Here is a 64,942-nt window from a genome sequence, read left to right on the forward strand (position 1 = left end):
GAATGGTTTTGGAGTTGGTCCGTGAGGAGGTGGAAGAGTCCCAGGGCTAGTGGAACCCTGCAGGTTGAAGAGGTTTGCCACTGAGGCAAATGTGGCCCAGAGTTATGTAGCTTGGTGAGATACAAGGTATAGAGATACCATTCAGAAAGAAGTTGGGGGGGAGGGGCTGGATTGGTACATTTTACTTAAAATATGAAGAGGAGAAATGAGAAAGAAGAGACTATACATGGTTCAGTAACACCCCCTCACCTTTCACATATTCCCGCTTTAATTTTCTCATTTGAACTTCACAGCAGGGTTTTGGGACTGGATGGGGGCACTATGGGTTGTAGGGTATTTATTGTGGCCCTAATAAAAGGAAGCTTCCTTTCTTGTCTTGATTAGTTAAGATAAGGATCCCTTAATTCCATATGCACCCTTTGATGACAGATTTACTATAGCTGCTGACATCAAGGCTCCAACCCAATTCTCTCTTTGCTTCATTTTAGCGTGGGGGATGCTGTATGCACCATCTCTGCTGCCACTTGCTTCCCAGAGCCATTTATCAGTGAAGGCAAGCGCCTGGGTTATGTCCACCGCAATTTTGCGGGAAACAGGTTTTCAGATCACGTGGCCCTTTTGTCAGTGTTCCAAGCCTGGGACGATGCCAGGTATGCTAACCAAATGAGAGAACCATGGGGTGCAAGGGGTTTTAGAAGAGTGTTCCAAAGCTTACATTACAAAGAACTTCATTCTTTTTTTTTCATATACTTTTTCCCCCCCTTTTAGAATGGGTGGAGAAGAGGCAGAGATCCGCTTTTGTGAACACAAAAGACTCAATATGGCCACCCTCAGAATGACTTGGGAAGCAAAAGTTCAGCTGAAAGAAATTCTAGTTAATTCTGGGTTCCCAGAAGGTAATATTCCAATAATTGTGTATATTACTTAACAGTGCCTTCAGGCATGGTTGCTTCTTAGAAGAATGTTGAATATAATGCCAGAGTTCACCATCCTGCTCCCCTGAAAAAGGGAGAGTAAGCATTAAGACTACCACAGTAATTGTAGTGTTCTTACCTTTTTTGAGGAGCAATGGATATGATATTCAGAAACTTGGATGCAAACTATTTAAATCATTTTTTCAGCAAGGATCTAAGAAAAATGATTGCCTTGTTTGCTCTCTGCCAAATTTTTTACTTCTGACTAAAACACTAACACTATTGCTAAATTTTAAATTACTTCAAACAGATAAATTCCCACTTGGTATGAATTGGAAGTTTTATGTTGCCAAAATAATGACACCCTCTTCACCCCCTCCCCCCCAAAAAAGTGATTTAATACTGAACTATACAATGAACATTCATTGAACAGTTACTGTGTGGTCCTACAATCATAACAAATTCAGTAAAGATGAAAGGCTAAAATACAAAATAAATAAAATGACTCCTCCCCACCCCTGTGAAATTTATAGTCCAGGAGCACATGTAGTCAGGTGGCTCCTGGTTTATTAAAATCTGGTCTTAAACACTTAGTAACTCTGTGACTCTGGGAAAATCACTTAACCCTGTTTGCCTCTGTTTCCTCATCTGTAAAATGAGCTAGAGAAGGAAATGGCAAACTAATATCTCTTCCAAGAAAACCCCAAGTAATGGATCAAGATGAGAGGGCTAAATAACAACTTCCCAACTGAACAATACATGCAAATTATAATGTGATTTGAATTTAAAAGTGAGATCCAAAGAGTTATGAAAAGATCCATTGCTAGCTAGTGAGATTGAGACTCCTTCCCCCTAAATACTTTGTCTTGATCGATAGTTCTTCTAGTGCCATTGAAGCCTTTGTTTTTTCTAAAAAGCCAAGTATTGTTTTCATATGTTGTGATGCACTTAGCATTTCCTGCATCTGGTTTTAAAAGAGCCTTGTTTTGAAGAGGTCTTAAATAACAGTCTTCTGAGAGGAGTACTGAGATAATATTTAATAGGAAGGCAATTTATTTCAATGGGAGACAGCAAGTAGGAAAATATTCTGGATTTTAAAAAGAGAATTTATTGTAGGAAGCTCTTCTAAGTACTAGCTAACTTCCTTGGTTTTTTTTCCCCCAATAATTGCTTTTCAGACTCAGGGTTATAATATTCATCAAGTCTAAGATATGTGAAATTGGTATAGAATCATCTATTTTGAAAGTCAAATGAGCTTGTTTCTTCAGAAGCCCTGCCCTTTAAGTATGTCTCATTGTCCAAACTTTTAGTCCTTGTTCTGCGGATGGAAGGACTTAATTTTGCCAACTGACAAAGAAGAAAAAGGAAATAAATAGTCATTAAAAACCTACTGTGTGCCAGGTACTGTGGTACTGTGCTAAGCACTTTACAAATAAGATTTCGAGAGCAATAGAGACCTTTCGAATTGATGGTATTTGATAGCTGATATAAATGTAGAGCTTTTAAATATGAATAAGCATTTATTTTCCTCATCAAGATTTTTTCATGTAAATTGGCCAGGATCTTATGATAAGGAAATTTGTCTAAATTACATCAGTAAACAATTATCCAAGGTCTCATGAATACTTTGGATAGTAACATAAAACACATAGAGAAGTATCTAACTTTCTGATTTCCATACTTTTCTCATTTTTTTCTGCAGAATGTCTGATGACACAAGTATTTAATAACACGGGACCAGATAACAATTTAGACGTTGTCATCTCCCTTCTGGCCTTTGGTGTGTACCCTAATGTCTGTTACCATAAAGAAAAGAGGAAAATTCTTACCACTGAGGGGCGAAATGCACTTATCCACAAGTCATCTGTTAACTGCCCCTTTAGCAGCCAGGACATGAAATACCCATCTCCTTTCTTTGTGTTTGGAGAAAAGGTATGAAAAGAATATTTTCTAAGTGTTTCTTTTGACAGAGGCTTTATTTTGGTCTATTGAATTGCTTAGCACCTCTGATGAAAACTTTCCATTTTCAGATTCGCACTCGAGCCATCTCTGCCAAAGGCATGACCTTAGTGACCCCCTTGCAGCTACTTCTCTTCGCTTCTAAGAAGGTCCAATCAGATGGAGAGATTGTGCTGGTTGATGACTGGTATGGTCTTTCAGATTATATCAAATCTTAACTAAAATGTTTGTGGTTTCGGGCTAATGAGAGAGCCTCAGATTTGAAGAAAGCCACTGGCGTGAGTCTGAAGGCAACATTCAAAATTTGCTTAACAAATTGCTTCAGAATGCTAGCTTTACTGAATATTAGTTGTTTTTTTTTAACATATAGCACAGCTTTTATTTACAGTATGCTTCTCTTCCCCCTCCCCCCCATTGTAATAATTCATAGTAGCATACAATTCTTCTGGAGACAAAAGCATTTGAAACACATTTATATCTTGTTCCACCCTTTGCTTATATCTGGAAAAGTAATCATTCAGAAATGGGAGCTTTAGGATCCCCTTCTAAAGTTTCTCAGTTCATGAACATATGGCAATGGAAAAATGACCAAAAATATGGTCCCCTGCCCCTGCCCAACAAAATGAAGGGCATGAGATCTCATCGTGTTCTTTTATTGGGAAAGAGGTTCTGGAGAAGGGATGTGGTTGCGGCTGCATGCACACACTCCAAAGATTGTACCAGAAGTCTTACTATCACTCTTGGCTGTTGAAAACAATGTGTCATGGGGGTGGGGAAGGGTTGAAAATCCAGATATTTTCTGTATGTAGCATTTGAAGTAGCCATTACATCTTTATTTAGGATCAGACTGCAGATGTCCCATGAGGCTGCTGCTTGCATAACTGCCCTCCGAGCAGCCATGGAGGCTCTGGTTGTTGAAGTTACCAAAGAGCCTGAAATAATCAGCAATTTGGATCCCTCAAATGAGCGCATGCTGAACATGATTCGGCAAATCTCTAGGCCTTCAGCTGCTGGCATTAGTCTCATGATTGGCAATGCACGGTAAGTCCCATATTTTTCTCTTTTAATATAATGACATGGATTAAATAAGAATCACAAAAGTCCCTAATAAGCCATTTATGAAAATCATCTCATCGGACCATTAACACTGTAAGATTTAACTTAATGTCCTGTGTGTGCGTGTGTGCGCACACATAAGTTAAATTCTTATTAACTTCAGTTGACAAACTAGGCAGGGTTGTTAATGGGTTTAGTTTGACACAAGTTATGACTGTAATAGAATTTTCATTTTCTTTTTCAGTGAATACACATAGGCAGTTAAGACTGGCTATCAATCCACTAACAGACAAATTAGAAATCTCTGCGTTTGACATAGGGAAAGTCTTGCTGAGAGTGCTATACAATGGAAAGTTATGTCTAATAATGCTTTGAAACAAATGGTTGCAAATATCCATGTTTCTAAGAAAATATAACAACATAGTTTAATAAACATGCTACTCTTGTGTACAAATTCAAGCAATTAGATAGGATGACTGTGCAAAACTGATGAACATTTTGTGGAAATAAATGAAAAGAATTCAACCAAAAACCCAAAATAAAATAAATTAACGTCCAATAGCCCAAGTATTATATTTTATAAAGTTTACTAGTAATCACTTGGCATAAAGGAATAAAAAGGTAAATCTAACAAAATATAAGGCCATGTGAGTAGATTCTCCTGCCACTCACCTCACACCACCTCCACCAAATGGGATCACAGGAAGAGAGAGTGAGGGAACGGGGCTATACAAAACTTATATCCTGCTTACATCAGCACATAGCCTGAGGAGAGTGGGGTGCTGGGAATTGTAGTTCAAGGGTACAGAAATCAATTACACAACACCCTGATACCTACCCTTGGAGAGGACCCAAATTGATAGTAGTGAGGACTAAAACTCCAGGCCTTTGGGAAGATATTTTGTACTTTACTTGTTCATTACTTGGGTACACGAAATAAAGTATGTGAAAGTAAAAACACATTGGTAGGCAGTAGGATTTATCACATCTATTTTTCTTTATAGAAATTATATATTTTTAATATATTATCCAAAGCTTCTAGTCTGTGGTTTTGGTTAAAGAAATGGCACATGTTTCGTTAATTGTAGAATGCTATGTAAAGACCGAAAATATTTTCACAAAGATTTTGCAGCTAGACAGGACCTTCTTCTGCTCTGTTGACATAGCCAGCTTCATCACAGTGATACATCAAATGAAATTGTATATAAAGTGTTATTTGTCTTGAACAGAAGGTAAACTACAACAAACAATTAACATTAAGTTGTGTTCAGAACACAAGATATAAAGCATTTACAGCCTCTTATTAATCTAGCTAGGGATTTAAGGCCCTTATTTGGCTATAGTAATCAACTTTTATATAGCAGAGAGTTGTATTCTGCCTTGTCTGAGGGTAAAAAGGCCATTAACCTTTAGGTGGGGCAGAAGTGTGGTTTGAGAAGAAGATGGCATTTGAATTGGGCTTAAATAGGTGAAAAGTAGAGGGGGAAGACATGCCAGACATAGAAAATAACTTGAACAAAGAGACATTGGCATTTTTCAAAGTATGGATGGCAATGATAAGGTCTGGTGGCTCCAAACACTGGGTGCATGTTAAATACCAGGCAGAGAACAGCAGATGAATAGGGAGCCCTGAGCACTTTTGAGTAGACAGCAGTGTTAGCCAGGTGGTGTGAGAATATTGCGTCAGCAGCATGAAGGAATGATTTGAAGGAAGAGGAGCGTAGGTAAATGATAGAGAATATGGAGAGCGCAGTGACCAGGGGCCGAAACGGTTGTCTGAGCCATGTGGATTGAGGTGATAGAATTGACCAGAATGAAATTGATTGGATAATTGAAGTAAAATAGATAAATCAAAGATTTCCTACCTGCCTTCTGTGTGTGCAATCAGAGAACTTAGACAAATGATCCAGTCACAATAAGCAACAGGTTTAGAGGAAAGATGAACTTTGTTGTATATAGGTCAGGGTTCAAAATGCAGGTGGAGTTATTTGTAGAGAGTTGCAGCTGGTGTGAGTGAATCCCAGTGGCAAAGGAGGGGAGGTTGAGAGATTCACACCTTTGAATGGAGGAGAGCATTAATGAGGGCAGGTTGTGATCACAACTTAGAAGGATACCTCCACGCACTAGAGGATAGCGGCCTCAGGGAAAAGGAGAACTGAGTAAAAGCCGCTGGATTTGCCTGTTAGAGGTTATTGATGGCCTTTCAAAGAGCAGTTTCTGTTGAGTGGGGAGGCCCAAGCTAGATTGAAAAGGGGCTTTAGGAGAGGCTGAGTTTAGAAATGTAAGAAATAGTGCTGGGGTGGGATATAGGAATGGTTTTTTTAGGATTGTGGCTTAAATGTAGGTTGTAGGCACAGGGATTAAATGCCTGAAGGAAAGGTAAAGATCCTCTAGTACTTGATGAAGAAAGGGGAGGGGGGGGAGGCTTCATGAGGCCTGAAAAAAGGTTGAGGTTAGGTATGGGGGGATGTGACTATGGCCTCAGGAACTCCTAACTGAAAACCCTAATCCAAATGTCTCTTCATTGTGTCCATTCACATGACTGTATAATAATCCATTTGTAAATTACTAAAGTAAGCAACTACTAGTTAGTGTTCCTTTTTTAGTGGCTTTGAATAGTTAAATTCAGTGAAATTTAAATTGCATTTTTAAAATGCATTATTCTAGCACTGAAACCATATACTGTGGGATCTAGGTGCTTGCTTTTATGGGCAACAGAGAAAAATGATTTGAATTATTCCTTTACCTTCTAGCTTTTAGATACTGAATTTCCCAACTATTGAAAGAATGTTAGAAATTGAGCTTACAGAACTAGACAGTGCAAAACATTTCAAAAGGGAACAAGCTACTGAAACACTATTAATTACTTCTTGGTCCATCTTTAATTTCTTTTCTTTTTTTTTTAATTTTTAGGAAAAATTTCCATGGTTACATAATTCGTGTTTTTACTTTACCCTTCACCCCCTCAACCCCCTACCCCCCCCCCCCCCCCAGTAGCTAACTCACATTTCCACTGGTTTTAACATGTGTGTGTGGTCAGTCAAGACTTATTTACATATTATTGATAGTTGCATTGGTGTGGTCTTTTCAGGTTTACATCCCCAGTCATGTCCTCATCAACCAAGTGTTCAAGCAGTTGTTTTTCTTCTGTTTCCACTCCTGTAGTTCTTCCTCTGAATGTGGGTAGTGTTCCTTTCCATAAATCCCTCAGAATTGTCTTGGGTCATGCATTGCTGCTAGTACAGAAGTCCATTACATTCGATTTTACCATAGTATATCAGTCTCTGTGTACAATGTCCTTCTGGTTCTGCTCCTTTCACTCTACATCAGTTCCCGGAGGTCTCTCCAGTTCACATGGAATTCCTCAAGTTTATTATTCCTTTGAGCACAGTAGTATTCCATCACCAACATATACCACAATTTGTTCAGCCATTCCCCTCTACTGGCCCTTCCCACAAAAAATGTTACTTAACTATACTTGTTGCTTTCTAATAATGCATTAACAAGTAAGACATCAATAAATACTGTAAGTTTCAATGAACTGAAGAGAAACTTAAGATGAATACATTTTTGTTCTAATAGTAATTTTTGCCTTGTTAAAACATTTTAATTTTTTTTTTTAAACCTGATCACTAACTGAATTAGTTTAACCAGATTAGCATCTACACATCTACCTTTGTTCAAATTGTATTTTCCTTTCCTAGGTATGGAGATGGCCCTCGCCCACCCAAGATGGCTAGATATGACAATGGAGGTGGATTCCGAGGTCGAGGTGGCCAGCGAGGTTCTGGCTATCAAGGTGGATATGGTGGGAGAGGATATGGGGGCTCTAATTCTTACCAAGGAGGATATGGAAGTGGAGGAGGCTACAGAGGCTCAGGTGGTGGTTATAGAGGATCCGGAGGAGGCTACAGTGGTGGAATGGGTGGAGGAGGCTACAGAGGATCTGGGGGATTCCCCCGAGGAAACAGAGGTGGCTATGGTATGGGGTTTGGAGGTGGCTTTTGAGAAAATAATCAACTGGTTTCAGAGCTCTCTCTTCATCTTCCGAGTAGTCAATACTAAAATATGCATGTTACATTTTTTTTTCCAAGAGATTTGTTTGCTGCCATTCAGGCTAAAATCTATTTTCCACTCACTGTGTTGTTCAATGTAGTTTAAAGAAACTAGGTATGTAGGTATATTGGTGATTTTGTTTATTATGTAAAATATTGATGATCTCCTATTACAGAGTACCACAGTTTGTATTATTTTGTTCTTAATAAAGTAAGTTTTGTTTTTGAAATTAATGTGATATTTTCTTGGCTTTAGTTTAATACTATGGAAAATAAAATATTACACTGAACCCTAGTCATGTGTTTAATTATTTTTACATGTTGAATTACATATTTAGAAGTCTTTGGGGAATTTTAATTATATTCTTCAAGTTAAACTAGTAGAATTAATCTAACATAGACATCAAGGCAAACTGTTCTAAAATATCTCTTGAACATAAGAGGTAAGCAAGGCTGTGGTTTTTAGGTTTTAATTTTTGGAGAGGGGCAGAGCACAAAGTGTTATTACTTTTGTTACCAGACAGTTCATTTCTGTTAGTAGTCGGCAGTACATAATTCACATTGATTTTTACATCTGCAGGAGACTAATGTGGTTGGTTGAGAGCAGAGCTTTTTAAATGGTTTTTGGGCCATGGGATGTAGAGCCCTAGAATAATGTTTTTAAATGAATATACTATGTCAGCATATCCTTTAAATTCTTAGAAAGTTTTCAGCCCTCTAGGTTCGGTCAAGCATTTGTCAAGGCTTTGTGCTAATAATAAATAGCACAGGGAAGAGGCAAAAAAGAATTCTTAAGGACCCAAAAGGGAAGACAACTTGCAAACAACTGTGTACAGACAATTTAGATAGGGTAAACTGGAGGTGATTAACGGGGGCATTGGGAAAAGCTGCTCATCAATGTCTGAAAGCTTCTAAGCATGGTCCACAAAAATGCTCAGAGCAAGAGATGCAGGGAACAATCCATTCTAGAAGAGCAACAAAGGCCAGGCAATCAGGGTTAACCATGTGCCCAGAGGCATCCAGCTAGGGAGTGTGGAGGCCAGATTGGACTCCTGACTCCAGACCTGGCGTTCCATCCATCGGGCCATCAAGCTGCTGCTTAAATTCTATCCAAAATCTTGTGAACAAAGTAACAGAGACTGCTAGGAACTACACTGGGGGACTTGGAGTGATCAAAAATGTAGTTTATTGTCTCTTTGCATTTTGTTTTCCTTAAGAAGACAATACAATGACTACTAATACAAGTGTTGTGAATCAGGAAAAAGGTGGAAATGGGCCTGTCTGGGAGAAGCACATCAGCTAGTATGGAATCATCAAAAAATGCATAATTTTCTAAATGAAATCCAATTCTGGGTCCAGCATGGCTATTCTTTTGCCAGTCTTGCCTGAGCAAGAAAATGTTAATGGAAAATGTTCATGATCTGGGCTGCTGTTTGAATGATGGAGCCCCAATCTAGATGTTGGGGAAGTGCCATATTCTGGGCCTCCTTAGTATTTGTGATTTGCAAATGACTGGAAGAATCTCATTCACTGGAAGCCCTTTTGGCCCTTGGACAAGTTTGAACTGCCTAAGGCCAAACTGCTAATGAGCAGGCTCTGAGCTTACCCTCCCCGTGATTCTGAGCTGTCACTCCAGCCCAGCCTTCTGTTCCCCCCCCCCCCCCCCCCATACACACACCAGATGACGGAGCCTGGTCGCCGCCTCCCTCTGCCTTGCAACCCCTGAACCTCCCCTTAAATATCCTCCCTGCCCTCCGCTCCCTCCGTCCCTTTATTCTTCCTAATCAGTAAACGGGTCAGAATGAGGGCTAAGTACGGGCACACTAAGCCAGAGTCCCTGGACGTGCGTGCTCAGCCAGACAAGGCAAGCGCTCAGGGCATGGGGGGACGCGGAGGCTGGGAGAGACTTCGGGTCCCAGAAAGCCAGCCGGAGGAAGGTCAGAAGTGTCTGCCGGCGCCGCAGGATGCAGGCCTTCACTGCCAAATGGAGGGGCTTCTGTCGGGGGCAGAGGGCCGGTAGGGTGGATGCAGAGAGAGACTGAAAGACTGACAGACAGAGCACCACAAGCCTCCAAGAGGAGGCTTGCACATGCGCAGTGACCTGAGAGCGATCCGCCTCGGGCACGAGTGGCCCCGGGGTCTTGAAGGCGCTGGGGCTTAGCTAGTGCTGGGGAATGTCCAGAGAGAGTGGAGGGCTCACGGGCTACTTCGACGGTGCAGAAGAGTGGAGCTGGAGCTTGGTTAGGCCCGGGGGGGAGGGGATTGTGAACATGGAAGCGCGCCCTTGTGGGCCCGGGCAAGGCCAAAGACCAGAATATCTCGGTGTGGGGGACGGATGTAAATAGCAGGACCTTCGAAGGGGGAGAGGCTGAAAGGGGCGGCGGGGAGCTCGGAAAATCTCAAGAGACTAGGGCGATGGATAATAGGACATCCGACACTGGCCCACGCGGGTGGAAGCAGGGATTCCGGGCTTCCAGAACAGGGAGGGAAAGGTGGTTTGTTGCCAATGGAACAAATGTTCCAGAGGGCCCCATGAAAGGAGATGGTGGCATTTGCTTGGAGATATGTTGGGGTGTTTGGGGTGTCAAATGGTGTGAAATCGGGGTGTGAAGTTCTACCTACTGGAGTCAAAATCTACAGGGCATGACCAGATGAGAGAACGTCACCAAAGGAAAGGGAATGCTTCCCGGAAGAGGTCGGAAACTGGCCTGGAGACAAGTGGAGCATGAGATGGAAGGCAGCTGGCTGGAGATCGGCCTAGTTTTACTGTGACTTTTCCTTTTCAAGCCTGAAAACTAGGTAGGTGGGAAACTGCTGCAGGAGAGGGAAGTTCCACCAGCCTTCCTCTTCCTCTTCCCTCACAGCCACAGGCAGCAGGAGATGGACCCCAAGGCCTGGAATCTGCTCCTCTTGGCTCCACATCCGGGTTGGGAGATGGGAAATGCCTGGTGCTGGCCCCGTTTGGTTTGGGCAGCCCTCCTGCGGGGCACCCGGAAATGGACGTCTTGGTCACAGGCGGGTCTTGCCCCCATTACCCTGACGTTAAATCAGGCCTTGAGGTGCCAGGAAGGTTGGAGGGGTCGGAGTAGGAGGCAAGGGGGACTTCGAGGCTCATGAAAGCCAGTTGGGCCGGCCATTTTCTTTCAGGGAGTGTGCGGTTTCTCCTCTGCCCTCGCCCAGACTTAGGAGACAACAAGAAAAGTCGGAGAAAGTCTCCGAACCTCGTTTTAAGTACTTTGTATGTAAATGTTATTTCTAATGAGTACCTCGTCAGAAATGGCTAGTACAGGAACTCATGTTAATGCTTTGGGCCACTGGCCTCATGAATAAGATGCTGGGACAGTCTAGGGAAAGGTCATAGGAAGCGTGCTGGTCAACAAGCCAGAACTGCATGTCTGGCCCGAGAGGAGGGAGGCAGCCATTTGTATTGAAAGGGGCCTGTGAAAAAGGAGATACGATACGTGCTGGGGCGGCAGAGCTAGGACCCCACCCCACCCCGGGGTCCTGAGCGCCACCTTCAGGGGAGTCCAGGTAATGGCGCAACTTGGCGAAAGGGACGGGGGACGATGATGGAGGAAGCTGGGTCTGCGTGACTGCGGGCCTCTTCAGTTCGTGTTTGCCCCTAGCTTCTGAGGTCCCCTCATTCTAAACCTGCCTGAGCACCCCAAATGAACGGAGCCAGTCTGTAAGGCCGGGGAGGCTCCCTGCAGAGCGGGGGCTTCAGCCACGTCCTGGGACGAGAATGTTGGGCTTCTGGCCTGCTGGGCTCTGCTACTCAATTCATCTTTGGTGCATAACCGCGCAGGTGAAGGTGGTGAGCCGCTCCTGTGCTTCCCATTAGGTGACCTCCCCGCTGCTGCCAGGAATACCCGGGGCCTCTGCGGCTCTCGGAACTCGGGGCCATGCGCCCGGCCTTCCACTCTTGCCTGCTGGGCACTTCCGGTTCCCAGACCCCACTCTTTCTTCCGTCTCTTGTTTCTGCAAGAGGTGGAACCAACTAGTAAATCCGATCTCCTCCGGCCCTCTCTCTTTCTCTAGGTTAAAAAATAAACCTACTCGTTTTGTAATATTATTTTGACAATAGGGTTTATAAAGCAAACCATGCCTTTTTTTTTTAAAGCCCTCACCCTGGCTACACATAGGTAAAATGTCAAGCCACATTTGAATCCAGATCCTCCCAACAAACCACACTTAAATACTCTACTACCGCCAAACAAAAACTCTTATCTTTCAAAATTGTGCTTTATCGCATCTCCTACATCTTATTTTTGTTGTTCTCTGAACTTTTCTGCTTTCCACCTCCATGCTACCACAACTAAAACATGGAAAACTGGTCTACATAATCTGAATGTTTTCTATATATAATAACCCTACAAAATTCTCAAGTTAAACTTTTTGAAGCATCTCAAAGGTTAACGCACTTTATAAAGCTTTAAAAAGCAAATTATTAAACATTCAGTTTAATTTAGTTAAGGGAGAATATTACTATTTGCAGATTTAAAATACCCACTAAATAAATTTAAAGTATTTTTAAAAACATCACGTCCTTATGCTATCTTTAATATTTTCTACTCAGCAGTCAGATGACCACTTTTAAGCCTCTTACAGATCATGGATTCATTCATCCTCATTTAAGAAAAGTGGAAGTTGTGTCAGTAATATGTTTACTCAAATGTTATTCTAAGAGTCCTTGAAAAAAGTGATTTTTCATGAAATAATTTTCTTTAAGGTTTTACAAATACGGATAAATATGCCCAATCTATTCAATTAAACTCAACACCTTTATGATCTATCCTGACAAGTTACTCACATACACCTTTATTCGGACCTGGGAATGGACAGGATTTCTCAACCTTGAATCCTAGTTTGGCTAGTGTGAAGTCAAACACAGAAGAGCATCTTGGGTTTGAGCAGGTATTTCATATACATGGTACAGGAGAAGAAATACTGGAGTTGGAAGAAGACCTAGGTTTGAATCTGGCTTTGCTACTCAGTCCTTATGTAGCTTGGGTCAAGTTCTTCAGTTTTGGGGTCTCAATTTCCTTATCTAAAAGGAGGGGGTTGGGCTAGATAATGTCTAAGAGCCCTTCCTATGATATATTATCCTTAAGTGATTTCCATTAGTCTTCCCTAAAACAACTTGGGTTATTTAATCTTATTATAGAACCTTGCATAAACAATTCCTATATAGTTTTTAGTTATCCTCTTTCCATATCTACTTAGGTTTGCTCTGTACTTTCATTACAGACATGTTGAAGATTTCTATTCTAAAATCCTCTAACATTAAAATAAGTGCCTTTCTCCAAATGGGTAAAATTACTGCCCCTGGCTAAATTTGAATTGGAAATGTTCCCATATTTCACAAAGGAGCTTAGAACAACAAAAAAGGGAGAAGGTGCCATATGTCTGTGATTAGGAATTTTGGATCTTGTGGTTCCTCTTAAGAAGTCCTAAAATAGCATATTAGCACTTTCTCTTACCAACTGAGGATGTTTGGTGAGATAAACACAAAAGACAACTCTGCCTGGCTTGTTTTTCATACCGTCATCTATCATGTACAAGTCAAATTTTTGGTGGCAGCCGAGAGCTTCCTTTAGCTACCATGCCAGAAGGGAAGGAGCTAGAAAAGAGTGAAAGGGGCAAAAGAATTTCACCACACACACCTATGTGTGATGTTTGTGTAATCTAATTTCTTTACCCATCACTCACTTCTCAATCCATTGTAATGTTTTCTGATTCCATCAAATCAGCTGAAATTTCTTTTCCCAACAGTCTTTGCTCAGCCCTCCTCTTCCCTGACTTCTTGTCCTCTGTCCTCCTGGATACTTGCTCCTCTCTATGCTGCTCTCCTGCTTCTTATCTCCAGAGCTTCTCCTTAGTTTCCTTTACTAGATCCTCATTCTGCTGCCCACTAAATTCACAGCCAAAACTCAGGACCTCTGGGCCTTCTTCCCTCAGCTCCTATTAGTTCATCTGTCATTTTTGTGCAGGTGAAATCTTTTTCCATATCCCTAATATCTATTCCCAACTCCAGTTCCATATTAAAGACTGCCTTGCTGGACACCCCATCAGCACCTCAAACCTAACATATCTAAGATGAACTTCATCTTTATCCCCCAAACCCATCCACTTAACAAGTTTCTGTTAAGTCTGGGATATAATCTCAAGACCGTCCTTAAAACTTTCCCCTCTCCTTTGCCCCACTGAGCCAGTCAGTTGTCAAGTCTTCTCCTACCTTATTGAGGCTGCTTCTCTCCATTCTACTCTCGTTCCAGCCCTTGTTAGCTCCTCTTGCTCAGACAACAACAGCCTCTTACCCCATCTCCCTGCTTTAAGTCTCTCCCTACTCTGATCCATCTTCTGAACAGTTGCCAAACTGTTCATTCCAAAGCACAGATGTGGCTAGGCCACTCCTCTTTTGCCTCTTCTCATTGGCTTTTAAAGCCCTTCATGCTCTGTCTGGCATTGCAGATTAATGTCGAATATGGATCCGGTATGGTCCTGCCAAACTTGCCTGCTGGCTGTTGTCTCTCTACGTGACATTCCATCTCCCCCTTCCGTGTCTTTGTGCAGGTGATTTCCTCACTCTCCTTCACATCTACCTCTTAGGAGTCCTTCAGAACAGAGCTGAGGTGTAATCTAAAAGAGGCTTTTTGAGGCCATGTGGTTAGTGGCCTCACAAAGCTCTCAAACCTTGCAAGAACTTAGTATATATACTGTGTGTTCTCTCAACTACTCTCTGCTCCAGCTCCTTAACTACCAAACCTAATTTTTTCAAAGGCTTCTTGAATTGAACAGGATAATCAAGTTTGTAATCAAAATATTTTAAACTAGGAATTATCCAAAGCAAAAGTATAAAAACATGCATTAAAATGAATCATTCCCTCCAAGACCATTAATAAAAAAATCTTCATAGTTTAATTAAACAAACTCAAAACTTCATTACAACTACCATTTCCTTGGGAATCAGCAACTATTTATTAAACAAATATCCCAAATATGCATCCTCAACATGAATCCTGTGCTTTAATTTGTGACTATTCTGATATCCCCCTTTAAGTTTGCCTCTATCTTATTATTATTCATTTCCAGATTCAGATTTTGCATTACTTTGGAAAGCATATCATCATCTTTTTTATCTCCTGAAGCAGCTCCTTTGTTAAGAGTTCCTTCTGCTATAATAAAAAACTGTTCTGTTGGTTGTAGAATGCTTACTCCATATCCATTGTTGCTATAAATATGATTATTATTCATCTTCAATTTAGGGGCAGGAAGAACCTGTTGGGGTATTAAAATTAGTTAGTTTTTTAAAGGATTATTTCATGTTTTTCTTTACAAAGTATAAAGGTAATTAACATGCTATTAGTACCTAACTTTAGCTTAATTAGCTAAATATCTTTAAAAACATTAACTGGAAGTAGTGCTACTTGCTTCAGTTTTTAACAAGTGCTGCTTTTCCATACTCTGAATAACAAAACTATAAAACATACTTCAAAATGGCCAATTCATCAATTTAAAAAATCTAGATTCACATTTTACAAAACTGAATTGTGTTTATAAATAACCCTTTAAAAATGCTTATGACTATTCTTTTTAGACTTAATTAAGGTTCCTTCAGACAAGTCCTATTCTGAGATTCCATCATTTCCTGGAGATGGTGCAATTCTAGTAGAAGTAAGCTCTAGGAAGTTCTAGAATCAGGGCCCTTTGAATGAATTTGCTGTCTAAGGACACATTTAGCTAGATTATTACCAGATAGTGACACTAACTACACTTTTACAATGATGGTAGCAGGAAGGGAAAAGAGAAAGGTTTTTATGAATAATACAGTCAGGAGCAGCCAGATGGATCAGTGGATTGTGGATTGAAAATCAGGCCTAGAGATGGGAGGTCCTGGGTTCAAATCGGACCTCAGACACTTCCTAGCCGTGTGACTATGGGCAAGTCACTTAACCCCCATTGCCTAGTCCTTACTGCTCTTTTGTCTTAGAACTAATACACAGTATTAATTCTAAGACAGAAGTTAAAGGTTGTTGTTTTGTTGTGTTTTTTTTTCTTAAGAACAATACAATCTACAAGTATTAATCTACTTGTTGATACTTGATCTTTGTTCCATGACCAAGAAGCTGGTAAACTACTGGTCAGGTATGTCTGGAATACTTTTTTTAGTTCTAGGAACCAATTTTTAAGAAAGCAGGACAAGATGAATTCTGTCCAAAAGACTCGTCTTTCATCAGGATGGTGAAAAGATCACAGAAGTTTCCACATGAGGATGAACATCCCATCTAGCAGTCCACCTGACCTGTCTTGTACTCTGCCCTGCCATTACCCTCATTCACCTTCTGTGAAAGTGTAACCAACCAATGAAACCTCCAGAAATCTTATTTTTAGACCCATTAGGATAAGCTGTCTTGATTGAATAGTCTATCTAGAGCAGTGGTTCCCAAACTTTTTTGGCCTACCGCCCACTTTCCAGAAAAAATATTACTTAGTGCCCCCTGGAAATTATGAAACTATGTATTGAACTCAGAATAGAATGTAATACAGAAAAAGCGTGGCCATCACTGCCTCCCTGGATCGCTGCAGCACCCACCAGGGGGCGGTAGCACCCACTTTGGGAATCACTGGTCTAAACTCACCTAGACCAGTATAAAGAGCTAGAACCCAAACCAGACCATGTTTCCAACAAGTCAGACACTCTGACCATTGAATTCATCTGCCTTGCCTTCCACTCCCCTTCCCATTCCTGCTTTCTGTCTATCCCTTGCTGTGGAAACAATAACCAACTCTATACTATTACTGCTTCTAAAAAAGGTTAGTCAACTGGTTAGGAAGACTCTCCAGACCAAAATTCAACTTCCTGGCCATCAATGCCCACATGTGTGCTTGTCTCCATCAGAATATAAGCTCCTTAAGGGCACTTTTATATTTCTATTCCCAGCATCTAGAATAGTGTATGGCACATAGTAAGCACTTAATAAATGGTTTTTCATTTATTTCTTCATTCATCAGTACAAAGTATTAGCAGTTTTTAGCCTGGAGAAGGCTTAAAGGGGACACAATAGCTGACTCTAAAGATTTCAAGGATTGTTAATGTAGAAGAGGGATTAGATTTGTGCTACTTTACTCTAGGCAGCAGAACTAGAACTAACAGGCAGAGGTTGCAAAGAGGGAGGATTAAGTTTTACATGAGGAAAAACTTCCTTAAGAAAAATGGAATGTGCTTCCTTTAAAGACAGGAGATTCCCCCTTCAAATAGAGACCAGAAAACCATTTGTCTAGGACATTGTAGACAGGATTCTTCATTAGATACAGGTTGGACTAACTGGCCTCCCAAGAGCCTTCCCAGCACTTATATTCTGATATGATGTAGAATAAATCTGATGCTCCATTATCCTTTATTTCAAGGAATTCCTTGAATTCCTACAACTAATATTTTTAAATTCTTTTTAGTAAAAACATTAAAACAACTGAAAAAATTAGGTCACCTTCATATTCACTCCTCCTAAGGTGCTTTTTGAATTGTCACTAGTTCTAAGATTATTGCAGTGATGAATTTCATTTCTTTCCAAAATGGCTATGCTGCCAGGATATAGTTCAACACCAGCACCCTGCAAATTAAAAAAAAAAAGGCAAAAAGCCAATAAAAATTACAAGGAAAAAACCCATAAACTTCTTTTTAAAGAAATGAAGCTGCTCTTTAATTTATGGAAATTTATAGTATGGAAGATGTGCTTATATTTTGAAATGTCATGAAAGAACATATAAGTATAGCAATTTTTTGCATAAAATTCCTTTGGAAAATAGGGCCAGAACACAGCTAATAGGGATATATGTCCTCCCCTTAGCCCCAAAACCCTTACCTTCTGTCTCAGAATCAATACTATTGGCTCCAAGACAGAACTGTGGTAAGGACTAGGCAATTAGGATTAAGTGACTTGCCCAGGGTCACACAACTGTCTAAGACCAGATTTGAGCCCAGGACCTTTTGTCTCCAGGCCTGGATATCTAACCACTGAGAGACCTAGCTGCCATAGACATATGTCTTGCATGACTGCACTTGTACAGTCTAAATCAAATTGCTTGCCTTTTCAGGGACGATGGAGTGGAGAAAGGGAGGGAGAGAATTTGGTGCTCAAAAAATTTTAAAACAGATGCTAAAATTTGTTTTAACATGTAATTGGAAAAATATTAAAAAAGGAAAAAGGAAAACAAAAAATAGGGCTAGAAGGGATAGTATGATCATCTAGTCCAATTTGCTGACATCCTAGATCAGCGATGGGCAAACTTTTTAAAGAGGGACCCAAAGGAAAGGAAATGCTCATCTGTCAGTCTGTTTCTAAGGCAACTCTTTCTAAGTTTCATTGTATTGTATCCTACTCATTGTATTCATCAGATTAGGAATAATGTCCTGCTGCTGGATAGAACATTTCAGGGGGCTGCACCTGGCCCTTGGTCCATAGTTTGCCCATCACCGTCCTAGACAAATGTAATTTCCAGGGAAAGATGTTCTAAAATTTCGCCTTCAATGTTAATTTGATTCAAGAAATTACTCCTTATGCATTAGTTTAGGTCCATTTTTTTTTTGCCTAGGTAGAAATAAAATTGGATCATCCTAATAGTTAATGAACATTATAAAGGATTCCTAATTTTTTTCTTTTCCTAATTTCTTTGTTAATTTTTTATTAGATTTCTCCTTCTAGATCAGTAATATTTTTGGCTCTCAAATGAACCTCTCTGAATTTTTAGGTATGTTTAACCCATTACTCTGTAGCAGTGTCTGACACTTCATAAATGGAGTGTGTGTGTGTGTGTGTAAAGGTTTTTTTAAAAGTAAGAACTTTACATAATTAATTCACATTTGGCTTTTACTCAGTAAGTTTGATCCTTTCTGTCATACTTAGTTCCATTAAAGCTATGCATTCTCATCCTGAATTAGAATAATTTCCCTTCTCCCCCATGAATCCTCACATCTCACACCTATTTCTGATTAGCTTGTTTTTAATTTTGACTACTTTACAAAGTAATTTAAACCCCAAATTTGTTCTAAATAGCTGCCACCAAAACAACCTAACTTTGTTCTAAGTAGTGATGTTATTAAAATAAACTACCTGAGCGCCAGTAATTTCACTGTCAGTGATAGTCAAAGCAGCTCCTGTAAGAACACAGACTCCTGTTCCTTCACATTTCAACACACAGTCCTCTAGGGTCATGTGACCAGATTCTACCACCACAATACCATCAACAGTCCCTTGTTGTACCAAAGTAAGATGCATCAGTTTCACATTTTCAGCTTTAGACACTACAAAACTGTCACGAGAAGGCTCTGAAGTGATCACAATCTCCTCTCTCTTTCCAACTCCTAATTTATAGAAGAAAATATATAATTATTTAATACTAGAAGAATATATTTAAAATCTTTTAGTCATTTAATAATTTAAAAAATTCCTTTTCATATTCACCACAAAATGTCCAATAAACAGTTAAGAAGACTCTTATCTACAGTAGCTTGTTTTTTTCCACATTCATTTTCTCAATTATAGGGTATCATGATGGAAACAACCTCTAAACTTACCCATGGCTTCTATTTAAAATCCTTCACTTGAGGCTTAATTTAATGCCCCACTGAAGTCCTACTCCATGGTGGCATGGAGATGACTCATTTCTTGAAGCTTATGCTAGCCTGGGACAAGCTGTGGGTCCATGAAGCTGGAAAGGTTTGACACACGGACCAAGTGAAAGACTGTCACATGAAGAATATACTAGCCTAATTCAAAGAATCTCATTCCCAAAAAGTTAGCCACAAGATAATGACATTTGGGCCATAGCTACTTATCTATCAAGGCATGGAAGGCATATAATAAACATTTTCAGCAAGTGACCACATTGATGAAAGCAGATTAATCAAACACCAAACATTTACCAAATGCCTACTGTGTGCCAAACATTGTCCAAAGCCCTGAGGGTACAATTACCAAAAAAGAAAGCTCTCTGCTTATAAAGAATTTACATTCTAAATGGGAAAAGTGAGTCTATATATAAATATAGAGAGTATAAATATGAAGTGAATGAATATGAATTCTGTCAAACTAATGAAATACAAGAGTGCTGAAGAGGAAGGGCACTAAACTAAGTAGTGAAAGGAAGAAACCAGGAAACTTTACAGGTAGAAGATGTTGTTAGGCTGCATCTTAAGGGCAAAAGATAAGGAGAATGAGCATTTCAGGGATGTAGGATAGCCACTACAAAGGCACTGAAAAAGGAGATGGAGTGTCAACAGTGTAGGAGAAGTGGAGGCCAAAAATATAGATTGGAGATAGTTAACCTTCATCCTCCATTCTAGAATCAATATTGTGTATCAGTTCCAAGACAGAAGAGCAGTAAGGACTAGGTGATCGGTGGGGGGGTGGGGGGGTGGGAGGTGGGGTTAAGTGACCCTTGCAGGGTAACACTAGAAAGTGTCTGAGGCCTTGTGGATAGGTTTTAAAGGATTTCATGAGATAACCATATTCCTACTTTACCCAAGTGGTAATAAGGAGCCATTGGAATCAATGAGTCCTGTAACATGATCAGATTTTTGCTTAAGGCAGATTGCTTGCAGTGTAGAGGGATGGGGAGAGATGAGGCAGGTCAGACAGCCAGGAAAATCAGGAGAGAATCATGTCACAAAAAGCCAGAGAGGAAATAGTATCTGGAAGGAAGAACAGGGTCAACAGGATCAAATGTAGCAGAAAGTTGAGAAGGATGAAGATTGAGAAAAGCCATGAGATTTAGCAATTAAAAAAATCAAAGTAATTTTGGAGACTGCATGATGAGGGGGAAAAGTTGGACTGCAAAATTAAGAAGTGATTGAGGGAGATGAAAAGGAGACAGTTTTTCAAGATGCTTGGGAAGAAGATATACAGGAGAACATAAGAGATAATAATGGTCTAGCCTTAGTGAAGGTTTTTTTGGTTGTTGTTTTATTTTGTTTAGTTTTTAAAGAATGAAGATTTAAGATGTCTGAATACAGCAGGGAAAGAACCAACAGAGGCTGAAGAAAGAGAAAGAGGAACTGAATGAAGATGAATCTATTGGAGGAGATGGATCAGCTAGACCAATGGTCGGCAACTTTTTTGTCCTTGAGAGCCATAAACGCCTGTGGAAGGAGGAGGATGGAGGTGGAAGGCGCTGGAATATGGGGCAGAGGCTGAAGGGCCCCCTGGGGCACATCCTGGGGCTCTGGCCAGACTGGCCGGTCTGGAGGTGGAATCAGATATGGCTCAAGAGCCATATGTTACCAATCCCTGAGCTAGACAGTATGCATTTATTCAATGCCTACTGTGTGCCAGGCACTGGGCTAAGCTCAGAAAATACTCAGAAAGGGAAGCCAGTTCCTATCCTCCGTGTGCTCACAATCAGCTGCATGTGTAGACACTGGCTTGGGCAAAGACGACCACCTCTTTTTCAAAGAACAGGGAAAAAAAAATAAGACAGAATGTAATGTCAAAAGGTTTTGAGATGAAGAGAATGGGAAAGTAGGGAGCTTTTGCCAAAGTGTCTCAATTATCTCAGTAAAAAGATCCTGAGCTAAGAGAGTAAAGAGGAGGGACAAGGGGAGGTAGAGTCTGCTTATGGAGGGGAAAAAAAGATATGAAATGGGGAGTGAGAGAGTCCAGGTGAGGTTGTATAATATGATGTTTAAAGTGTAATTTTATTATATATTTTGACAAGTATTTTTTTCTCTCTCTTCTCCTTGCCAGTCCTTCACTGAACAGCAGAAACCAAAAACTCCTTGTCCATCCCCTAGTGGAAGGGCAGGAGTCAAGGTAAGAAAGATGGGAACTTGGCACTCATTCCTTAAGAAAGGAAGGGGGAGTTACCAAGAGGACTGATAGATTTCCACAGTCACTATAATTTGGATTGTGTGGAAACTTAATTGAGTGGACTTCAAAGGAGGAAAGGTTGCAGAGGGATGGGGAGAATCTGTAAGTGACAAGTAAGGGAGCAAGGAATATTTTACTCCTCCCGGGTTGGGGCATACAGATAGGCTTCTAGGAGAGTTGTAAGAAAGAAGATAAAATCTGCACTTGCGAGGATAAGCCCATAACGCAGCATTCTCCAGGAGAAGCCGAGTCCTAGTGTAGACAGAAAGAGTGTGAGGCAGAGAAGTCCTGGATGAAGGGGAATTTGTTCACTATGGAGAGAGAATTGCAGAGAGGAAGGAGCTGACAGAGTTGAAACAGGATATTAGTGAAGGTAGGGTTGGAAAGGATGGGATAAAAGATAACAAGTAGTAGTTAAGAGAAATGGCTATTAAAATGCCTACTGGTGTGAACATAGCTAAAGCTTATGATCTACAGTCAAACATAAAATAGTCTAAGCCTTAAATAGTTTAAGCCTTAGACTCTAAGGCATAAAAATTAAAAATATTTTCAGGACAACAAAGAAAGCCTGTAGGTGATTTCTGAAACTAATCTAACCATGCCTATATAAAGTTATATTTTTTCAGTGGAATGGAAGCTATGTGAGAGCTCTTTGGGTGCTCAATACTAACTGAACTGAATGTTCATAATTAAATATACAAATGGTTCTGGAGAAAATGCTAAACAGCCATGAAAAACTAGGAACTACTGAAAAAGAGGACCTGAGAGAAAGGTACACCTTGAATGAAGTTGCAAAAGCAACCCATACTAATATATGGAACAGAGTATATCAGAAAAACTTCTGAACTTTGAGTCAGAAAACCTGAACCAATACACCAAATTTGGCACTTACTATTTGAATGATCATGGACAAGTCACTTTAACTCTCTGAGCTTCAGTTTCTTTAACTGTAAAATGGGTGTGTGTGTGTGTGTGTGTGTGTGTGTGTGTGTGTGTGTGTGTGTGTGTGTGTGTGTGCACGCACTACTTCTTTCATAGGACTGCTGTGAGGAAAATGATTTGTAAACCTTAATTGATATGAGCTATTGTCATACTCATTTTCAGATTATCATCATCAGATGCATTATCACTATTTTAAATATAAGAAAATCTAGAGATATTTGCACTGGATAAAAATATTTTTAATGCAAAGACAATATGGAAAGTCCATCTATATTTAAGAAAAGACATGGGCAGATGAATAAGTAGAGGTAGCTAGTATTCTGATCCAAAATAAAATGAAAAGTAATAAATTTGGACTTTCTTTTTAATTAAATTAATTGATTTATATGTGAATTTAAGTCCTTGAATGATTTTTTAAAAATATCAAGTGAAATTAACAACAGGAGAGGATTTGAGTTCAAACCCTGCCTCTGATAGTAATCAGGAACTAATTATGCTATAGACTACAGATGTGAAGGGCTGTAAGTCACATCAACCAACCTTCTCACTTTTTAGGAGCTGGAACCTGAAGCTCACTGAGGTGAAGGAACCTGCCCAGTGTCATGCAAGTCGTCGACATTAGAGCCCAAGTCCTTTGACTCCCAATCCAGCACTCTCTCCACTGTAGCATAGTCAAGGAACCTTGGGGAACTCTTTAAGGCATGATGCCTAAGTTACAGATGGACTGAAGTCCCAATGGAGGGATCCTTATAGTAATAAAATCAAAGATCCTTGATCTAATAGTAAAAGGTGGACATAGTAGAAAAAGTTAAACTCTTAAAATTAATTTTTCCAGGGGAAAAAACTACATGATGGTTCACACAAAAAAAACATTTATAGACTATATAACTTACACATTTCCCCATTTCTAACTATGGATTTAAACATAAGTTTTATAATATACAATTATTCTAATTTCAAGAATAGAAAAAGAGCTAGGCTAACCTTTAATAACGATGTCATCAGTCAATAAGGCAAGGTTTGTAGCTTGATATTCTCCAGGAAAGATGACTACTGTGTCACCACTGTAACAGCTATCCAAAGCCAGATCTAAATCATCATGTTGCTGGAGAAGTGTATCTGAGGATAAATCTTTAACCTGTAAAAAGAAACACTGAACTCTTAACGGTAGATTCACTTATGAATTTATATAGTATCATAGAATTTAGAACAAGAAAGTAATTTAATAGATCATCTAGCCCAGTGATTCCCAAAGTGGGCGCCACGGCCCCCTGGTGGGTGCTGCAGCGATCCAGGGGGGCAGCGATGGCCACACTTTTTCTGTATTACATTCTATTCTGAGTTCAATAAATAGTTTCATAATTTCCAGGGGGTACTAAGTAATATTTTTTCTGGAAAGGGGGCGGGGTAGGCCATATCCTCACACCTTCTGAAGAAGAAATGAGGGAAGTAATTGGCACAAGGCAGAGCTCAATTTCAAGTTTAAGTCCTTTGATTTCAAATTAGTTCCTTCCCCAAGTTACATTGCAGCCACATTCCTATGTTTCCAAAGTATGTATCTATATCAGATTCCTTAAACATTCTTAAATCTAATCTGTTGCCAAGTCCTTTGGATTCTCGATGTCACTACCTAGACCTCTTGCCTCTCTCTCCTCTCTCAAACATACCCCGACCTCCACTCCATCCTCAGTCATCTAAATGGTCTTTCTAAAGTGCAGGTCTGACATGTTACTCTACTATTCAGTAAATTTAAACAGCTTACTGATTGCCTCCAGAATCATATGTAAAAACTAATTGGGTTTAAAAGCCCTTCATATAATCTCATCCCTAAGCCTGTCTTCTCTTCCTTCTCTGACCTTCAAGATATTTTTTATTTCTATTCTTCAGTGTTCCTCATTGGTTATATGTTATATGTTACAATCACCTCCCAATCAACATGAATCTCCCCATTGCCTCTTGTGTGCTGTATCCTATGTCTTGCTGCCATATTATAATACCAAGAGAAGTACTGCAAAAACAAGCCCTTGGTTTCATGCCATGATGGAAGCAACATCATCTCGAGGGCCAAGTTTCTAGTAGATTTACTTATTATCACTGTAAAAAGTCCACCCTGGTGGCAGTTAGGTGGCTCAGTGGACTGACAGCCAGGCTTAGAGACAGGAAGTCCTGGATTCAAATTTGGCCTCACATGCTTCCTGTGTGACCCTGAGCAAGTCACTTTACCCCAACTGCCTAAGCCCTTACTGCTTTTCTGCCTTGGAACAAGGCTCAGTACTGATTCTAAGGGAGAATGTAAAAAAAATTTTAAAAATCTACCCTGGAACCTGTCTGATCTATTCAGAACTCATTTTTATAGGGTCTTGAGTTTGCTTTATGGTGATTTTATTTTATTTCCATATTCTGAAAGCAATGATATTACATTTTATTTTTAAACTCTTACCTTCCATCTTGGAGTCAATACTATGTATTGGCTCCAAAGCAGAAGAGTGGTAAGGGTAGGCAATGGGGGTCAAGTGACTTGCCCAGGGTCACACAGCTGGGAAGTGTCTGAGGCCAGATTTGAACCTAGGACCTCCCGTCTCTAGGCCTGGCTCTCAAATTCACTGAGCTACCCAGCTGTCCAGATATTACATATTCTTGAAAATACTAATAGAAATGCATTTCTTTTAAAAGTATCTAATACTTTTTTCTTCATTAGTTTAGAAGAACCTACTTTCTTTTCTTATTCTTCTCTAAGGTGAATCATCAAGGTTTTATTTATAGTGGGGAACTTAGGAGAGTCACTCAGAAGCCTAATAATTCCAGCATCACAAAAATTCAACATCTGTTTTTTCTGAAAGATGGTGACTTATTTTGGAAGGGGGGAAAAGGGAAAGAGAAAGGAATAAGCATTTATGTAGTACCTGTTACATGCCAGGCACTGTGATAAACACTTTACAAATACTACTCCATTTGATCCTTACAGCAACTCTGGTAGGTAGATGTTATTATGATCTCTAATTTATAGAAGAGTAAATAGAGGCAAACTGCTTAGGATCACCTAGCCAATTAGTATCTGAGGCTGGATTTGAACTCAAGTCTCTCTACCCATTATACTACCCAGCTGCCTCTTTTGGAATTGGATAAAACAGAAGCAACATTATCTTACTACATTAAACCTTAACTTTTACTGTGCCACCTCATTTCCTGTGTTCCCCTATACTCCCTTTTTAGGATATCCCACTTTTCCCTAAGCTAATTTTAGTCAGTGATCCCCCTTCTTTTTTATCAAACAATTTCTGGGTATTCTTTTGCACAGTGCTGACTAAAATGCCATCCTCATCCCAGGTGATGGGGCTGACCTTCCCATCATTCAAAAAGTTCCCAATATCCAAACTTTTCCAGGAAATTTTACCCAATGGATTAGAGAAAAAGTAGTGATCTTATCACTAACATGATTAAATTCTCAGAATTTCTTCTTGCCTCTCTACCTTCGCTCAATACTGCTGATTGAACATGTTAAAAAAACACTTCATTTGTCTGGATCCTGCCAACTTACATTTTAACTTCCAAAAGGCAAGGGTAATCTCTTATTTTCTTTAAATAGTACCTAACATAGCATACCACATGCAAAGAAACATTTAATAACTATCTTCAGTAACAATGATGTAGATAGTTAAATTTGAATTAGCAGAGGCCTAAAGTATATTTCTTACCATTTCAGTTGTCATCACTTTTGCTACAATATGAGTTATCGTTTTCCCCAATTCTCTTTTTCCTTTCCTCCGCCTCAAGATTCTTGGGAAGAAAGGTCCATGAACTCTGTAATTTAAAAATTCAGATTTTTATTTACATTAAAAGTTTTAAATGAATCATGAACTAGACTAGCCTGATTTTATTTATTATATTTGGTTATCCAGCATCCCAGAGAAATGAGCCATTCTAGATACTTTTGTAGATAAAAGGATTTTAGTCTTCTCAATTCTTCCTCTCTCTGTCTTTCTCTCTCTCCCTCTCATAACTGCTTCTTCAAGGTAAGGTAAAACTTATGTCAGTAAGAGGACAAAGTAAGTAAATTGCTATCATTATTTGTTAAAATCTATGTTCTTTTAAAAAATGTAAACAATTATAAGTTTTGGTCCTTGTGTGTTCATTTTTGGAGATTGCTATTAACTTTATAATAATTAAGTATTCACCATTGTTGATTTTCCAGAAACAAAAAGTTATCTCAAGTTTGAAAATCAAAGGTATTAAATCTTTTTAAATTATAGATAAGCAACTAACCACAGCCCAAAAAAGGGAATTGACTTTATTTTTAACAGATAGGAAATGACTTGTTACTGATGTGGAATTCATTTTAGAATTAGATATCTGAATGAAGACCAAAAACTAGAGCAAATGTCACAAGTGACCTCAAATTAGTATAAAAAAGATGCTAAGGGGGCAGCTAGGTAGCTCAGTGGAGTGAGAGTCAGGCCTAGAGACAGGAGGTCCTAGGTTCAAACCCGGCCTCAGCCACTTCCCAGCTGTGTGACCCTGGGCAAGTCACTTGACCCCCATTGCCCACCCTTACCAATCTTCCACCTATGAGACAATACACCGAAGTACAAGGGTTTAAAAAAAAAAAAGAAGCTATAAAAAAGATGCTAAGTACAAATGCGGTAGATTCAACCTCGCATATTCAAATGGGCTACAAATGCTAAAAATTAGGAATTGTAAAAAAAGGCAAAGATATTTATGGATTTAACCATTTTCTCCAAGAGTGATATAAAGTAGTTATCACATTGCCTTAGCCACCCAACATTCATTGCCTTGCCACGTAGAGAAATAGCAGTCAAGAGTAACTGAGTTTAGAATATAAATTCATTTATAAAATACTAAGGAAGAAACCAAAGGAAAGTCTGAAGACTAGAAGCAGTATTGCATTTAGTTTCATTGACAGCAAAAAGCAAAGAGGGGAAGGCAAGTCTGTTGAAAGCTTGGTATGAGAGCTGACTGTTAAATTTTCAATTTTAGTATTTGCACCTTAGAAATAGAAAAATACCAAGATAGGCTTTATTTTTTGTTTTGTTGACTGTCTAGATTTAAGAAAATAATGGAGAAAATTTTAATAATGTAGGTTGAAACTTAAAAGTGTATCATGTGCTATGTAATTAGAATGTTGTACCCTAAAGACTCCATCTCTCAGAATTCTTTTTCTCACCCCCAAAGTCCTTTTCCTCTCTCCCCCACATTGTGCCCTTACACAGTGTACATCTTTTCTGGAGCGCCAGTTGTGAAATATCTGCCAGCACACCTCTGCTTGAGACTAATCTAAGCAGCCATCCCATCCCAAAAGTAGTTACAGATGAAATTTTCAAAAATCAGAGAATCTCAGTGTTGAAAGATACTTCATAGGCCAACCAAGTCAATCTATATCCAATAACATCTCCTCCACAACAATAGAGAGAGGGTGTGTGTGTGTGTGTGTGTGTGTGTGTGTGTGTGTGTGTGTGTGTGTGTGTGTGTGTGTGTGTGTGTGTACGTACAAGGAGAAAGTGGAAGAACAGATTTTCTGAAGCAATTTACTGGCATCATCTCAGTCCCATATATATGAAGAATGAGAAATAGCATTTAATAAGAAAAAATTGGGAAAGGATGCTGTCCCAGGAGAACAACACACAGAAGAAATCTATATAGAGGGCAACATACATGCTAAGGGACTCTTCTACAGGTAACTTAGGAAAAGGAAATCACAAAAAGAGATAAAAAAATTATAGACAAAATTGCTATCCAATTTTCATCCTTACAAAATTCTTCTGAGAATGAAATGATACAAGCTCCAAAGAATTGAAACTGAAGTTAAGGATTTTGGTAGGTATGGGGAGGTTATGACATTTATTAAAATTATACACACATTCCCACATTCATAAGGTTTCTTACCTGTATGAATTTTCTTATGTACAAGGAAGTTACACAAGTGTCCTTAATAAATATAATCATATAGAAAATTTAACAATTATTAACCTCAAATGAGGCATAAAAGAATGCTTTCAAGTTTCCCAATATGCCTGATAAAGACAAAAATGAAAATCTTTGTTCTCAAGCCTACATTCTAATGTCCAGCAAATTCTTTTTGCAGTTTTTTCCCCAGTATGCTGAAAATATGTCATAAATCTTGGATCACCACAATCTTGGAACAAAGTTAGGTGTGTAACCCAATGGGTGATGAAGAGGTCATAGCATATTTTCAGCACAATCTAAAAACAAGAAGTGGTGTAAGAAATATCTAAGAATTTTTTGATGAGATGAATGAAACATGTTGTAATAAGAGATAACAGAAGGCTAGCTCAAAAGACTGCATTGGTACCCACAAAATGGAAAAAGAACAAGAGAGGAGCCCAGAACACATTGGGTAGATCCCCTAACAGGCTCTTTGGAGAACATAAGAATCACATTTGATGGCTGATTTCTACCCAGATAAGGGAGTATCCATATTAGAAAACTCAAGTATTAGAATATATTAGTTCCTTGAGGGGATAGATTGTTTTATTTTTATCTTTCTATCTGTAGCATCTACACATTTGACAAAATATAGAATAGTACTTCAATCAACATTTAGTTAAGTATCTCCTGTGTGCTAAGTGGTGGGGATACAAAAAGAGGCCAAAGATACTGTGCTCAGGTCTTTTTCAGTCCTGTCTGTCTTTTTGTGACCCCATTTGGGATTTTATTAGCAAAAGTACTAGAATGATTTGCCATTTCCATTTCTAGCTCATTTTACAGATAAAGAACTGAGGCCAATGGGATATAGTACCTTGCCCAGGGTCACATAGCTAACAAGGGTCTGAAGCCAGATTTGAACTTAGGAAGAGTCTTCTTGAGCCCAGACCCAGGTCTCTATCTACTGTGCTGCCTAGCTACCCCATACTGTCTTTATACTACATTTAAACCCCTATTTTTCACATGAATTAATGTTTAGCCCCAATTTCACCTTACTCTATTTGTCTAATTTTTTGAACCCAGGTGTAGAACTTTATATATTTACTTTACTTTTCTTTTTAAACCCTTACCTTCCATCTTGGAGTCAATAATGTGTTATTAGCTCCAAAGCAGAAGAGTGGTAAGGGCTAGGCAATGGTGGTTAGGTGACTTGCCCAGGGTCACACAGCTAGGAAGTGTCTGAGGTCAGATTTGAACCTAGGACCTCCCATCTCTAAGCCTGGCTCTCAATTCACTGAGCTACCCAGCTGCCCCCTATACATTTACTTTTATTAAATTTCATCTTACTAGATTTAGCTCATTGTTCTTCAGTGGTTCCCAAACTTTTTTGGCCTACCGTCCCCTTTCCAGAAAAAATATTACTTGGTACCCCTGGAAATTAATTTTTTTAAATTTTAATTGCAATTAATAGGAAAGATAAATGCACCTGTGGCCATCCCTGCCCTCCAGATCGCTGCAGCACCCACTAGGGGGCGGTGGCGCCCACTTTGGGAATCACTGTTCTAGACTGTCAAAATCTTTTTGAATCATTTGCAAACAGGTGCATCTGGGAGACTATAGATTCTTCTATATTTTACTTTTGATCTTTGCTTAAGAAGTTGGTCTAACTATACACACACAACTCATTCAGGAAATGACCCACATGAGAATATAATTTTCTTTCTGTTAAAATATAATAAATTTCACTTTTTGTAATGTTATTTAACATTGTCCACATTCAGGGCCTTCACCAGGTCATTCTCTTTGCTAATAAAATATTCATGATATACAGACATGAGACTGCTGAAGGTCTATAAATCTTTGTCTTCTATTATTTCTTACTCCTAACCGTATTTCTACTATCCTCATCACTTCCTACTTTTGTACTTAAGTCACTGAATAAACATTTGAATTTAGTCAGAGTTCATTCTTCATGGAATGGCTCTATTTCCTCTGCAACAGATGTTGATGCATAAATTAATCTTCATCAAAGTCTTTAAATTTAAAAAAAATTTTGAACTGAAATACCAAAGAAAATGTGTATTTCTATAGGCATAATAGTATAGAAAAATAATTATACAGAAAACCAAAAATGTGTTAAGCTTTTAAAATATATTAAATTCAATGTCTTTCAAAGTTGTTCCGCTTATTGGTGATTTTTTCTTGCCTTCCTTCTGTCCAGTGATCTTTTCTTCTTTTGGATACCCTAATAATCTTCCCTTTTCTTCTCCCCTACTCTCAATGAAAAAACAAACAAACCCTTCATAATAAATATGCATAATCAAGCGAAAAATTCCCACACTGTCCCTATCTGAAAATGTATGTCTTCTTTGTGTCTTGAGCCCATTACTTTATCATTGGCCATGGCACTGATCAGAGTTCTTAAATCTTTCAAAGTTGTTTGTTATGTATAAATTGTCCTTCTCGTTCTGTTCATTTCATTCTGCATTAGTTTATATAAATCTTCCCAGGGTTAAAAAAAACACATTCCTTTTATCATTTATTACAACACAATAACATCTCAATTCATTTGCCATAATTTGTCCAGCCATTCCCCAACTGATGAGCATTCCCTTAGTTTCCAGTTGCTGGCACTACATAAGTAATAGTTATATTTTTGTATATGGAGGATTTTTTCCTCTTTGATCTCTTTTGGGGTATGCATAGGCCTAGTAGTGATATTTATTGGGTTAAAAGGTGTATGTACATGTATAGTTTAGTGATTTAGGGGGTATAATTCCAAATGGTTTTCCAGAGAGGCTAAGCCAATAGCTCTACCAATATTGTTATCTTTCCATAGGCCCTCCAAAAATTTTAATCTGATGAGTGTGAAGTAGAACTTCAGAATTGCCTTAATTTGCATTCCTCTGATTATTGGCAACTTGAAGCATTTTTTCATATAGCTATTAACTTGGATTTCTTCCTTAGAAAACTGCCTACATATATATGTATGTGTGTGTGTCTTTTTAAAAAAATAACCTTTACCTTCCATCTTAGAATCAATACTGTGGATGGTTCCAAGGCAAAAGAGTTCTAAGTGCTAGGCAATGGGTGTTGTCATTAGCAGAGCAATACAAAATGATTCAAAAATTCCATTAAATGTTTCCTATTGCCTTTAAATACAAAATAAAACTTCTATCTATACTTTTAAATCTGTCTTTCCAAAGAGAAGCTGTAAATCAACCCTTTCATTTAATTGCAAATTCCTTTTGACTTCTGGTAAGAAATATCAAGACTGATATAATTTAATTTCTCTCTAGTAGCAGTGTCCGATTGTGGTGTCATTAGACAAGGCGCTCCATCAGCTGGTTAATGTTCACAGATGGTATAAAACTGTAATTCTTGGCACCTCTTACCCTTTAATTCTGCCATTTGCAGAAGTGAAAGACACTTCACAATACTGAAAACCATTTTGTATTTTTCTAAATTTCACAGATTGCTATGGCCAAAGAATTCTTCATTCTTTGATTCCTGGCAATGAACCTCTCTCTGTAGTTAGGCTAGTTTTTGGAAAGAAAATACAGTTCAAGGGGCAATCATGTATCTCAGTGAATAGAGTGCCAGACCTAGAATCAGGAGGACCTAGGTTCAAATCTGGCCTCAGATTGTGTGACCCTGAGCAAGTTACTTACTCCCAATTGCCTAGCTTCTGCCCCTCTGTCTTAGAATTGATACTAAGAGAGGAAGTAAAGGTTAAAAAACCAACAACAAATAGTGCATTGCTTGGACTATGCTTGAAAAACATATGAGCCATGGTAGTACAACAAAATCTAGCATTAGAATGTAATGTTTATAGATAAGAAAAAAGTAGGTACTAGAAGTGAATATTGAAAGGACAAAAGCTGGGCTAGCTATTACCTGCGTTTTGTTTTTTTCAGTACCCCTTACCTTCCATCTTAGAATCAACACTGTGTAATGGTTCTAATGTAGAAAAGCAGCAAGGGGGTAGGCAATGGGGGTTAAGTGACTTGCCCAGGGCCTTAGAGAGGTAGGAAGTGTCTGAGGACAGATTTGAATGTAGGACACCCAGTCTCTAGGCTTGGCTCTCAACACACTTAGCCACCTAGCTTCCCCCAGGAAATATTTTAAATGCAAAACATCTGCCTATGAATCATATAAAGACAAAAAACAATGGTTGTGGGGCATGAAGATGATAAATAAAATTGAGATATCAGATAGTCCTGAGGAGGCCTTTGTCCTAATTAGTGAGAAAACCAGGGTTATTTAACCTGAACTAGGGCATGTTAAATCTACATAGGGGTGTTAGATCCATGAAATTTAATTTGGAATAAATTACTGCCAAATACTGGCTAATGTCCAATAAAAAAATTCATTTTCATGAATATTTTTTTCAATTCAAAAAATATTTGTTAAGTTCCTGATATGCAGAATGCCAGGAACTAGGAATATAAATCACGTAACCTTGAAATAAGTGATGATTTCCCTGTTCTTCACGCCAAGCATTCAATCAACTGCCCAAGCCTATAAATTCTCTCTCTAGAAGCTTAAAGGAGAACATTCTCCTCCATTCACAACCAAGGATGGGCTGGTTCAAGAACTGGCTCTCCAGAAAAAAAAATGCACAAAACACACGTTTAAGTTTAATTTGCATTATTAACCTATCCATCACTTTAATACTCCACAAAAGAACAAATCAAGTCCTAATTTGTAGCATTTGCCAATTTTTGAGGTAAAAAAATGCTCACACTAAAAATTTAACAATTAGTTTTCTAGAGTCTGTGTGTATATGTGTGTGTATACATCTATGTACCTATATATAAAAGCAGGCTCCAGTATACTGCTGCACAATTTGTTCTCTAATAATACTCTCTCCACTCCTGCCCCAGTTCAAACTCTTATACTTCTCTAGATTACTATAATAACCTAACTGGAATTTGTGCCTAGTCTAATTCATCTACCATTTTGCTGTCCAATTTCCCTAATACATATGAATGGTCAGTTTTACTGCTTTACTTGAAAACCTTCCATGCCTCCCTCACTACATATCAAATAATGTTTAAATGGTAAACCCTGGCATTCATATCATTCCACAATCATGTCCAGTCTTAACTCTTAATTACTCTCCTTCACATATTCAAAGTTCAGGGCAAATCAGACTACTACTCTTCATCCTCTCTGGTTCTGGCTTGCTCTTTTCTATCTCTGTGACACTGCTAAAATAGCCTTCATGTTTAGAAGATACTTTGCACATATTTCTCATTTTCTTAATTACTTCATTACTTCAAAGCTCTATTCAGCTGTTTGTTACCTTCTTCCATGTAGCATTCTAATAGCTTTCCTCATTATATTCTACCTTGTATCATGCTTGTGTTAAGACTGTATCCATTTTCCCACACTAAATTAAATTGGAAACTACTAGAAGGCAGTTTTACTTTTATTTTTGTTCCCCAGTGCCTGACAGAGCCCTAAGTGATATATATTGCATGAATATATATATATTCTCTCACACACACACACAAACTGATTTGGCTCTCAAGGGAGCTTACAATTAAAATCGAATCTGGGTAAAGATAGGCATTCAAATGATGACTTTTAGGGGAAAATTTCATTTAATTGATTAATTTAGAATATTTTCCCATGATTACAAGATTCATGTTCTTTCTCTCCACACCCCCCACTCCCTTCCCATAGCCGATGTGCAATTCCACTGGGTTTTTACATGTGTCATTGATCAAGACCTATTTCCATATTATTGATTTTTGCACTAGGGTGATCGCTTAGAGTCAATATCTGCAATCAAAATAATATGATCAAAAAAAGAAAGAGGTGTTAAGTGCAAAGTATAAAGGAGAGGTACCAAAAAAAAGAATTTTGAGAGACTGGAGGAAGGGGAAATTATTTTCACCCTAGGGAGAGGGGACAATAATTTATGAAAAAGGCAAGAGAGGAGGCTTTAAGACATGGAAGAAATACATTCTAGACATGGGAGAAAACCTTTTGCTCATTAAAAAGCTTTGTGGAGGAAAAAAGCAGGATAAGAAAGAGAATCTAGTTTTTTTTCTCTAACAAAGAATATGTGAAATGGAGTGGTATGTGCAAGAAATGTGGATAAAGCTAAAATCAGACTATGAAAGACCTTGAATACCTTAAAAATCATACTGGAAATTTATACTTTATTCAGTAGGCAATGGGGAACTATTATAGATTTTTGAGTGAGAATGAAATAATAAGAGGTGGATAAGCCAGAATACTTGGGCAGTGATGTGAAGGAAGGATTGCAAAGGGAATAAACTGAAGAAAGGAACAACAACTAGGAGACTTTCATAACAGCTGACATAAGAATTAATGAGACCTTGACTACAGTTTTTGCAATCAAGAATATTATAAAATATCAAGTGAGACAAAATAAAATAGATAATAAAGAGAAAAAAAATAAAGGGAAAAAACTTACACAAAGGAGCATCTGCAAAAACATAATAAATGTAATTAAGCAAAGATTAATGGATAGTGAAACTATGAAGCCCAAAATATCATGGAACCCCAAAATTAAATTAGAACAAGGCAGAATAAATTTAAAGACTTGGAAGAGAGATCAAGATCAAATTTTAGATTTAAAAGGAACCCAGTAGAGATTAAAAAGAGGATGGGGAGAAAATGCCCTATTTGTAAATATAGAGACAATCTCTCAATGTGGTCAAGAATAGGCTGTTAATATGACAAAAATTTTAAAAAGTTCATAGGATGTTAGCATGGTGAAATCCAAAATCCAAATCTATATGACATATAATTATCAAGCTTCAATTTACAAAAACAAGAATTATTCAGGCATGAAGAAGGAGTTATTTAACAAAGCATATATCAATTTGGAATCTCAGATATCTCAGCAACAACACAGGGAAGATACTGAAAAGCTGGTCAAAAAATCTTTACTAGATTTCTGTTCTAAAAAATTATGTATACAATAGACGTAAATATTCTGATCAAAGACAGTAAAATGCCATTCAAAAATCAACAATATCCGAAAGAATTTATCAAAAAAGTCCACAATTGAAGAAATTACCTTGGAGAACTGAGATCCTTCAGATCAATCAAGTGCCAAGCACTCAACAAAATTACCTATAATCATAGTACAAAGTAGTGTATATGAGTTCTAAAAAAACAATTTTACTTGGGATAAAATATGTATACTATGATTAATAAAAAGAATAAAAAAATTAAACAATTTAGACATAGAGTACTTTTAAAAACAGAAAAAAAAATTTTAAATCCTAACAAGAAAAGGAGAGAAACACAGAGATCTAGTTATCCCATTAAAACAGGAGTCAAGCCTTAGGGAATCATGCAGGTAGCTTAGGCAGTATGGAACTGGAGTAACTCATTTTAAGTTCTCAGAGCTTATATATACATTCATTATATGAGGGGACTGGTGTTGATGGCTTCTAAAATCCCTTCCCTTTATAATCCTATGAGTCAAAATAGTATAAAAACCAGAAATTTCACTTGGCTTATTAATTAGTTTTAGAGTAGTAGAATAACTGGCATCTTCTCATTTCTCACCTGGTGGCACTGGGACTTCTTTTGACTAACTTGTCTGACTTCTCTTGACTGACATGCTCTGCTTTTCAACATCCTTTTGTGTGATGTCTTCCACCATTAGATTATAAGCAACTTGAGGGTAGGGACTGTCTTTTTTTCATATCTGTATTCCTAGCACATAACAAAGTGCCTGGCACTTAGTAGGCACTTAATAAATGTTTACTGATTGATTATGGGAAAACAAAATAGCAATCATTTTCTCCTGTCAATATTAAAAATTAAAAGAGGAAAAAAATGACAAGAGACTAAAATCAAGTTTGACATATATAACACTAATGTGAGAGGTTCGGGAGTAGCTAGGCAGAAAAAAGATCCAGGGCTGGATATGGGAGTTCCTGGGTTCAAATCTGGCCTCAGACACTTCCCAGTTGTGTGACTCTGGGCAAGTCATTCAACCTCAATTGCCTAGCCCTTACTACTCTTTTGTCTTAGAACTGATCCTGACAGAAGGTAAGGGTTTAAAGGAAAAAAAATATGTGAATAAATAATTTTTTAAAAGTCTAATTATAACGGGTAAGTTAATTTGGCTTAAGTATTATTTAATTTTAGCATTATTAAAGTTCATAATAAATAACTTATTTTTAAAGATAATCACGCTATTTTATTGCTGTTTGAAATGATATGGATAGTTACCTGAGGCGCAAATCTTCCCACATCTTCAACAACCCACATAGCATCACAATCTCATAGTATTTTTTCCAACACTCAACAGCCTCTGCAGCAGATGGATCTTCTTTAATATTGCTTTGGTATTCAATTAGTTCCACACGCTTATTTTTGTACTTCTCCAAAGTTTTTTTAAAACGCTGCGCAATAGGACCAGGGATTGTACCATCTTGTATATCACACCACCTAAGAAATAAAACCATAAAAGAACTCTTTTCTTCTGAAATATAGTAATTTGGATCCTAAAACTTAGAGCTACCAGGGAGTTTTGTAGTAATAATCTAGAGTGATCCTAATTTTACAGAAAATCAAAGTTCAGATGGGTAAAAGTGACTTGTTTATTAAGTCCCAAAGTAGGCAGAGTAGGGATTCAAATCCAGGTCTTTCAACTCAAAATTCAGTACTTTTTGCATTAGATCAGAGGTGTCAAACTCACAAAATCCCCAAATATGGGGCTGCACCATTTTAAAATATAACTGGGAAATGTTAAACAAAATAAGTAAAAATACAACATAGATAATGCTAATTTGTGATTTTCTACCTTAATAGGTTGAAAAAAGGGATCCATTTCTGAGTTTGACACTATTGCTCTAGATCATTTATCAAAATATACTTACAGATTAATTCTTTCTTCAATTAGGGCTGTATAATTTTCACAACTTTCTTCGTCATCCCAGTCTCTCCAAAGGAAGTCATAGAAAAATCTAAAATAAATCAAAATTTTCTTTATTATGGTAAAAAAATTGTCAAAAATACTGGGAATTGGGTTTGACAAAATAGTACATTGATTTAGTGAGATCCTGTAATACAGTAAATATAGAAAGAAATGAGAAGTATTTAGAAATCTGGAAAGATCTATATGAAACAATGCAAAGTGAAAAAAGCAGAACTAGAAAAATGGAGGACATACTAACTAGATTATCTAAAAGGAAAAGTGAAGGAATATGAATGGAGAAAGATTCCTCAGGAAGACTGATAAAATTTAACTAAAAAACTTTAGATATAATAGGTGACACCACAAGCAAATTAGGGGAGCATGGAATAGTCTACCTGTAGAAGTATGGATAAATGAAGAATTTATGACCAAACAAGAGATAGAGAGCATTATTGGATACAAAATGGATAATTATGATCACATTAAATTAAAAAGGTTTTGCACAAACAAAACCAAGATTAGAAGGAAATCAGAACACTGAAGAAATTTTTTAATAACAAATTTTTTTATGAAGGTATAATTTCTCAAATATGTGAATAAAACATAATGCAATTTCTCCATTTGATAAATGGTTAAATGATATGATCAGGCAGTTTTCTGAAGAAATAAAACCTATCTATAGTCAAATGAAAAAATATACTAAATCATTTTTGATTAAAGAACTGCAAATTGGGGCAGTGAGATGGCTTAGTAGATTGAGAGGCAGGCCTAGAGATGGGAGGTCCTGGGTTCAAATCTGGATTCAGTTACTTCCTAACTTTGTGACCCATGGCAAGTCACCTAACCCCAATTGCCTAGCCCTTACTGCTCTTAGAACCGGTAGACAGTATTGATTCTAAGGATTTAAAAAAATAAAATAAAATAAAGAAATGCAAATTAAAACAACTCCAATGTATCATCTCACACCTCTAAGATTGGCTAATATGACAGAAAAGAAAAAAGGCAAATGTTAAAGGGGATGTGGGAAAACTGGGGCACGGATAGTTTAGTTGTAAACTTATCTGACCAATCTGGAAAGCACTTTGGAATTCTGTCCAAAGAACTAAAAAACTGCACACTCTTCGACCCAACAATAGCAATAAAAAGAGAATTAAAAAAATAAAAAATCTATCTATTTATATATATATTATATTTATAGTAGTAGCTTTTTGTGGTGGCAAAAAAAAAAGGAAATTGAGGGGATGCTCACCAATTAGGAAATGGCTAAATGAGTTGTGATATATGATTGTGCTGGAATACTATTGTGCTATAAGAAATAATAAGCAGGATATTCTCACCCTAGAAATACATGAACTGATGCAAAATGAAGTGAGCAGAATCACAAAAACATTGTACACAGCAACACCAATATTATTTAATGATTGCCTATGAATGACTTAACTCTTCTCAACATTATAAAGCTTCAAGACAATTCCAAAGGATTTAAGATGAAAAATGCTATCTACCTAGAGAGAAAGAACTGATGGAATCTGAATGCAGACTGAAGCATTCCATTTTTGACTTCCTTTATTTTTTCCATGACTTTTTTTTGCCTTTTTATTTTGTATTTTTTTTTCATGTTTTATTCAAAGACATTTTATTTTTCCAGTTATGTGTAATAACAATGTTCAACATACATTTTCTGAAATCATAAGATTCAAATTGTACCCCTTCCTCCCTTTTCCATTCCTCTCCCCTCTCAGAGATGATAAGCAATTTGATCTGAATTATACATATATCAAGTAAAAATACTTCCATGTTGGTCATTATTATAAGAAAATACTCATATAAAACCAAAACCCCAAAATAAAAATGTAAATAAACTAATGTGGAAGGTAGTCTACTTTGATATGCATCTGACTTCAGCAGTTCTTTCTCTGGAGGTGAAGAATATTCTTTGTCATAAGTCCTTCAGAACTGTCCTGGATCATTATATTGCTGAGAATAGCCAAGTCTTTCACAGTTGATCATATAATATTGCTGCTATTGTGTACAATGTTCTCCTGATTCTGCTTATTTCACTCTGCATCAGTTCATGAGGATCTTTCCAGCTTTTTTTCTGAAATCATTTTGCTCATTGTTTCTTACAGTACAATAGTATTCCATCACCAATATATACCACAATCATTTAGCCATGCCCCAATTAATGGACATTCCCTCAATTTCTAATTCTCTGCCACCACAAAAAGAGCTGCTATAAGTAGGTCCTTTCTCCTTTTTTTTATAATCTCTTTGGTATACAGACTCAGTAGCAGTACTACAGGATCAAAAGGTATATACCAGAATGGTGGGATCAGTTCAACAACTCCACCAACAATGATTAGCGCACCAATTTTGCCACATCCCCTCCAACATTTATCACTTTCCTTTACTGTCAGATTGGCCAATCTGATGATTGTGAGATGGTACCTCAGAGTTGTTTTAATTTGCATTTCTCTAATCAAGAGTAATTTAGAACATTTTTTCGTAACATTATTGATAGCTTTGATTTCCTCATCTGAAAATTGCTTGTTCCTATCCTTTTGATCTGTTTTCTTTCACAACATGACTAATATGGAAATATGTTGTATATGCCATCCCAAGGTGAGTAGGGAGGGAAAAAAGGAGAGAATTTGGAATTAAAATTTTTAAAAAACAAATGTTAAAAATTGTTTTTACATGTAATTGGAAAAAAATTTTCAAAATTATAATTTAGGTACTGAAATTAAACTAAAATAGGCAAATTTGGTTTTATTAAAGCTTTGTATTAATCTTTTGTTAAATTTAAAAAATTATCCATAACCTAAAGAATTGTGAGTCGTAAAATTGAAAACTTAATTTCTCTCAAGAATTAAAGTCTTACAATGTTAAAACCAGTGGAAATGTGGGTTGGCTATGGGCGGGGCTTGGGGGGGAGAAGGGGAAAGTAAGAACATGAATCATGTAACCATGGAAAATCTTATTAAAAATAATAAAGAAAAAAAGAATTAAAGTCTTGAAATTTTTCTTAAAAGGACTAATAGTTAGTGATAAGAGACTTTAAATTAGTGAGTCCTGTGTTATACTTTAGAATATCATAGTTTTCTATAGAAAAAATAAGACTACTGTTATTGAAGGAAAGCTCTAAAGTTAAATGTTTTTGGTTTTCTTCCTATAAGTAGTGATTAAGAAACAAGGAAACAATTAAAGAAAGTTAATTCATATACTATACTGGCAGAAACCAACTGACTTTGTCATGTGATGATATATGATATACTGAGGTGGCTGGAATAAACACATTAACTATGGTGAAAGCACATTAATTTAATAACATATTAGAAAGGTCCTAGGACAAGGAATATAGGTGCCTCATGAAACAAGGAGCTCCAGCAAGAGAAATAGGAAAGAGATGATCAGAAATAAAGATAATTAGTGCTAATAAGTATACATTGGTTATTTTTTAAAATGTGTTTAAACGTAGACAGAATTTTTCCCCTTATTTCCTAGACTTTTAAAAATCAAATTCTTAATAAAAAATTAAGCTCTATTCACATAAGTTTCTTATCCCAATGTATATACCTGCCAGAAAGAATAATACTTAAGAGGGTAGTTTCAAATACAACTAAAGTTAGATGCATTCTAGATGAACTGAACTTAGTACTATAGAATCAAAATAAAATAAAATGAAACCAAAAAATATTTACTGAGAGTCTTCCATGTTTAAGGACTACAAATCAAGTAAAACCAGCATAATTAATTTACTAGCTTAAAACCAATCAAAAATACTAATACCTTACAACTTCCAAGGCCAGAGCAATATCATGTATATCATCATCTTGCCCTTGGACTGGATAAACTTCCAAAAGAGGTACACTGTGCTCTAGTTCTTCTAATGTTTCATCAATCAAATCTCTTGGAATATTTGCAATATTGGATGAAAAGGGCTCAGCAACAGATACGGTAACTTTGAAACAAGATGATGAACTTTGGCGTGGTTTACAAGTTACCTAGGATAAATATTAGGAAATATACAATTAAAGATTTTGTTTGATTTTCCAATGAATTTTTTCATATGGCTTGCTTGTGGTTTTTAAAAATTTTTCTTACTTAACAAACCAATTTGTATAATTGTTATTTCAATCTAATTCTGTGTCAACTGCTTCATTAAAAAAAACCTCAAAACCTTTTATAGTTTGTATTTTGAAAATTATATTAGCATAAATGAGAGCATAGTTTGCATATTTTTCAGTATTTATTCTATTGTAGTAAATGTACTTTTGTTTAATAAACGATTACAACTAAATGGACATTTTTTGGAAGTATAAACTAGTCAGTTACTAAATATTTTAAGTAAATATTTGCAAGTGTATTGCAATACCTTAAGGTCCTAAATTTATCTGCCCATGATAAAAGAATTTACTTCAGATAAAGCAAAACGAATTCAGCAAACAGGGAATATCTATGTACAACTATTCGGTCTCTAGATAACAGGGTATTAGATCTAAGCTATAAAGGCTCTCAGAAATCATCTGTGGTCTAGGGAGCTAAGTGACTTGCCATGCCACATAGATAGTAGGTGATAGAGCCAGGATCAAATTCAGCCCTTTACCTTCACAGGTAATGCTTACTCCACAGTAGCATACTGCTTTTTCCTGCCAAAATTATTTCAAAAATAACTGTTAACACAGCATTCAACAATCCTCTTTCCAACATCTCAAAAGTAACATCTTTTGACCAACTTCCCAATTTTAACCTTTTATAGAATCAGCTGCTTCCTGTAAATGGATCCTTAACATCTTTTGGCAAAAACAATTAAAGTATACTATATAGGACCTGGAGGGTGCAGAAGAGATCTGGAGTCTCATCTGGATTTAGAAAAGTCTGAGTTAGGGGGCAGCTGGGTAGCTCAGTGGATTGAGAGCCAGGCCTAGAGACGGGAGGTCCTAGTTGAGTCTGGCCTCAGACACTTCCCAGCTGTGTGACCCTGGGAAGTCAAGCAAGTCACTTGACCCCCATTGCCCACCCTTACCAATCTTCCACCTAGGAGCCAATATACAGAAGTTAAGGGTTAAAAAATAATAAGAATAAAAAAAGGTCTGAGTTAAAATCTAATCTCGACACTAGCTATGTAATTTAACCTGCCTGCCTCAGTTTCCTCATCTGTAAAATAGAGATAATAATAGCACCTATCTCACAGGATTGTTGTGAGGATTAAATGAGTTAATAATTGTAAAGTGCTAGCACAGAGTATCTGGCAAACAGTTAAGTGCTATATAAATATTAGCTATTATTATGGATTATGTCTCTGCTACCTGAATTATCTAGTCTTCTAAAAAATGTACTTTATAATAGAAATCCATGAGAAAAAGGCAACTTATGAAATAGAAAAAAAAACACTTCTAGTCTAGAATGGAGATTTGAGGACAAAAATTCAACCACAAGAAATAAATCTTATGTCATGTTATTTAATACTGAGAGCAAGTCACTTAACAGCTTCTAGGCTCTGTCAAACAAATTAGTTGGACTAACTGATCTCTAAAGTCCTACCCAAATCCCAATTAATATGACCCAATGATTACTCTTTATATACAAAGAACAAAGATTGTTTGTTTTGGCCCAAATTGGCCATGACAAGAAATTTTGTGTATTGAACCTAATTTTCCTCCTGAATTCAAAGCTATAGATAAATTCCTTTAAGAATTTCTGGTCAGAAGATATAACAAAAATCACACTTGACATAACCACCATTTTAAAATGATGAACTTTAAAAGCAAACTCTTCATTTTAAATAAAAAAAAAATTCAACAAACCCCTATCATACATAAGCAGAATTTGTGCTGCTCTTCATTGTTCTCCATTTTACTTTGCTACTTTTCTGCTTCTGCTATTCTAAAGTTCTAAAGGACACTAACAGATTTGGACTTCATAAATTGCTGTATAATCATTCCTTTAAAATGTCTTTAGCTAAATTGTAGCTAATTCAAAGCTTTTAATTGTTGAGGAAACTGAAGCTTAAAAAGGTTAATGACTTCTTCAAGGTTATTTTTATTTATCCAGTTATTCAACATATAATTTTATGCACTTATGGTATGTAGGTTTTGAGTGAGAAATTGTAAGAGGGAAAATTTAGGGAATTTTATAGATATATATTTAAAGTGTGGCCGCCAGGAATCAATTAAATCAGACCCAAGTCAGCATGGGGTTGAGGAGTTTATTTATAATCTGGTAGGAAAAAAGTAGGACTAAAGAGAAAGGGAGAGGCTAGTCCAGGCCAAAGGCCTGGATGGAGAGAGAGGGTTAAAGGCTAAATAAATGAAGCTGTAAGCCACAAGGCCCAACAGCCAGATAGGCAGAGTTTGGAAGCAGCCCAGCTAGGCCAAGGAAGTCAGCCTAACTTACCCACGTGACAATACAGAGTGTAAGCTGTCTGTGGTCTCAGGAGATGCTTCAGCACCGAGTTGGAATCGGGAACTGCCTCCACTGGAAGTCAGTAACATACTTAAAGAGATAGTGTCCTTCGTCACTTCCTGTGGGTCCACCTCTAATTCAAATGGATAAATGGCAGTCTCTACATTGATTTGGACTGCCCAAAGGGCAGTCCCTTGTTCTAGATTTGCTACTCATTGTCACGTGTGGGTAACTCGTCTCCCCTCCCCACTAGGGAAGGTGAGGATTACATCATTTCTACGCCTAGGATGGGTAGACTTTTGACTATGAATGGGCTCAAGATAATTCCATTTACACAATATAAAGATTAGACAAATGGGGCAGCTTAGTAGCTCAGTGGATAGAGAGCCAGGCCTGGAATTGGGAGGATTTGAGTTGAAACCTGGCTTCAGACACTTCTTAGCTGTGTGAATCTGGGCAAGTCATTTAACCCCAGCTCCCTAACCCTTACTGCTCTTAGGCAGAAGATAAAGACCAAAAAAAACAATTAAGATGAAACATTATCTGTGCTCTCATAGAGATTATAGTCCAATCAGGACCTAAGACATGGATAACTATAATATATAATATCAGGTGATATTATAAAGTTGAAAAACAAAAGTTCTATGGGAAGTTTAAGGCAAATGTCATTAATTAAGAGATCACAGAAAACCTCATTTTAATTGGGCTTTAAAGGCTGCAAAGGAATCAAGAGGTGAAAAGTAGAAAGAATAATAAGTAAAGAACAAAGATAGGAGAACACAGGACATCCATAGAGAAGATAGCAATTTAATTGGGTTTTCAAGGCTAGGCAGGAATTGAATAGGTGAAACGAAGAAAAGTATTCTAGGTATAATGAAGAGTGCGAACAAAGCAGAGAAGCAGGTGGGCAAAGGGAATATTTAGGAGGTAGAGATTGTCTGGTTTGACTAAAAGAGAAAACACAGAGAAGGGAATAATAATCTAGGACTATAAACAGAGTGGTACTAGACAGTGAATGATTTGGAATACCAGGCAAAAAAGGATAGAATTAAGATTTGTGAGCAAAGAAAAGACATGATTAGATGTGGCAACACCATGTAAAATACTGGTGGTTAGGAATAAGAGTAAAGGTTTGGTAAAACGAATTTGTTGGCCTCTGCAATAATCCAAAAGGATGCTAATGAGGTGGTAGTAGGGATAGGTACCAGGTGAGATTTGAGAAATGTTGCAGTAGTGCCATCAGCAGACTTAGTAGCAGAAAGGATGTGAGAGACAAGTCAAGTCATAAATTAAATTATCATGCAACATTAGCTAAATGGTGTTTCCACAGGAAAAAAAATAGTGAGTTAAGATTTTGGGATGTAATAAAATCCAGTTAGAAATATGAGTCTGAAAGCTCAGAATTGGAAAGGGTATGTTTTAGATCTCTGAATATGGGAAAATGAGAATGGTATTTGCTTTTCTACCAGTCATTAGAAGTAAGCAATTTGGAAGTCATTTGAATACAGTAACTTTAAGTTATAAGAAGCCCACCATAAGAGAATGGTAAAAAGGGCTTGAGGTCATGCCACAAGACTCAGCTGAAGAAACAGGAATGTATCATCTGGATAAGACTCAGCAAAATCAGTAAAGGGCTATCGCCTGAAGAGCAATTAAACTAGTACTGATCATGCTCAGGGGGCAGAGCCAAGACTAACAGTGGTAAGCCACAAAAGGATATATTTAAGCTTCCAATAAGGAACACTACTAATTAGCAATATCTAAAAGTGTAATGAGATGCTCTTGAAAGTAGTGATAAAAACCCCTTGCCTTGCTGGAGGTCTTTTTTCTTAACATACTGGCAATGGTAGATATTATTAAATAATAGTGGTGATAATGGACATCCTTATTTCACTGCTGATCACTGCTGATCTTACTAGGAAGGCTTCTCTTCTAGTTTATCCCCATTACAGATAATGCTTCCCAAGGGTTTAGATAAGTACTTATTATTTTAAGGAAAACTCCATTGTTTTAAATTGGAATGGATGTTGTATTTTGTCAAAAGCTTTTTGCATCTACATGATAATCCCAATTGAATTGGCTTTTTTTTAATGGTTAGGTTTATCTAGTTTTGAGAGGGGAAAGATGAAGCCCTCCCCCCACCAGTATAGTTTTACTGCCCATTTTATCTTGTAACTCATTTAACTTTTCCTTTAAGAATTTGGATCCTATGCCTTTTGATGCATATATGTTAATATTGTTATTACTTTTGCCCATAGCTGTTGACAAAACATTTACTCTGCTTATCTCTTTTTCTTAGGTCTATTTTCGCATTTGTTTTCTCTTCAGATTTTGATTTCTATTCTGATTTTTTTTTAAACCTTGGCCAAAGCATAATAAACTGCTCTCCAGCCCTTTATTTTCACTCCGTTTCATTGTTTCAAGTCTGTTTCTTGTAAAAAAATATTGTTGGATTCTGCTTTTCAATTCATTATGGATGAGTTAATCCCATTCACATTCACAGTTAGGATTACTCTGTATTTCCCTCCACTTTTCCCCCCACCCCCAATTTATCCTTCTCTTTTTACCTTGCACCTCCACAAATCTGTTTTGTTTTCTAATACTGCCTCTCCCAATCTACTCTCCCTCCTGTAAGTGCTCCCCCCCCATCCCCTTTCACTCCTACTAGAGGGCAAGACAGATTTCTCTATCCAATTAAATGTTATCCTCCTTTGAGCCAATTCCAATGAGAGTAAGGGCTGCATTCCATTTCTGCAAAATTTGCCATCCACTGTAAAACCTTACTTTCATGCCTCCTTTATGATATAATTTTCTCTTCCCCCCTTCTCTTAGTGCACCCTATTTCTTAATCCTTATTTTTATTTTTTCAAAATCATCTCATAGTCAATTTACACCTGTGCTTCTATGTATATTTCTTCTAATTGCCCTAATGATTATAAAGATTTTTAAAGTTATAAATATCACTTCCCATATAAGAATATTAGTAATTCAACCCTTATTGAATCTCTTATGATTTCTCTTTCACATTTAACTTTTTATTCTTCCGAGTCTTGAATTTGAAAGTCAAATTTTCTATTCAGCTGTTTTTTCATCAGGAATGCTTAAAAATTCCCTCTTTCATTAAATACCTATTTTTTTCCCTTGAAGGATTAAACTCAAGTTTTGCTGGGAAAGTGATTCTTGGTTGTAGTCCTAGCTCCATAACTTTCTGGAATGATAGTCTAAGCCCTCTGATCCTATAATGTGGAAGCTGCTAAATCTTGTGTAATCCTGACTGTGGCTCCATGGTAACTGAAATGTTTGTTTCTGGCTGCTTGAAATATTTTCTCCTTGATCTGAGAGCTCTAGAATTTGGCTTATTCCTTGGAGTTTTCATTTTGGGATCTCTTTCAGGAGATGATCAATGAATTCTGTCCATTTCTGTTTTACCCATTGGATCTTAGATATCAGGACAGTTTTCCTTAATAATATCTTGAAATATGATGCCAACATTCTTTTTTTTTAATCATGGCTTTTTAGATAGTTTTACATTATTGCTCCTAGGTCTATTTTCCATGTCAGTTGTTTTTCCAATGAGATATTTGACATTTTCTTTTTTCATTCTTTTCATTTATTTTTGTCTTATCGAATCATTAGCTTCTACTTGTCCAATTCCAATTTTTAAAGAATTATTTTTTTCAGTGAGTTTGTGCCTCATTTTCCTTTTGGCCAATTCTACTCTTTAAGATGGTCTTTCTTCCATGAATTTTTGTATCTCTTTTTTCCATGTGTCCAATTCTAGTTTTTTAGAATGTTATCTTCTTGAGTATTTTTTGTGCTTCTTTTATCAAACTATTGGTTCTCTTTTTTTTTTTAACCCTTGTACTTTGGTGTATTGTCTCATAGGTGGAAGATTGGTAAGGGTGGGCAATGGGGGTCAAGTGACTTGCCCAGGGTCACACAGCTGGGAAGTGGCTGAGGCCGGGTTTGAACCTAGGACCTCCTGTCTCTAGGCCTGATTCTCACTCCACTGAGCTACCCAGCTGCCCCCTATTGTTTCTCTTTTGATAATTTTCTTACATCACTTTCATTTCTTTTCCCAATTTTTCTTCTGGCCCCCCACCCCCACCCCTTCTCTCTTAAAACCCTTACCTTCAGTCTTGGAATCAATACTGTGTATTGGTTCCAAGGTAGAAGAGTGGTAAGGGTAGGCAATGGGGGCCAAGTGACCTGCCCAGGGTCACACAGCTGGGAAGTGTCTGAGGCCAGATTTGAACCTAGGACCTTCTGTCTCTAGGCTGGCTCTCCATCCACTGAGCTACCCAACTTCCCCTGCTTCTACCTCTCTTATTTGATTTTTTTTTTTTTACCCTTGTACTTCGGTGTATTGTCTCATAGGTGGAAGATTGGTAAGGGTAGGCAATGGGGGTCAAGTGACTTGCCCAGGGTCACACAGCTGGGAAGTGGCTGAGGCCGGGTTTGAACCTAGGACCTCCTGTCTCTAGGCCTGACTCTCACTCCACTGAGCTACCCAGCTGCCCCATCTCTCTTATTTGATTTTAAAAATCCTTTTTCAACTCTTCCAGGAATTCTTGTTGGGCTTCTGCCCAATTCACATTCATTTTGACATGACAGTTTCTTCTGAGTTTGTGCCTTGATATTTCCTGCCACCATAGTAGCTTTTTATGATCAGATTCTTTTTGTGGTATTTGCTCTTTTTTTTTTTCAATCTATTGCTCAACTTTTAACTTTATGTTAAAATTGGGCTCTGCTCCAAGTCTGTCTCAGGCTTAAGGTTTTTTCATGCTGAGGTTTTCTGAGATAATTCAAGAGGTCTGTAATGTTTGGTGTTTCCAAGGAGGTATGATCTAAGGCAGGGGTCGGCAACTTATGGCTCTTTCTGCAGGAGCCATAAAGTCCATTTTTTTTCAGGTGCTGTTACAGGAGCGCACTGTGAGCATTGTACGGCTCTCACGGAATTACATTTTAAAAAATGTGGAGTTTATGGCTCTCACGGCCAAAAAGGTTGCTGACCCCTGATCTAAGGAGAGATCATACCTGTTCTCCTTATTTGTGTCTTGTCTTTTCCTAAGAAGGGACTTTCTTCCTTTAAAGCCACTAGGATCATCCTCCTGGCCCTTAATCTATGACTAGATTCCCTGCTCTCCTACAGTGGTCCTTTCTGCCTCAACTGAGACAAGGACCCCTAATCCCTCATGAGTAACCACGAGCACTCTTTTCCACCCTCTAGCCATTATCAGGCACCTACTCCCCTGTGGTTGCTCTCCTTTACTCTTAAATTATGACTCAGAATTGCATCTGGACAATGCAACAGGATGCTGAACCCAGTATCAGCAAGAGGTCCTCTGTAATCTCTTTCTGATCAGTTTTCCCATCTTATTATAATCCGTGGGTTGAAAGCTTCCAAAGCTCTGCTGCCACCACTATTGCAGTCATCTCTTAAGCCTGCTACTAGCATTGTGGAAGCCCAGCCACCACCCTAATGAGACAGTTCTTTTTTTTTTTTTAATTTTTTAAAATTTAAATTTTTAAATATTTTCCCATGTTTACATGGTTCATTTTCTTTCCCTCTCCTCTTCCCTCCCTGCTCCCAGATCTGGCAAGCAATTCCACTGGATTGTACAAATGTTATCACTTGACTATTTGCATATTATTCATTTTTGGATCTTTTAAAGCCTAAACCTCAAATCACATACCCATATATACATGTAATAAGTGATGTCATATATTTTGTTTTGCATTTCTACTCCCATAGTTCTTTCTCTCAATGTGGACACCATTCTTTTACATAAGTCCTTTGGGAGTGTCCTGGCTCACTGCATTGCTACTAGTAGCAAAGTCCATTACATTGGATTTTTCCCACAATGTTTTACTTTCTGTGTACAATGCTCTGGTTCTGCTCATTTCACCCAAGACAGATCTTTCTTGTTGTCTTTCTAAGTTGTCTTGACTGGAAAATTGTTTCAATTCAACCTTTTTTTGGATCTGTCACTCCAGAATTTAATTTTAGGCATTAAAGTTGTTTGGAGTGGAATTTGGGAGAGTTCAAGTGAATTCCTGTCTCTATTCTGACATCTTGACTATCTCTTATCTTTAAGCAAAAGCTAGATGGTCACTGAGTTCCCCTTTAATTCTGAAACAGCTGAGGGAGATAATGCAACAAAGTCAAATCGTTGGGGAACACAACAATAAGGCGCAAGAGAGAGGTTATTAGTATTAGTGATCTTTGAAATCTAAGAGTCAGGGGAATGGTGTTGAAAAATACATATTGCAAGCAATTGAAGTAAAAGAAGTAAAGAAATTGAACTGCATAGATAACTTTACCAATATGTTTAGTAAGGAATGGGAGAATATAGATCAGAGTATCCTATAATAATTTGTGAGTCAAAAAAACTGAGAAGACTTGAGCATATTTACAGACTGACAGCAAGGATTTAGTGGAGAAGAAGCTGAAAATGCTTCTGGGGAAAGGGATAGCTAATAAAAGTGTTCTTTAGGAAGCAAGAAGTATTGTGGCAAATGACACAGAACCTTAATGAGAAAGGAGAAATCTATGAAATCTTCTGTGGAAGGAAGAGAGTGGATAATATGGCAAGTTGTAAAAAAAAAAAGCATTTAAATTGAGTAAATGTTACTCATAATTTTAAGACTGACTAGCTTCAAGAAAAAAACCTCAAAAGGAATCAGAAAGACATAGGTTCAACTTCAGTCTTTGAGACATTGTGTAAGCCTAAGCAAGTCACTTAATGTCTTAGTGCTCTAGATCAGTGATGGGCAAACTTTTAAAAGAGGGGGCACCAAAGGAAAGGAAATGCTCATCTGTCAGTCTGTTTTTAAGGCAACTCTTTCGAAGTTTCATTGTACTGTATCCTACTAATTGTATTTGTTAGACTAGGAATAATGTGGGCTGCAGAGAACATTTCAGAGGGCCTCATCTGGCCCGCAGGCAGTAGTTTGCCCATCACTGATCTAGATAACTAACACTAGAACTAGCAAAGGCATGGGCCTGCTTTGGTAGAGGAAGTTTCCCCTCCTAAGAGTTCCCTATACTAATGAAATCACAGGTCCAGAAAAAAGAAAAAAATCCCAAAGAATTATGAGCAAGTTAACCAAAGTCCCAAATCTTTCTTCTCTTAAGTATCTGTAGGTTCAAAGATCTTATGTGATTAAAAATACTTTTATATGAAGATGATTGTACTGACCCACTTTTTGGTAAGAGTAATTTTGAGTTTTCTAGTAATAATGGATTACACTGCACTGTCCACATTCTTGAAACTTGTCTGCCTTTAACTAAAGTTGATTTACAGGATAAACAGATATATGGCTAGAAGAAGGGGAGAAAGAAGTGGTCTATGGAATTGAGATTCTTTCCATACAAAGCTAAATGACTCTCAGGGGAATCAAACCGAAAGCCTTGGCCTTTGAAGTAGCTTACTCTAACACATTGCTCTAACAGACTCAAATCATATCTGATGAAGATAAGAACTCCAAGTAGAAGCATGCCATTATAAAAATATGAGAAGATAAGAATTTTGCTGAGTGCTTTGGACCTTTGCTTTTTATTCCAAAGCTGAATCTAATTACATACAGTAATTCAAACCAGGATAACAGCAGTTTTGTCTGATAAACATTCCCTACATGATAAGTTTTAAGACACAGAAGTTTTTAAATTGCAATTTAGTTTTCATGTTGAATGACACTTTAAACATACTTTTAAAATTTTATTTTCCAAAGTGAGTATTCAATAACCCTACTAGTTTAGGCTTAACAACACTTAAAAAAATTTTTTTTGTGAAAAGATAGACCTCATCCAAGCACTATTTAAATTAACCCCAAAATAATAATGTCCAAATCAGTTGGATTTTATTTAAGAGTATTAAAAGGGCTTGATAATTTTATTTTAAAAAGAGTAAATTAAAAATAAATTTACCTCAACAAGAACTCCAACAAACGGTATAGAAGCTTCTTCGTATTTGATGAAGAACAACTCTGGGTTTGTCTTCCAGACACCAAGCCATTTGTCTTTCATCTTTAATTTTTCTGACAGATATTTGCTCATTGCTTCATCAGCATCCTCTGCCTAACACAAGCATAATATAAAATATTAATAACATTGTGTTTATGACTAAATTTTCTTGCTAATTCCCATTTAAATATAAATCAATGAAGGGAAAAGGAATGTTCCTTTTCATGAAAAAAGGAAATCTGAAGAAACAGAAAGAAAAGTAAAAATACCATTTAAGCATTTTATTTAGAATTAAACTGGAAAGCAATCTGTAAGCATAATATAATATTTTGCAAATGTGTCTTTCACTCAAAACTGGAATACAATATATTTACCCAGAAGCATAAATGTGTAATTCTATAAGTAAAATGATCACATAAAAACAAAGGAAATAATCCTTTGCCTCAAACTAACTTTTGCAAAGGGCGGTTAATATTGAGAGAACTTTTCAGAACTTTTTAGCCTATGAAAATCTAACGTGTTCTTTCATTTTATAGAAGCAAACATCAGCAACATCCAAATTTTCTTGCATTAATGGGATCGCTGTGGGTTAAAATTTCAATTCAAGATGGGAAAATGACATATTAAGTAATTTTTTTATAAGTGACAATAATTTACATATTAATATCAATTACTGTAAATTTCATTTACCAATTGCTATAAATATTTTTAGTATTCCTTTTTAGATTTACTTTAGTATCAAATGCATGTAGTTCATTAAAAACGGAATCTGAACTTTAAATTTTTTATTGAAATGTTATCTAATATTCACTGCCACCCAGGGTATAAGAACAGGCAAAAATTTAATTTTTTAGGAATATACATTACAAGTATTTGTCATTTGAGCAATTACTATTCCTAAAACGAGGATTTCGCCTCTTGCAAACACAAATCAAAGTTGAACTTGTGTCAATAAAGTTCCAAAGCCTAAATAATCTAATCCAAAAATAAAAATTTGAAAAGAAACCCCAGAGGTAGCAAATCCTTAATGGTGGGACACATGCCTTCGACTTTTAGGGATCACCAATTTAAAGAACACTTCCAAGTCTGTGGGAAAATAACGTAACAAGCTTATTTATAATGCAATAATAATAGTAATAGCAAAAGCTAGTCCTTAAGGGCTTAACAGGTATCATCATCTCATTTTATCCTCATAGAAATCCTGAAGGGAGGTGTTGCTATTACCCTCATTTTACTGACAAGGAAACTAAGGCAGAATAAGGTCAAGTGACTTGCCCAGGCTCACAAAATCTGAAAATGAATAGGCCCTGTGCTAAGCACTGGGGATACAAAAAAGAGGGAAAAGATTCCTTGCTTTCAAGGAATTTATAGTCTAATGAAGGAAACGACAAGCAAACAATTATATAAAAAACCTGTTATATATAGGACAAATAGATAATTAAGAGAGGGAAGGCATTAAAATTAAGAAGAGTTCTGTGGAAGATGGGTTTTAGTTGTGACTTGAAGGAAGCTGGGGAAACCAGGAGGCAGAGATGAAATGAGCACTCCAAGCTTGGGATACAGTCAAAAAAAATGTTCAAAGCCAAGAGATGGAGTATCTTATACAAGAAATAGGCAAGAGGCCAGGAATACTGGTTCAAAAAGTATGTGGTGAGGAGTAAGGTATAAAGAGATTGGGAAGGTAGGGGAGGGAGTTATATTATGAACTACTTTGAATGTCAAACAAGGTATTCTGTATTTGATCCTGAAGTTGTTAAAGTACACTGAGTAGGAGGGTAGGCAGGATGGCTATGCTTTAGGGAAATCACCTCAAGTCTCAGCTAAAGCCCCATATTCTATGAAAAGTCTTTCCACATCCCCCTTAATTCTAGAGCCTTTTCTCTGTTAATGATCTCCAATTTATCCTATAACTCATTTGTTTGTATAAAATGGTTTACATGTTGTCTTCCTTGATAGACTTCCTCTCTAAATTATCCTAGAGAGCAGACAGGCTGTCTTGGACACAATGAGTACCTGAGCAGAGTAAGCACTTAATAAAATGCTAGTTAACTGGCTCTAAGCAGGGCATTTTGCCCACTATGGAAGAAGGATAGGACTTGGAAGTTTAAATCTAGCTCAAGACACTTTCTAGCTGTGTGACCCTAGGCAAGTCATTTTATCTCTGTCTGTCTCAGCTTCCTCATCTGTAAAATGGGATTAACAATAGGACCTCCTTAGTTTCTTGAGACATTTGTAAATTTTGGAGTGCTCTATAAATACTAGATATTTTTAATACACCTATTTACATGAGTATTTCCATCCACTCACTGGGTCCCTGCGGAATATGATGCATGTGACTTATTAAAAAATAGAAACTTATCGTTAACATTTTTGTTGAAATGCTATCTGATGTTCACTCCCACCCAGGATAGGAGAACAAGCAAAAAATCTAATTTTTTTAGAAACACACACTCTAGAAGTACATCAAATTCCTGAGTTTCTGTGGAGCCAACCTGAGGGGCCCCTGAGAATTCAGTTGGGTGTCCTTGGGTGGGGGAGGGGGTGGCCCTAGGTGGCTACATCTGGATTCCAATTGGGGTGAGTTGGGCCAGAGTCTATATCATCCCCCCTGACAAGTTTTTCTGTCTCTAACCAGGAGAGAAATCACAAGGAGGGAAGAGGAAGGTGGTGGCCCTTGGGATCAGGGAGATCAGAATTCAAATCCCTACTCCTATTCTTCCTCATAAGGTGACCCCTGGTGGGTTGCTTAAGTGTAGAGGGCTGTTGGGAGGCTTGGAGAAGTTAACTGGAAACCACTAGCCCAGGCACCCGAGGGACAGGGAGGTGGGGGTACCGACGTCTCTTCCCCCTCGATCCCCCACCCCCCCACCCCATTCCCCCACCGCAGCTGGCCCGGGCCAGCCTCACCTTGCAGCCCTGCAACACCTGGTCACAATAGAGCGCCACCTTCTCGTCTCGCCACATGCCCCTCATGGGGGACACACAGACTGGCGGCAGCGGCTGCGCCTCCTCCTCCTCCTCCTCATGCACCGAGAGCAGGCCTTCCTCTTCTTCCTCCTCCTCCTCGCCCTCGGCGGGGCCCTCAGCCTGGGGGATGGGCAGGAGCTGTAGCCGCCGCCTCGCCGCCTCTCGGCCCGCCTTGCCCTTCACCGGTCTCGGCGAGGCCACTACCGACCGCACCGGGGAAACGTTGCTTTTGACGGTCGCGTCATCGAGAGCCGAGAAAACGGTCTTCTCCCCGCGTCTCCCGGGGCTTATCACCGCAGCGGAGTCCCCAGTCTCGGTATTGTCGGGTCCCGACGCCATCTCATCCGCAGCCTGACCCCGAGGTAGAACCGTTGGCCACTTTTCCCGCCCAGCGCAGAGCCGGCCAATGGGCACGCGGCACGCTCCCCGGCGTCGCAACGAGCGGCAGCGACGGCGCGCGGTACTATGGGAGGAGGGGGGCAGCCACATGGGCTCGAGGCCTCCCTTCTTCCCGACACCCCATGCTCATCTTGCGCACGCATAATCCACCCTTCCCGCTGCTGCCCACACCCGGCTCTTTTCTCGGGAGCTTCATTGGGGAGGTGGTGACGTCACCACGACTACTCCCTTTTCCTGGGGGATGCTGGAACAAAGGTGTTTTCGCTTTTTTTACTCATTGCAAGGTGTCACACTGAATAAACGATAATTTAAATACACTTGCCCCCCCTCTGACCCCAGATGCTACACACCGGAGCCCTCATTTATGTACAAACATGCACAAGACACGGTCATGGGAAATTTACAACCCCACTGAGCCAGCCAACACTGTGGCTTTGGACAGTCATTTACCACAACTATTTAAAAGCGGTGAGAAGGAAAGGATGGGAGGTTTTTATCAATTAAACATTTGTCAAGCGCGCAAGGACAAAAATGAAACAAAAGGTACTTGGGAATGTACGGACAATAGGTAGCCAATATGTGTCCATCAAACGGAGCCAATAATCAAAATGGCCAGCAAATGTTTATTTACTGTGGACACTCTGCTACTATCTGAGTCACTCTAGTTGTATATACTTGCCCTTCTATTGCTGCTGTTCAATTGTGCCCATCTCTTGGTGACCTCAGGTGCCAGTCTCACCCAAGGGTTTTCTTGGCAAGGATACTGGAGTGGTTCGCCATTTCCATCTCCACGGAATTAAGGCAAACAGAGTGACTTGCTCAGGATCTGTGTGAGATAGCTAGTAAATGTTTTGAGGCTGAATTTGAACTCAGGTCTTTCTGACTTCAGGCCCAGCCTTCTATCCACTATCTAGCTGCCTCTGTACCTATACATAACCTGAATTTACCAATACTCACTATATATATATATATAAACACACACACACACACCCATAAGTCCATGCAAACTATATATCCTGCCTAGACATCTGCCCTAGTGGACTTTGGTTTGAGATTTGGAATAATCAAAGTCATCCCTATTGGTAGTCCCACTTTGGGTAAGAGCAGGCAACTGCTTCTGTCATGGGGATAAAATAACAGAATTACAGAACATAGAGAGCTTTTACAAGACTACCAAAAATTAGTACAAACATTTTCTTCCTCCCCTCTCCCTGCCTCCCTTTTTTTTTTTTTTTTTTTCCATTAAGAGTTAAGGAAATGAGGGCAATGGAGTGATAGCAACATGCTGCAAAAGATTTAGGCAAGAGATGTAGTAGAAAGAAAAATGGATAATGTGAAAAGAAGATGACCTAGTCTTGAAATGAGACCAAGGGATTACCAGTGGTCAGCCCTTTTACTCCCTGAGTCATGTAAATATGGAATAATATTTTTTTAAAATTTTAAATAGAGAAAAAATAAAATAAAATTGGCTCTGTTTCTGGGTTGGAGAAAAAAAAAAAAGGAAATTGAGTCCCACAGACATGAAAGGACTTGCCCTAGGTCATACAAGTAGGTAAGTAAATGCCAGCACTGAGATTCAAACACAAGTCCTCAGAGACTTTTCCACTACCCCAAGGCTTCTTTTCCCACCTTTATTGTAATGTACTTTACAGACAGCTTAGAATTCTCACATTGAAGAGTGACTGTGATTCAATACTTGGTTAGGAATTTCATCTGAGAACAGCCAGAGGAGTGGTCTGGGACCAAACTGGAACTGAAAATCTGTTCAAAGTAATACACCGTTGAGAAGGGCATCACATGAAGATTTTCTGGTGTTGTTTTCCTACTGAATGAACACTATATTGGTTGCCACAATTTCTATTTACAACTTAGCAATGAAAACACTGGAAGTATTGACGTCACCATAGCATATTGGGAAAACACCTGCCTTCCTTCACACTCATCTGGAAGAACATTTTGTTAGGATTTGGGTCCAACATGAGGAAAACATTAGCTATCATGTTAACATAGTTTAGGGAACAGTTACAATACTCATCATGTTCTGGGGTCGTCTTACTTAGTCTGGCCCTTTTGTTGGAAAACCCAGATGTTACTAAACCAAGATGCAATCATGCAGATTCCACTCTCTGAGAACAAGAACTGTTTTGATATACTCTGTTCCCAAATAAGTTTGTTTCTCATAAATCCTAGTTTCCTTTCTTTTAGTCTTAATAAATAATAAAGTAATAAAAAACATCTGTTCTGGAAGATGCTACATATGTAGGCAGAGCAGGAAACTACCTCTGTCATGTGAGTAAAACAATAATAGAATTTTGGAGCTAAGGGACACCTTACAAAATATGAGAGGTTATTTAATATGTCCTATTTCCCTTACTACTTAATTTTAAATTTTTTACAGTTAAATTAAGAGAGACTAATTTTTGAAGTTAAGTTATATATTTTTCAATGAATCTATTTTCTAGTCCTCCCACCTTCTCTCTCTCATTAGAAAAGAAAAAAAAGTCTTGTAACAAATACACAAGTTCAAACTAAACACATTTTCAAAACAATTTTTTAAAATTTCTTATTCTACATTATGTCCATCATCTCTCTGTCAGGAGGTAGATAAATATACTTTATCTTTGGTCCTCTGGATTCATGCTTGGTCATTGAGTTGAACAGAGTTCTTAAACCTTTCAGATGGTTCATTTTTCCTAGGGTGTGCTTATTGCCCACTTTGTTCCAGTTCTGTACCTTTCGTTCTACATCAGTTCATATAAATATTCCCAACTTTTTTCTGAATCTGTCCCTTTGATCATTTTTTATTTCTTTGCATAACACCCAGTACATAATTAAGTGCTTAATAAATGTTCATTGACTGAATCCTGGCACAATAGTATTTCATTACATTCAAATTAATATTAAAATTCTCTGGAGGCCATATCTTAATTTATAATTATTTATTAAATATTAAAAAGTGGACCAGAGAAAGAAAAGGCACTGGCCATATTTGGCTAGCTGTTCCCTTTGCAAGCCTCTTCCCTCAGCTGTCTGAGCCAGCTTCACAGCCAGACCTCAGGTGCCCTGGCACTCTCCTGGGCAGCCACGCACCTAACCATATATGTATGCCAAGTGTTCCCCTAGCACTCTCCTAGCCATCTCCTCTCTTAGACATTCCAAGGCAAAAGAGCTTTCCTTTTTCTACTTCAATTTATGCTCCCTGTGATGTCCCTTCCCAGAGCCACTCCAATTTGGAGGCTTCTGGTTTCCATCTGGACAAGAGGTGGGTATTCCAGATGCTAGTAGTCACCACAAAGTCTCCAGAATGGCAGCATAGCACTGGTACAGATCACCCAGCCCGGTAAGAAGGATTTCCCCCATTGCCTCAGAGAGATATGATTCAGAGGCTCAGAAGTAAGATCCTTTGCTTTACAATCCAAAGGTTGTTTGGGGGTAACAAAAAAGGTACAAACTAGTGTTAAATTTTCTCAAAATACCATAGTTTGTCCAATTATTTCTCAATTGATGAGCATTTCCCTTATTTTCCAGTTCTTTGCTAACATAAAAAGAGCTGCTATAAGTGCTTTTGTATATCTGGGGCCATTTTCCACTTTCTTTGATCTCTAGTCCCAACAGTGGTGTTGCTGAGTCAAAGGATAAACACAGTGTAATAGCTTCTTGGTCATAGTAACAAATTGTTTTTCAGAATGGCTGGACCAATTCATAGTTCCATCAACAGTATATTAATGTTAGTTAAGCCATAGGCAATTATTAAGGTGTTCTTGCTCAGTTGTGCCTGACTCTATGTGACTCCATGGACAAAGCCCATGGAATTTTCTTGCAAAGATTTTGGGGTGGTTTGCCATTTTCTTCTCCAATGTGTCGCCTTTTATGAGGTTTAAGTGACTTGCTGAAGCTCACAAAGCTAGTAAGAGTCTGAGGTTGGATTTGAACTCATATCTTCCTAACTCTAGAGTAGTGTTATATTCATTTACTATCTAGCTGCTTCCATTATTTAGTTTGTTGCTCCTATAAAACTTTGGGTAGTTTGTATTAGAGCAAGCAATATTTTCTAGATCTATATAGCGAGCTGATGAATAGGCAATTAGAGATTTATAATCTGTTTGGAGTAAGCAGTTAGAACTTGATATTGTTCTATTTATAAAAATAAAATAATAAATGAATATGAAAGGTATGGCATAATTGGATCAACAAAGATTGTGATTTATATATAATACTGTGGCCTTCAAATTTTAATAGGATGGCAGCAATGTGTGTTTTCCCATAGTCCATCCAACATTTGACATTTTTCTTTTTTTCGTCAGTGTTTCTATATGAGATGGACCCTCAGAGCTGATTTAATGTGCATTTCTTTAGTATTTAGGGATTTGGAGCATGCTTTCATATGGCTATTGATAGCTCGGGTTTCTTCCTTTGAAACTGACCATTCATTTCCTTTGGTCATTTATCAATTGAGGAATGACTATTATTTAAAATTATAGAATTCAAATGGTAAATTTGTATCAGTTCCTTAAATATCTTGGAAATAAGACCTCTGTAGTGTTTGAATGCCTACATTTAAAATTTCTCTTTTGGGTTAAGGCAATATATGTTCAGGAAATTCTAGTCAAATTTGAATATTATTTGAATTTGAATGTTACTTCTATTGTCATTAGTACTACTACCGTATTAGCTCTAGCTTTCCTCTCCCAAGGCAGCAATCTAAAGAAAATGGCAAATAAGCATTTATTAGCAAAGCACTATGCTAAAGTACTTTACAAAGATTATCTTGTTTGATCCTCACAATAACCTTGTGAATGAAGTAGGTGCTATTATCTCTATTTTACAGTTGATGAAACAGAGGCAGATAGTGGTTAAATGACTTACCCAGGATCACATATATAGTGTCTAAGGCCACAGTTGAACACAATTCTTGATTCTAATATTTCAGCACTCTATCATAGCTGACCTAGGGCAAATACATCTCTCTCTCTCTCTTTTTTAAACTCTTACTTTGTTTCTTCATCATTTTTCCAGGGCCAAGACTGGTTATTGCAATTGGTTATCATAATCATAACTTAGTGCTCCATTTTGTTTTCATATTCTTTTTTTTGTTTATATTTTTGTAGTCATTGTGGTTTTTTTCTCTTGATTCTGCTTAAACCCAACATTGTATCAATTCATACAAAACTTGCTATGTTACTCTGAATCCCTAAAAAAAAAAAACCAACAACAACAATAAATAAATAACAAAAAATTTAATTAATAACTAAAACTCTTTTACCTTACTAAATTCAGTTCTAAGGCAGAAGAAAGGTAAGGGCTAGGCAACTGTGGTTAAGTGACTTGCCCAGGATCACACAGCTAAGAAGTCTTTAAACCTAGGTCTTGCTGCTCTATCCACTGTGCTACCCAGCTGCCCCTGGCGGATACTTTCTCATGAGGGTAAGAGTAGAGTGAATCCATCAAGGGTGCAGAGCAATGATCAGGGAAGTCAGGCTTAGTAGAGATTACTCAGGACAATTAGAATAATTTCTTATAGATAAAAGGGAAAATAAGTTCCAATTTTGCCCTTCTGATTTTGCCTCACACGTGAACATCTGACCCATTTCTACCTAAGGGTGTAGGAATAAGTAACTGAACCGGAGAAGGACTTGAAGGGAAAAAAGAAAAAAAAACAATACTTAAATCATTATTTTTATAAATAAATTATAATTTTAATAAATTATATCTAAATTTATAAATATAAATAATTATAAATAATTATTATTATTATAAAATCAATTAAATTTTCTCATATACTAGCAAAATAACATGCCATCAAACAGCTCTGTATTTTCTATCATATCTGGTGGAAAGAATACTGGATTTGAAGTCAGCCAAGCCTGGGGTTGAAACTTCACAATACTGTGCAACCACAATCTCTTTGAGACTTGTTTCCTCTGCATATCTTGCCTTTGAAGCATTGACCTACATAACCAAATGGGCCAACTTTGCCAGAGAATGCCACACGCCCTGGGGGGACCTTGGTAATCACTGATGTGGGTGCTCCAACTATAAGACCTCCCGGCTTCCAGACTCCACCTAGAGCATCAGGAGGAGAAGACCAACACACCAGTGTTAGGTGTGGAAGCTGAGGAAAGGTCCCTTTGCCCAAGAGGTACTAAGAGAAAGTCAGGGAAAATCAAGGAAATAATCCAATAGAATGTTTAGAGGAGGAGAAGGATTAGACTTTTCAGGTTATTTGGTTTTAGCCTTCAGAACATAATTTCCTCTGATTTGGAGGCCAGTTGATAAGAAGAGGAATCACAGACTATAAGATCTGTCTAGTCCAGACACCTCATTTTACAGATATAGAAAATGAGCCTTGAAGAAGGGTTGTTAGACCAAAGTGAAACCCCAAGAAGTCTTCTGTCTTCAAGTCAATCTTTGATCCACTCTACTCTAAGAAGCTGTTTCTTATTCCCATCTTGCTTAAAAGTTTGGATTTTGGACCATTATAGATCATGTCGGGATATTTGAATTTGGTTTGGGTCATACCTGTCAGCAACATATGAATGTGCTACTCTGTTTGAGCTTGTAGAGCTGGGGGGAGCTGTTTTTTTAGTATATTGTTAGACAAATATTTGCTGAATGAATGAGTATATTGTTGAATTATTTGAAATACTGCCGCCATAGCCTTGGGGTGTTTGCAGGAATTTCATACTAATGGGGCCCCAGAAATAGTTATGTGGCACATAAAAATGTAAGTTGATGGGGGTTGGAGAGAGGGAGGAGCAGGAAAAGGGAGTGGAATAGAAGCAATGTTTCCAATTGCTCTAGTGTGGATATGGAAGGTCATCATCTTTCTAAATGATGTAAGGGGGAAATAAGACTTGGACTATGCAGAAGTTCCAATCTATTACCTTTACTTTTTTTTTTTAGAATGTTGTCCCTTTTTTAGAAATATTCCATCTGGAGCTTGGGAACGTACCTATCTGTTGATATTTTTCTTTCATTTTATAAGTCCCTAAATAATAGCTTCTTAGTAAATACTATAAAATTGCACCAAGCTTGAAATCAAGAAGATCTGAGTTCAAATATGGTCTCAAATACCTAATAACCGCGGTCATTTAACCTGTTTGCCTCAGTTTCTTCATAGATAAGATGGGGAAAATAATAGCATCAACCTCCTAGAATTATTGTAAGGATCAAGTGAGATAATAATTGTAAAACACCTTTCAACATGGTGCCCAACACACAGAAAGTAATATATAAAATTTAGCTATTATTGTTACATTATGGTATAATATTAATCTTAGTTATTACATTTTGATATATAATTATTATAAAATATAGTACTGACATTATAAAAAAAGCTCTGGTTTCCATTCATTTTCATTGTTGTCCATCAGCATGCTCACGTTTTTCTCCTTTGTCATCCTTCCAAAAGGTCTACGTGTGTTCCAACTGTGTCTAGAGAGAGGAGTAGGGGAATGCCTTTTCTTTTCTTTTCTTTTCTTTTCTTTCTTTTTTTGTGGGGGGAAGAACCTCTCTCCTTGTGCTGGCCAGAGGAGGTCACTAGAGAACTTCAGGGGCTGATTGAATGCCACATTCCCAGAGGGCTGGGCGGTGCCCCAAGCATTCCTCTGGTCCATGCTCTGAATTAGCACCGAGTTGTATGCTGTTTTGCTGCAGGACAAGCCTAGACATATTTCTTAAATGTTTCAAGCTTCTTTGCCCTCCAAGTGATGTTCTGTTAGATCGCCAGCATTTGGCACTTTGTTTTTCTTTCGCATTTTTATTTTGTACTAATTTCTTTTTTTTTTTAAGAGACTAGTCCAAGTTTTAATTTCGTTCCAGATAAAATTATAAAAGAGGAATAATTATAACTACTTATTATGTCCAGAGGCTAAATAGACTCTATTAAAGAGAGGAAATGGAGGTTATGGACCACGTGTGACCTAAAACCACATAATATGTGCTTGTCCTTCAAAGAAGTGTAGAAACAGAAACTATTGTTTCCTGGCTCTGGAGTTAGTTGGAAAGGGGCTTGAAGAATTTGATAAAATGATATTTTGATATATTTGATAAAAATTGATTTAAAAATCTGATAAAATGTCTTGGACCTGTTGGCTACAAGTCTTAACAGCTCTGTAGATAGATAACAACTCAGTTTACATTTGCAAAAGACAAAAAAATAATCTAGAATAGGATATTATAGGCAAAAGAGGACATTCCAAATCATCTAATGTCCTTTTTACAGTTGAGGAAACTGAGGCTGAGTGGGGTTGAGGGCTGTGCCCAAGGTCATCCATCCTTTACAGACCAGGAGTTGAACTTCTGTTCCCTAATCTACTGCCTCTTACTTGGGTAAAATAATGTCCTGTCATTCTGTAATTTGGTATCATGCACGTTGATACAACAGATTCTTAATTACATGCTTAAAAGCTTCATTTCTTCTGATGATGGCTCAAACACCTTTGGTACTAATTTAATTAATAAATGCTATAGGAGATATTTCATAAATTATTGCTTTAGGGTCCAGAATTTAATCTTACGATACTATTTATTTCCTTCCACAAATAAATAATTATGACCAAGAGGCAAGATTCTACTGAATGTAAATTTGAAGATTCTAACTAATGCAGGATACTATTTTCCTATTTTTTACAGTATAATATTCTACCCTATTTTATTCTTGAGTACTTTGTTGTTGTTGTTGTTGTTTTATCTTTGTGTCCCTCAAACTTAGCCTTTTGTTGTTCAGTCATTTCAGTCAATTCTGACTTTTTATGACCTCAGTTGGAGTTTTCTTGGCAAAGATACTAGAATGGTTTGCTGTTTCCTTCTCTGGCTCATTTTACAGCTGAGGAAACAGAGATAAACAGGGTCACACAACTAATAAGTGTCTGAGGCTGGATTTGAAGTCAGGTCTTCCTGCCTCTGGGTCCAGCACTCTATCCACTGTGCCACCTCGCTGCTCTATACCTGGCCCAATTTGGTCTGTACATGTGATTTCGTTAGAATAGGAAACTCCTGGCAAAGAATTGGAAAATGAAGGGATGTCCATCCGCTGGGGAATGGCTTAGTAAATTGTGGTACGCGTTGGTGATGGAATACAATTGTACTATAAGAAATGATAAGCAAGATGCTTTTGGGAAAAGCTGGAAAGAGCTGCAGGGTCTGATGCAGAGTGAAATAAGCAGAACTGGGAGAACATTGTATGTAGGGGACTAAGGGGTTAAATATCCCCAACTCTCCCTCCTCTATCCTGTAAACTCCAAAGAGGACACAGGGGTAGAGAAAAGAGCAACATAACTTTGACTATAATGATGTGAAAGAAGAGAGAAAACTCTCTCCCTTGGCTCCAGGCTCTAGTCAAAATTATTTTTGTTGACCATTTGCTTCCCTTAATGAGCTACCTTGGGAGAGAGTAGATAAATATGCCTTATTGCTTCTGGTTGAGGGGCTGGAACAGCAGAAGCATGAGAGAGCAAGCAGTAACCTAAAAAGCCTGTTGATACAGTAACATGGTGGATTAAAGTTGGATTGTTATAAGCCTGCCAGTGTGAGAGTCTCTCCTCCCTTTGCGCTACCCTACCCCCTCGGTCCCAATCCTGGGATCCCCAAGATTC

The 64,942-nt window shown here is 37.7% G+C and overlaps 2 protein-coding genes across 3 annotated transcripts in view; one reads left to right on the top strand and one right to left on the bottom strand.

The window, feature by feature from the left end:
• The window catches only part of DHX9 (DExH-box helicase 9), a 40,978-nt gene extending 32,704 nt beyond the window's left edge, over nt 1–8,274 (top strand). For both annotated transcript variants that reach the window (XM_044671768.1, XM_044671769.1), the window contains 6 exons: nt 489–650; nt 769–896; nt 2,617–2,846; nt 2,945–3,060; nt 3,714–3,914; nt 7,634–8,274. In XM_044671768.1, the coding sequence (XP_044527703.1) occupies nt 489–650; nt 769–896; nt 2,617–2,846; nt 2,945–3,060; nt 3,714–3,914; nt 7,634–7,937 (1,141 nt within the window). In that variant the 3' untranslated portion in view covers nt 7,938–8,274. The remainder of the gene's footprint in view (nt 1–488; nt 651–768; nt 897–2,616; nt 2,847–2,944; nt 3,061–3,713; nt 3,915–7,633) is intronic.
• Nucleotides 8,275–15,010: 6,736 nt separating this feature from the next.
• On the bottom strand, nt 15,011–55,286 carry SHCBP1L (SHC binding and spindle associated 1 like). The gene is made up of 10 exons (XM_044676067.1): nt 54,888–55,286; nt 51,945–52,094; nt 41,399–41,613; nt 37,572–37,658; nt 36,922–37,140; nt 26,487–26,592; nt 23,776–23,929; nt 19,096–19,346; nt 17,473–17,595; nt 15,011–15,262 (listed from the first exon to the last, which is right to left on the bottom strand). The coding sequence occupies exons 1-10, from the start codon at nt 55,284–55,286 to the stop codon at nt 15,011–15,013; spliced, it is 1,956 nt and encodes a 651-aa protein (XP_044532002.1).
• Nucleotides 55,287–64,942: the final 9,656 nt, after the last annotated feature.

The sequence above is a fragment of the Gracilinanus agilis genome, chromosome 4, assembly GCF_016433145.1.
Source record: "Gracilinanus agilis isolate LMUSP501 chromosome 4, AgileGrace, whole genome shotgun sequence".
Taxonomy (NCBI): Eukaryota; Metazoa; Chordata; class Mammalia; order Didelphimorphia; family Didelphidae; genus Gracilinanus; species Gracilinanus agilis.

Bases quoted from the DNA above. Each gene is read 5' to 3' on its own strand.
- SHCBP1L (XM_044676067.1), bottom strand. From the start codon at position 55,286: ATGGCGTCGGGACCCGACAATACCGAGACTGGGGACTCCGCTGCGGTG. The intron at 41,614-51,944 runs GTAAATTTATTT...TATTTATCCTAG, and splicing joins TTGTTGGAGTTCTTGTTGAG to GTAACTTGTAAACCACGCCA. The intron at 17,596-19,095 runs GTAGTTTATTTT...TTTAATTTGCAG, and splicing joins GTGAAATTACTGGCGCTCAG to GGTGCTGGTGTTGAACTATA.